The sequence below is a fragment of the Castor canadensis genome, chromosome 7 (genome assembly GCF_047511655.1).
Source record: "Castor canadensis chromosome 7, mCasCan1.hap1v2, whole genome shotgun sequence".
Taxonomy (NCBI): Eukaryota; Metazoa; Chordata; class Mammalia; order Rodentia; family Castoridae; genus Castor; species Castor canadensis.
In genome coordinates, this window is record NC_133392.1 from 131730831 (window position 1) to 131802919 (window position 72089).

Genomic DNA, 72089 nt, shown 5'->3' on the forward strand with positions numbered 1-72089 from the left:
TAAAACAATTTTATTCATGAAAATATGCTGTACAATGCACTCTACACGGCCTCAACACGGCACACACGCACACGCACACGCTGACAGCACGGCCACGGTACACTGCCTACTATACGCGCTGGGGACACCGCGCCCACTGCCCGCCCCGACTGGACACTTATAAATATGGGAGAGGGGCCAGAACTGGCACAGAGAAAGGGGTGTCAGGTTGGGGGGTGGATCCGGAGCTGAAGCCTGCTGAAGAGGCTATCACCAGTACTGGAGGTGTGGGGATTGGTAAAGGTTGACTGACGTGGGAGAGGAGACACCAGGGCTGGCTAGGAAAGGAGGAAGAGGCTAAACCGTGGGGTTGGGAGTCGTGGGAGGACGGCTTAGGGCTGGAAGAGAACTGCTCAGGGTGGATGGCCAATCTTTAGCTGTGTTTTCCAGAGTTGCTGGCTTCGGGTAGTGAGACTAAGACCAGCTGGGGGGAAAGTGTCAATTTGAGAATCAGATTGGAGTTTGGGGTGGGCTATGCGTCACGTCACCGCAAATGAAAGATTCAGAAACGTCCCCGCCCCATCTCTTAGGTGGCTTCCCTGGCCAGCATCCAACCAGGTGGCCCACCTTGCTCTTCCCCAGTGGATTTTAGCCTCCTCTCCCTGGCTTCCTGCCCCTTGGAGGAGGAGGGGGAGGCGGGTCTCAGGAGTTCCACAGGAATGACAGGGTGCCCCATCGCTCTCTCCCTCTTCCCTCTGCGGTCAACTTCTGAGGGCTGTCTCTAACTGATTTGGGGCTGCCTCCTGGGTCCTCCCGTGGAGCTGGATCGGGGATGGGGACCCAGGGATCAGGATGGGAAGACAGAGGCCCCTTGGGGATGGACCGGGGCACCTGGGAGGCGGCCCTCAGCCAGGTACCCAGCTCTGGTTAGGGGGTGGGGCCCCGGCCAAGCCAGGGGGCGGTGGAGGCAGGGCTGAGTCGAAGTTGAAGTCCATTTCGTCGCTGTCCATGAAGTCGTTGAGGATAATGGACTCGACGTCACACTCTAGGCTCCCGCTGAACATGTCGAGGTCCAGGTCCGCCGGGAAGCGGTCAGGAGCGGCACCCAGCGGCCCGGCGGCTGCGGCCGCATATGGCCCTGGCATTGCGTCCAGCAGGAGGCCACCAGGTGGGCCCCCAAAGGCTGCGACGTGGCCCGGCGGTGCCAGGCCCGCGGCTCCCGCCTCGCCGGACAGCGTCATAAGGCTGATGGGGTGGGCTAAGGCACTGCGCGAGGGCGCCGGCGGCGCATACGGGGCCGTCCCCTTGCCGGGGTAGGCGGTGGCCGCGCCCGCCAGCGCCAGCTCCCCGGGCGCGCCCAGCACCGGGCCGGGCCTCGGGGCGGGCGGCGGGGGTGGCAGCAGGGCGGGCAGCGCCCCCGGGCGGAAGGGTGCGGCGGCCGGCGCGAAGCTGGCCTGCTTGTTCTCCTGGATGGTCTGCATGGGCAGGCGGCGCAGCGCGCCGAGCGCTGGCGGCCCGAAGCCCCCTCCCCCGCCGTAGGTGCCGCCCTTGCAGCCGCCAAAGTAGGCGGGCGTCCCGGCTCGGGCCCGCGGCCCATAGGCGTCCTGCGCGCCGTCCAGTAGGGCGTCGGGCAGCCCCGCGCCTCCGCTGCCGTGCAGGCCCAGCGGGCCTCCCAGCTCCGCCAGGCGGGGCAGCTCGCCGGGGCAGCGCGCGCCCAGCGCCGGCGACAGCGCGCTTGCAGGGCTCGGGTACATAAGTGGCGATGATGGCGCCAGGGCCTCCAAGGCTTCGTCGTCCTCCAACTCGGCCGCCTCCCCGAGCAGGGGTCTCCCACTACCGCGGAAGTCGGCCCACGCCTCGTAATCGTCGCTGGCGTGCGAAGCTGGGCTGGCGGCCCACTTGGCCGCGGCAGGCAGGGGCCCTGGGACAGGAGCGCCCGGAGGGCTGTCGTCGGGGCTTCGGTCGGGTGCCTGTAGCTGCTTCTTCTTGCTCGCTTTGCCCTTGATGCGCAGGAACTTGGCCCCGTTGTCCATGGACACAGCCCTGCGCCGCGGAGTCTTGCCTGTCTTTCCGCCCTCAGGGTTCAGCATCCACCACGAACTCTTGCCAGTACCCTCATTCTGCACGCGGATGAAACGGGTGTGCAGCGACAGGTTGTGCCGGATGGAGTTCTGTGGCCAGAGACAAGGGCATGGGTGGGGGAGTGGGAAGTAAGGAAGCCAAAAGGATAGAGGAGAAAGTGATGGGAAGAGAAGTAGAGGAAAAAGAAAAGTGGGAGGGTAAGAGGCAGAGGAGAGCCGGAGGGGGAGGAGAGAAAATAGGGAAGACAAGAGGGTCAGTGGGATAAGAGAGTTGGGAAAAGACGGGGTGCATTTGTAAGTGCCAGGTTGGACAAACCCAGAATACCGCTGTTCTCCCCAAAACCACACCGGTGCACCTCCACCCTCCCCCACCCGACACAGACAATGCCCAAGAGCCAAAAGGATGGGGCTGGAGCTTTGGCTCAACCTTTCCCTGGAGATTTGACAGCCACACCCCCATCCCCCCACCCCCACCCCCACCCCCACCGAGCTCTCTGAGCCTGCAGAGGACCAGAGGCAGAGAAGCAGGACCCCTCTCCCCAACTCTGCCAAGACTCTCGCAGGGCTAGCCCGGCTGCCAGGGCCCCCCAGCAGATTATGTAAGGGCTCATGCCGCTGCGCAGCTCATTTGTCCGCCCCCCTCCTTCCCCAGCCTGGCATGGCGCCAGGAGCCCGAAAACCCAGGGCTCCAGAAATCAATCTCGCGGTGACTGATTAAGCCCTGTTTAGAACTAATTGCTCTTTCGTGTGTGGGGAGAATAAATTACCTGCTTTAATTTCGTGTCTTTAAAATGCAACTGCAGGTAGAGAAGACTGTTAACCCTTTGCTGGGAGGGCCTGGCCAGGGAAAGCAGGTAAGCTGGGGGGTCCCCAAGGTGGATATAGGCCTGAGACTTTCCAAAGACTCACCCCCAACTTCTCTGAGCTCCTGCAAACTCCACAGAGGCCTTAGATCTTACCAAGCACCTGCCAGGGCGACCTCTGGCCATGGAGACCTTAGGGTCCACTCCTGACCTGCCTGCTTTCAGGCCAGCACGGCTTTCCAGACATCCCTGCCCACACTGGCCAGCTCTGCCCTCCAAGCCCTTTCCTGGTGGCGTCTTTCTTTACACCATCCCCACACACTCCTCATCTCCAGACATGAAGATCTAGACTCAGAGAGGCAAAGTGCTTGCTGAAGGCTCCACTACCCTTTCTGGTACCTCCCAGCCTTCACCTTTACCATCCAGCCCATATCATCATCTTAATTTCTGCTGTACCAGTCTGCAGTGCTCCTTAGGTAAGGCCTATCCTGGGGACAAAGGAAGACAGCGGAACCCATAGCTCCAGTGACCTGGCTCCCACAGAACCTAGAGCAGAACTTCCACTGGATCTCTCTCCCACCGGCCTTGACTTCTGTGCTCAAGCACTACTGTGCTGACAGCATGGCTTGGCTATCAGAGGACGGGACAGGATGCCTGGCTCTTTGCCCACCCAGCTTTGTGGCCATGGCAGTGTATCAATCTCTGAGCTACTCTGAAAAAATGGGTTACTGTCACAACAACTCATGAGGCTGTTAGATCATTCCATGAACTAACGCATGTGCTTTAGTGTTGGTAGACACTTCAGGTGCTTATAAATGGTGGTTAAGCACCTCCCTCTGGCCAGACACCTTCACCTCCTAGATCACCTGCTCTGTCACCATTTTCTTATCATCATGCTTTGAGTACAGTGGTGCTGGGCTCCAACCACTTGCAGAAGTTTGCATTACTCCATTTCATCCACCAGCCCCAAAGGTGCGATGTCTCACAGGTAGGCAGTGATACCAGGTGCCACCTAGCCCTGCCCAGGTTATAGACCTGCTCTTAACCCATTCATTCACCCAGGCACATGATAACCTGTGCTTCAGGGGCTCTACCTCCTACCTCGTCCCCACCAGTCTCCAGAGGTCCTTCCTGCTGCCCAGTGTCACCTCCACCTCCCACCCCAAGTCTGCTGACCCCCAGGCTGTCTCTGGCACTTTCTGGGTCTGGGAGGTGACAGCTGGAGCTTGCCAGCTTTGCCCTGCCTAGCTTCTCCTGGGGCCCTGAGAGGAGGGGAGTTTGACCCCCAGGGAGTGGTGTTCCCTCACCTCCTTCCCTGTTCCGCCCCTGCACCTGGCTCCCTGGCCCCTCCCCACATCTGTGCTCAGGTCCTCAGAGACCTCAGCTCTCATCCTCCAGAGGACTGTCTGACTTGCCAGAGGCTCCACCTCTCACCTCCCACTCCTCCAGCTGGAGGTTGGTCAGGCAACACCTCTTTATTAATGTCATTATTATGTGCCAGCCTGGTTCAGAGTGGTGGGGGCAGGAGGAAGGACACCACCAGGTACCCCGCACATAGTACCAGCATTTTTGTCCCAGGCGTGCTAAGTCTTACCTCACATAATCATTATGCCAGACTCCATAGAGTCAAGATTGGGATCCCAAGTTCAAGATGAGGAAAGTGAGGTTCAGAGACCATGAGCAGGTTAAGGAACCACAGTTTGTGTGGCACAGAGCCAGACATTGATTTCAGGTTGGTCTTACTCTGAATCTAAGGAATTACATTGTGCCATAGGACAGGGAAGAGACAGAAGCCCGTGCTCTTCCAACTCTCCATGTAAACTACCCTAAAAGCTAGTGGTGTAGGAAGGCTGAGGCATGTTGCAAGGTCAACATTTCCTAAAGTCTCATGCTTCCTCTTTTGAATTCAAGGGAATTTTGCATGTGTGTCATAATACATTCACATCTTCTTTATAAATATTATAAAAATGTTTTATGTTACCTAAGACATGCTTCAGGCCTATGAAGGTTTGCATCCTTCTTCCCTTGGTCCTCTACACAGCCAGGTACCTGGGAGCTCAAGTCCCAGCCCGACACCTTGGCTGGTCCCAACCCAGGGAAAACTAAAAAAACCCTTCCCAAGGTGGCCCAGGACCTGGTATCAGAGAAAAGATGTGAGCCCAGGCCTCCTGACCACAGCCCAGTGCTCTTCCCACTCCACCAAGCACATCCCTCCTTCTCTCTCGAACTCAGGTGCCCTCCCCGTAAAGTGAGGACATGGGCCAATTGTTCTATGGGGACCTTTGCAGTTTGACTCTGAAATTCTTGAATTCATACAATCCACAGGTTTTCAGGGATTTTTCTTAAAGCAGTGGAACTCTTATAAATGGAATCTAATGCAAAACTGAAGTGATATACCCTCAAGCCTCAGGTGGTGTGGGAATACCTGGGACCCTGTCCACTGACTTCTGTATCCCTCAGAAAACAAGCCCTTGAGGAGGGTTTCTGCAGGCCAGATGGATAGGACAGCTGAGTCCAGGGGGATGACATGCCTTGCCCAGGGTCATGCAGGGAGGTAGCTCTGAGCTGGGCTCTGGATCAGGGGTGAGTCAGAGATGTACCCACTGAGAGAGTCACAGACCTTGCAGCCCAATGTGGCTCCTCAAGGCCCAGCATCTAGTACCAATCAGAGCTCCCCACTAACATCCAGTAGCAAGCACGGATCACAAATCTGGCTTATCCTCAAGGCCTCCTGGGAGGCCAGAGGCCATGGAGGAGGTAAGGGAGGTAGAGAAGGGAGACACCTGTGCCAGGCAGCAGTAACCAGGGCTCCCTCTTGGAGTCACCTAGCAACCCACCACCTCAGCCATGGCCCCAGCATGCCCAAGCTCCCCTGGTGCCCAGAGCTGGGCCCAGCTTCTGGGGCCTTGCACACCTCTCACAACTACATCCAGGATTAGTGCATACTCCCAGGGGAGGTAGGTCCTCCCTATTGAGGCCTCAGGGAGACCATCTCGGGGCAGAGGGAAAAGAAAGTGGGTTACATCCCATGCCCACTCCATTCTCCTTCACAACCTGGGCAGGGGAGAACAGATCTCTAAGGCCTACCCACTACAGAAAGGAGGCTGGCAAGGTGAACACAGGGCAGAGCGCTTGGGCTGTGCATTGGATTGGGATGTCTGTTTCAGCTTCAACACCCACGAATGGTGAGACCCTGGGACAAGGTTCTTTGAAGATCCAGTTCCTCCAACAGCGACCTGCTTCTACCCTTGATTCCCTGCAGCATCCACATGGCAGCCAGAGGGAGCCTTTAAAATGAAGAGATCTTGTGCAGTCCTCCCCAAATCCCTGCCATGGTCCACAGACCCTCCAAAATCTCTCAGGCATCCTACTCTATACTCCTTCCTGTTCCTTCAACTTGCCAGGCAGCATCCCTTGCCCCAGATGCCCACAGAGATCTCTCAAGTCCAAATCTATATTCAATGGTACCTTTTGCAACGAGGCCATCCTGACTATTCTCCAAAAACCGTTCTTCTTTCCTGCTATTTTTTGGCCCCCTTCAGCAATGCTCACTTTCTAAATTAATACAGGTTGTACATTCCTAAACCTAAAATCCTAAATTTGAAGTGCTTTAAAATCTGAAACTTTTTGTGTGTCATGGTTTTCAGATTCTTGGATTAGGGCTACTCAACTGGTAAAGTCTATGCAAATAGTCAAAATCTGAAACGCTCCAAAATCTGAAAACACTCTGGTCCCAAGCATACTAGATATGGAGAGAGCTGAGGAGGGCCTTCCAGGGTGCACAAGCCACGCCCTCCCTATGCCCGCACCTTCTCCCCAGATTGACCCAGGCTTGCTCCCACCAAGGTCTCCCACAACCCACATCACCCAGGCCAGCCAAACAACACTCCAGGAGCCCCAGCGGGGCAGAATAACCTCGACCTTGCTGATGGTGACTCCCTCATGGACAGAGTCTGATCTGTCTAGTGGCAGCAGCTCATCTATCCAGCAGGACACTCTCATCTATTCCCAGGACACCCTTCGCCCACGAGCAGTAATGCATTCATCTGACAGCACAACCCCATTTATCCAGCACACCAGTCCCATTCATCCAGCAAGTACAACCTCGTTTGCTAACAGCACTCCATTCACCTGATGGGCCCCCTCATTTATCCAGCAGGACACCCTCATTTATCCTGTAAGTCGGACACGCTCCTTCCTCCTGTGGTGTGCCTATGTTCTCTGATGGTGCAACCCGACTGATCCAGCAGGACATCATCTCTCGTACAAATACACTTCATCCCCTGACAGTACAACCTCATTTATCTAATAATGCAGCCTCACCTTGCCTCCAAGTACCACCTCATTCCCTGACAGTACAACCTCGTTTATCTTCCAGTACAACCTCATTTCTCCTCCCAGCACAGCTTCATTCCCTGACAGCTCAACCTCATCCAATCTTACTCCTCCAGCCAGGGCCTGCCAGGTCTGGGCAGGGGGTAGAGTGTGGAAAGAGAGGTCCCACCATTTGCTGCCCCCTACCTACAGGGGGCTGTCTGGTGCTACAATTGTGTCCTGTCTTCCCAGGTCCAGAAGGATCCATGGGAACACCTTTGTGTTCTAGGTTGCTTGGCCTGGCCAGAGTCTCACTACTGCCTCACTTCCCATTTTATCCCCACTAGAGCTAAAGAGGGCCCACAGGATGGATTCTGGGACATGGAATCCCATGCTGTCTGTGCCTTCTTCTGATCCTGTGATTGTGGGCAGGGAGTATGGGGAAGGTTACCCCTACTGGGGACACATACACTAGTGTGCTGCTAAATGTTTACCAGCCAGTTCTCCAGGAGGAAACCCCCAGCCAAATGGATGTGTGGCTTTTGCTGTTTCCTGTGGTATGAATACTCCCACTGTGGCCCATGTGAAGCTGCCAGCGTGACGTCACTGAGTAAAGACCTGGGAAACAGTGTGCATGATCAGCTCTCAGGAGCCAGTGTGAGCCAGCTCTGCACACCACCAGCATGTGCTTCCAATATGAGGCAGGAGAAAGGTGCCACCTGCTATGTGCCAGGCATAGGTGAAGCTTTTATCCTGATAACCCTCCTTTTCAGTAGGGACTGATATTTTACAAATGTGAAACTGAGGATCTGAAGGGTTAAATGACTCCTGAGACTCCAAAGCCAGGGCTCTTCCCACTTCACCCCGACTGTGACAGGGGACACTCTGCTATCTACTCTAGTAGCCATCCCTGCCTTGGCTCTCAGGCCTAGGCTGTCTTTGCTTTCATCAGAGATAGGAGATGCAAGCCTTCGTGTCCTCCCACCCTCCCACCAAACCTGCACCTGAGGGTTCCAGGATCCCTTGAGTTCACTCCTGGGTTTTGTGTTCATACATCCAAGCCCAAGCCCAAACCCAAGGTAAGGTGTGGATGCCTCAGGTTTGTCCCTCTCTCAGGGGATCAATGCCAGATGGGATGTCTCCCCAGAGTAGAAACCACCTGTGGGGCTGTGGTGTGAGCTCTGATCCCCTCCAGGACTCTCATTTCCTTTCCCCTCCTTCCTCCCTTCCTGCATGAAGAAAGGGATAGGGCAAGGGTTGGAATCTCAGGTTCATCCATGTGACCTTGAGCCTCCCCTATAAAAGAAGGTATCAACTCTAATATCCACAGGGAGCTCCCACATAGCAAGACTCTCATTCCTTCCTTGTCTCAGAGTCCCAGGAGCAGCCCCCATTTCATCCCTTGTCCCTCATCCCACCCTGGGGCCCCAGCCCATCCAGGATCACATGCTTGTCTCAGACTCCCTGGGGGTCCCTTGCCCTGTTGCCTAAGGTAAAGCTGGGGTGCTTAGTCTAGGCAGGCTTCCTGGCAGAGAGGTAACAAGAATGACCTCAGGGTCCTGAAGCCATGTGTAGTCCTGGGCTCTAGGGTCTGCAGCAGAGGAAGGGTAAACAGACAAGTGGGGACATACAGTCAAGGTTGCCTACAAGTGAGTGCACTCAGGACCAGCAATAGAACAGAAGTGGGCAGACAGGGTCCAGGAGGAACCGAATGTTGAAGCAAGGCATAAGGTCAAAGATCAAGTTGTGATAACTCCCTTCCCACCAGAGATATTAGAAGAGCTCACTCAACCAGCCCAGCAGCAACAAACCAGCAACAAACTCACTCCTGCTCAAAACCCACAAGCCTGCAAATTCCAGACACTCGAGAGCCCTCTGGTGCCCCCAGCCCCATCACCCCTAAGCCCAGGCCCACCTCCATTTGTGGTAGACAATCCATCCCTCATGCCTTTGCACTGTTCCTGCAACCCTTGTGCTTCGCTCTGCCCTCCAGATCCTGCTCCTGCAAGGTCAGCTCTGTGGCCCCTCCCGAGTCCCTCCAAGGGCCTCAAGACACTTGCATGCCTCCCCAAATACACCCTGCAGTACTATGGACATCTAATTGCAGGCTGGACTCCCAACTCTGTTGAGTCTGTCTCCCTACCTGAGTTCATGGGGGCAAGTCATGGTTCACGGGAAGTCAACGAGCAGGACAGAGCCTTCAGCAGCCATTGACCCTGAGGCAAAGCCTCAGGCCAGTGTTCCAGGCACTGCCCACTCCCCTGCTTAGGGAGGACTTAGGGTCCTGCCTAAGCTTCCTGCCTCCCGATTTCCCCTGCCACAGGGCTCAACACTTCTTGCTCCTCTGGAGAATTCAGCAAGGTAAGGGAAAGGATTGCCTTATTGTTTGGTTTTTGAGATAGGGTTTTACTATGTAGCCCATGATCCTCCTGCCTCAGCCTCCTAAGTGTTGGGATTACAGGGTGTCACCACACTCAGCCAGGACTACCATTTATTGACTATTAACATGTTATACCTGTGCTGACGCTCAATAATTACCATCTTACCAAGTCTTTGGTAAAAAGAACCACCTGAGTTGGTTTGTCATCCCCACTTTACAGATAAAAAACTGAAGTCAAAGTGCATGGCAGTGCAAGAATCTGCACCCAGGGCCCTTGCTCTATTCCTCTTGCCCTGAGCAGCCTCTGAAGGCATCTAGGGCGGAACTGAGGTGAAGCAGCTCCAGAGTGAGCCTGGGGCAGAAGAGGGGGCTGGCATGCTGGCTCAGCAACCCCTTCAAACAATCCCTAACAGCAAAGCCATTCATACCTCACCCTGGCACTCCTCTAGTCTGAGCTCTCTCTCACGGGCAGGCAGCACCTCCCCACTCCCCTGACCAGGCCCTGGGAGCAGCTGCAGTGACCTCACTCATCCCTGCCCTGGGCCCAGCTCTGGGGAGGGCCCAGCAGCTGTGCCCCAGCCCTGCAGACTGGCTCCTGGTGGGAGGTGTAGGGGGGGAAGAGGAGGAGTGGGCACAGTGCCAAGAGAACCATCTGCTCTCCCAGGGGCATGGCCACCCGTACAGACACTGGCCTTGCCCCCAAGGGCTGCCCTCGGCCCTCTGTCCCCATGCCAAGGGGCTCCAGGAGCCAGGGCAGCCCACCCAGACCGGGACACCAGCCTCATCTGCCATCTGTCTTCTGGAGATTCAGAGACCCTTCAGAACATGTTGGAGCACCACGAATGTCCACTGAAAAATGAACACGTGCTCAGGCGAGCTCCAGGGCAGAGGCCAGAGGCCAGGACTGGGTGTGCTGAGCTCTGCATGCCCAGTCCTGGCCTTGCTGGCTAGGAGCCCTAACTCCCCTCCGGAGGCCTCCATCCCCACACATCTGCTCAGCTGGCAGGTGCCTCTGGCAAAGGGCAAGCCCCTTCCCCCACTGCCCAGCTCAGGTTACAAGAGGAGGAGGTGGCAAGGCCAGCTGAGGACAGGGGAGGGGACAGGAGGGAGAAGGAGGAGGCCTCAGAGCTTCCCAGAGTGTTGGGGGAGGGGAACTAGAAGCCAGAAAGGAAAGGGCCTGCCCAAGGTCACTCAGCCTGCCAGCAGGACAAAGAAGAGCCAATATCCCAGGGCCAGGCAGCCCTAGGTCCCAGGGTGACTTCAAACAAGTAATTTCCTTTATCTGTAAAAGTGAAGAGCCTCAAACCCACTCTGTTTGCCTCTCAAGGCTATGGGGGAAGACTCTGGAGGCTTAAAAGCAGTGGGTCAGAGTAAGGGCAGGTGACTTTCCTAAGTATCTGATATCTCAGACTCAGATACTTAGAAGGGGGACTCCTTCAACATACACCACACACACACTCACACAGAGACAGACAGACACAAAGGCAGTGTCTCTCAGGGTGAGGTGAAGGCAGCCCTACCCCACATAGCACATTGGGAAGTGGCCCTGGTTCCTTTCCCTTCCTAGAGCAAGGGATGGCAGTACTGACAGCTAAGACTTCCTGGGGAGTTTATATGCATCTTTCCTGGAAAGCTCATTCCATTTTGTACAGCATGAAACTGAGGCTCCTCCTCGAGGTACACAGAGGGCAGGGAGTACTAGGCTCTACCAGCACCACTGGCTGGTAACCCAGCTCTATTCCACCTAAGATTCTCAAGGGCACAGAAGGGAGCTGCAGAGATCGCAGGCCGCCTGTTGGACTCTTCAGGCCTCCATTCTATGTCAGACTCATCTCCCCTGTGCCCCAGTATCAGGCCCGCACTGTTCCCTCTCCATACCACCTTTGGGTGACCTACCTGTGCCATTCCCAGCCCCCACAGCCTGGAGCACCTAGCTCCTGAGCCTGCCTGACATTCAAGGCCACTCAAGCACTTGCTTCTCCAACCTTCACTCCTGCTGGGCTCTCCGAAGAGTCCTTAGGGCTCAACCTCCTTTGTCTGGCTCCCTCCCCCACCTTCAAGCACCTTACAGCTGATTATCTGACCTTCCATCCCTACCCTAACAGTTTTTATCCTGAATCAGAATCAGATAGCCTCCTCTTCTGAGCTTGACAGGCCCCTCAAGGTCAGGGTGCACTTCTCTTGAAGCAACACTTCACAGCAGGTGCCCACCATGTGCAGCCTTGGATTATAGTGGATGGTGGACCTGCCCTCAGCCCTGGGCCTGCAGATCAGAGGAACATCAGGCTGATCTGTCCCTAACCCAGGGAAAGGCAGCCAGGAACCCAGGGCCATTCCCCGCAGGTTAGAAGCCTCAGAGGAGAAGGTCAGTTTGGAATGGCCTGGCCACAGCGGTGGGCTGCCACTCATGGAGGGAAACTGCTAAAGCCTCTTCTCCCATTCTTAGTTTCTTAATCTGCGATTGGGGATGGATGGTAATAATACCAGTGTCTCAGGGTGGCTGCGAAAATGAAAGAAATATATGTGTTAGCACATGGCAGAACAAACAGTTTAGTGTGGCTAAAGCATGGGTCAGAAGATGGGAAGGTGGCTGGAGGTGAGGCTGGCGAGTAGCAGGCCTGGAGTGTCACATTGAGGCTCTAGGACTGGGAAGGCGCTGGGCTGTACGCATGTTCTTATTCTCCATACCCACCCCCTCAGCCAGCAGGGAAGGGGCTGTGAGTGTGGGTTTCTTCCCCACCCCAGTCCAACCGGCTGGCTGAGCATTTCCCTGTCACTCCCTTCCATCCTGCGGCAAAGACTCTAGTAGCAGTACAAGGCAACTCTGGCTGTGGCTTCCTTCTCATGGAAGATGTGGGGATGGATGCACATCTGGGGCAGTCCCTTCAAACTCACTACATGGGGTTCAAATCTCTAGAGGATCTCAAAGAAGTGAGGAGAGGAGTTGGATCCACCTGGGCAGTGGGCTTGAAGAAGCTGGTCAACTCTGGAAGGAGGAAGGGACAAGCAGGAGATCAGGAAGCCACTATGTAAGGCCTCAATTCTGAATGATCCATCTCCAGACATACCTGTCAGAATACAGATCCCAGAGGCCACACCCTGACAGTCCGAAATAGAGGAGATGAGATAGGGAGTGGGAACCTGTTTTGTTGAAAAGCTAGGTGACTCTGATCACCAGTTGCGTTTGTGAACAACTAAGGATTTAAGGCAGAAATTCTCAAGGAGATGTGTTCCAGAATCACCTGGAAGGTAAGTCTTCAATCAAACCACCCAAGTACCCCACTTAATTTCTGAGAGGGGTCCCAAGGGTGCAGCCAAGGAGGGCTGCCTTGGTGAGCATGTGACAAAGGAGCAGTTGTGTGTTGAGCACTCCAATAGGGTGTGAAGGTGGCAGGCAGAGCAAGACACCTGAGATCAGAGGCAGCAGGGAAAGTGGAAGGGAGGGTGGGGCCTGGATAATGTCAGGAGAGGGCCCAGGGGTCCAAACAGAGCAGTTGGTTGGCTCCCAGGGGGAACTGAGGAGCCTAGGAGGGTTCTAAAGCAGGAGAGGGACTGAGGGCAGGTGGGCCGGCTGGTATATGGGGCTGAGCACTGGCGTTCTAAGGTGGAGAAACAAGATAGAAACAGATCTGCATCTAAATCAAGACTCTGCCTTGCCCAACTATGACTCGATTTCCTCAGCTGCAAAATGGGGCTATTAATGCAGATCTGACAGGACGTAGGGATGATGAAATGAAAATGTCTAGCACCCACACCTTAATTCTCTTATTCTAGCACCCCCTTCTCACAAGAGGTACCCCCCCTTAGAGACCAAAAAAGTTTCTCTGCAGAGGGAGGCCCCTCCCCCACACACCACCTGGCCCCCCTCCCACCCCCACATATGGGTTGGGGGGGTGGGGAGAGGCAGCAAACAGCCAAACCCTCCCAAAGAGGAGTTGGTTTCCATGGTAACCTGGGTGCCAGGAGAAGGGGGGCGCTCAAGATCCAGCTGTCCCTTGAGCGCCCTATCCAGGCCCCAGAGCCTCAGCTAATGCCCACCTAACACCCTGAACCCCCCATCTGCCTACTCTGGGGGCCATCTGGGACTGCCATGACCACACCTTGTGCTAGGATAATGTCTGCCACCTGGGTACTGCCTAGTGGCGGGGCAGCCATTTCTAAGTAGGATCCCAAGTTTAAGACCATTCACACCTATACTTCTTACGTGCATCTACCAGCAAGAACTCCTCAGTACTATGTGCCCTCTGTCCAACGAACCCCCAGTTCTCCTAGAACCTGAGGACTTGTAAGTCAAAGCACTGAAAGGCTCAGAGACTGAGTTAAGTAAGGAACCCTGAACACACAGGAGGACGATGAGGATCAGAATGAGACAGAACACGTCACTCTACCTCACACACACTGGATCAGGTTCCCCACAGGGGCTCTGTCCACCCTTGCCTAGCTCTGACTCCAAGTTACCCCAAAATGATGCTGGGGAGAAGAAACACATCCCTTTATAGCTTAAAGACTGTCCAGCAACAGAACAGGCAGTGCCAGAGGTGAACTCCCAGTCACTGGGATTGTGTTAGAGGAACTGAGGGCAGTCAAGTTGGGTTCCATACTCCTCCACCACTTCAGAGACCCAAAGTTGGATCTGGAGCTGGAGAGTGAGAAAGAGATCAGGAGGGGGCCTAGCCCCTTCCCTGTCTCCCAGGTATCCAGCCCAAGGTGGCAGGCAGATCCATAGCTGGAGTAGGGAGGGGTGGATGAGTCAACTGGGAGATTAAGGAAGCAGAGAGGTGAGGAGAAGCTCCCCCCTACAGTTGAGGCACTCCATCCCCCTTAGCCCTCAAAAGGCAAAGACAGACCCACCAACTGCCACCCAAAGACAGGAGAAGGTGGACTCCAAGGAACAAGCCCCCAAGCCTTTCAAAGTCCAAACCCAAGTCCTTTCCCTTCAGTCCCCTACCACACCCAGTCTGCCCAAGGGCATGGAAAAAGCTTGAGTTTGAGAGTAAGAAGGGGGTTCATTCTCTAGGTTTGCCACTTCCTAGGTACGTGACCTCGGGCAAGTCACTTCCCCACCTGGAAACAGGGACTCTAACCCAGTTGGAAATACGGTCTTGAGGATTTGATGGGGCACGCTCATAGCAAGTCGTGCCTGGTCCTGAGCCCTCCTGCCCCCAGAGCCTCTCTGCTCCTCAACCTCCCTTCCCCGCACCCCTAAGTCCCGAAGCTGAAGCCCTCAGAGCGTTCAGAGAGGGGGGGCCCACCCGCAGAAAGTGGGGGTTGGGGGGTGCTGAACTTTCGAACCCGCAAACCCCCCGCGCTGTTCATTACCTTAACGCGAGTTAAAAATAACCGTCTCATCTCTTTAAATTAGTCTGTCTGCAATTACTGCCTGGCACGGCGCTGCCCGCCATCGTCCCGCTGGAGCGGCGCCAGGTGGCAGGCGGGGGCCCTCACCCTGTCTGTCGGTCTGTCTGCCTCCCAATCCCCCTTCTCCCGTGGCGCGGCTACCCTCGAGGCCCCGGCGGCCCCGCCTCGAGAGCTCCCCAACTTGCGTGGGGCCCGGGGGTCTGTGGGGCCCACGGGGAGCGAGTGGTCCTCTGGGAGCTGAGGACTGGGGAGGGGGCTCCGGTACCGCGGCGGAGGAGGGGAGCCGGGAGGCCCGGGAAGCCGGAAGGGCCCGCAGCGCGCCAGCGCTCGTGGGTGGGTGTGAGCAGGTGGCCGTGGGAGTCTGCCGGGCGTGCCAGCAACTGTGCCAGGAGCGGCTGGCACGGGCTCGTGCCCAGGAGGCGGGCAGCTGCCAGCCCCTCGCTCGTGCAGTGAGGAGGGTGAGGACACCCCCCAATCGGGCTCACACCGCCTCCTCCTGCACCCCCACCAGCCCTTGGGGCTGGGGATCCCCGAGGACAAAGGAGGAGGAGGGAGTCCTGACAAGCAGGCTGGGGGTGGGGGAGGGCAGAGGGGAGCCCTACACTCACAACCACTATGTGTCTAAAGCAGGGCCCTGCTCCTGGCCTCTGAGATCTGTCTCTTCTTCCAGTCCTGGGGCCCCACCTGGAACTTACAGGTCCAGGGACAGGGCCTGGGCCAGATGGAGGGAACACCAGTCTCTGATCCCACCTCTCAACAGCCAGGCTGCTCCTTGAGGGAGAAAGGAAGTCCCCATCCACTGTATTCTCCCCTCCCCCCAAGGGCCTGGGGACAGGAATGGGAGGCGCCCAGGCCTGGCCTGGGAGCTCCCAAAGGAGCCTGCAGCCAGGAAACACAAAAGGAGGCAGAACAACTCCAGGAGTGCTGAGTGGAAGGAGTGGCAGGACTAGGAACAGCCTGGAAGGCTTCCTGGAGGAGTCCAGAGCCAAGGGAAAGTGGGGCTGTTAGCATCTGAGAGGGAGTGGGAGGCTCCACATTCCTTCCATACTCTTGGGACATGGTAAAAGAGAGAGAGACCTGACCAAGCACTGATCCCAAGCTTGAGACCCTCTGCCCCAGGAAGAACATGATGAGTCCCGTCGGTGGGGTTCTTAGCACTGAACCCTGCCTTTTTTCTCCAGGTCTTGGCCTGGTGTGTCCAGAACCTGCTGCTGGTCCTGCCTTCTCCAAACACTGTCCAGAGTGACTCGACTACCTGCCCACATCATAGATGAGACCACAGGGCAAAAGCCTAGCACATCATCCCCTTCCCATCTTGCCCACTCCACCTTTCCCATGCCACCTCCCTGCCAGCCTGGGAGCCTTAGGTTCCAGCCTGGCATACTCAAACCATCCCCCAAATCCAACATGCACAATTCTACCACCTGCCGTTGGGTGTGCAATCAACACCTTCTGAATGACTATCTCCCAAATTCTTCCCCATCAAGAGACAGCCCAGATCAAGTGCCACTTCCATTGTGAGGACCTGCCTGGGTCTTCAGGATATCTACCCACCTTCACTGAACCTCTGCCCTACCCCCAACCTTTCCTGTCTCAAAACACAGGGACTAAGTGTGGAAGTGCCTGCATCCTGAAAGCAGGGCCAAGGCCTTCTCTGTTGGTCCCACCCCACCACCACCCTATGGAATGCAGGCTTTCATACATCCCAGGGATTCAAGAGCAACACTTTTGTGGGGGAGGGAGGGAGGCAAGCATAATGGGCCTTCTTCCCAGGCCTGGCACCTGAGGTGGACCTCAGCCACAGTCAACCCGAGATCAGCTGAGAGTTGTGGATGGCTCCTCCACCAGGGAACGGGGGAAGAGGTAAAGGGGAAGGAAGGTGCAGGAATGCAAGGGAAAGGAGGCCCCCCAGGGAGCTAGGGGGATGGAAGGGGACAATATTCCCAGCGCCTGGGTGGTCTCTGCAAGGGCCTAGAAGGGAGCCCAAGTCAAAGGCACCTTCTCTAGTGCCCCAGCCCAGGAGTGGGAGCCAGGCACAGGGAGAACCAGTGTGTCCCCAGCAGTGTGGCGCAGTGGCAACTGCATTCAGTGGACAGGCGAGACTTGGGCCCTGATCCAGGGCCTGCTGCTTACTGAAGCCTCAGGAGAGACCCATCACCCTCCAAAGCTTCAGTCTCACAGTCCGAGAAATGAACTCATAAGACTAAATTATCTCCAAGTTCAGTTCCACCACATCCTAGGATTTGTATCTGCCCCTGCACAAAAGCCTTTTGCATCCCCTTCTCATACTTGCTGCCAGCAAGACCCTAGTCCAGTGGCTGAGTGGGATGTTGGAAGGTGACACACCTGGATTGGAGTCCAGCTTTCCCATCTTTTAAGTGTTGACCTTAGGCAGTTCATTCCCCCAGTCTGGGCTTCAGAGCCCTCCTCTGTAAGTGGTCATAGTAAAACCCACCTCCCAGACTGCTGAGAGCATTAAGGATGCATGTGAAGTGCCTGACAGACTTCAGCCCTGAAATGCTCAATGAACCGCAGTTGTCTCCTGGCTTCCAGCCTCAAGTCCCCTCTTCCCATCTTTCACCACTCTTCCTCATCCACCAAGTCCAGCTGGAGCTCCACCTCCTGCACAGAAGCCCTCCTGACCTGCTCTGGCCCACTGTTCTCTCCTGACCTCCACAACCTCTCTACTATCTACTCATCTTTTCACTCTCCTCTGCACACACTGATGACTGCTTGGTGCCAAGATCTATGCTGTGTGCTGGGGGCACAGAATGGCCCTGACACTGCTGCTGTTTTCAAAAGGGAGAGAGGAGAAGTGAGACAGGACACAAATGGCTAATATCCACTGCAGGCATGGAGAGGCCCAGAGAAGGGGGAGTTCTAAGCCAGCTAACAAGGGTTAAGAAGGGCTTCCTGAAGGAGGCATCATTGGAACTTTGTGCCCTTGAGGACAGTTATCACATTTACAAAAAGGAGTGGCAGGTGGGCCAGGGCAAGGGGAGCAGGGAGGGAGGTGGTTGCAAAGCCCAATAACAGGACCTATTTGGGAGGAAGTTGTGTTCTGTGGGGGTTGAGCCCAAGGGGACTGAAGAGGGGATAGGGAAGGAAACTCATGTCTACTCTTCCAGACTGTCCCTGCCCCATAGTGGTCAGTGAGAGACAGAGAAGCTGCCAACAAAAAACCTTGGGTTCCCAGGTCAGATCCTTACAAGGCTGCTATGGGCATCTGGAGCTGTCCATGTCCACAGCCTCACCTCCTGCACTGGCACACCCCCTCCCTTGGACCTGCAAGCACCACAGGGCACAGCCCCATCCCTGGATTCAGGTGTGCCTCTCCCATAGGGATTATGACAGCTCACCTCCTAGGCACAAGCCCCAGTCCAATCTCCTCACCCCCAAAGGCAAAACTACCCCCATTTTCCAACAAGATGGCCAGAGAAGGCCACAATCAAATCACCCCTGTCTTCTCCCAAGATGGCTCCCCCCTTTCCACTGCCTGGCACTGGGGCTTCCTTGGGGTACCCCAGCTCTTCCCCACAACCCCTAAATGCATCTGGGCTCAAAAGCCAGGGAGGTGAAAGGCAGCCTGGGGTGAGCAGTAACAGATCTCAAGCCCTCAACATCCTACTCTCCCACCAACATGCCATCACCCCCCCAGCCCCCACCCGAGACACACACACACACACACACACACACACACACACACACACACACACGCTGTTTCGGGTAAGGCTTGGACAGCATTTGCCCCAAGGAGAACTCACATCTCAGGTCCCCTGCCACACTCTCCACCCCAGGCTGACTGGTGCCCCAGGATGAACTCCAGGCACCCAGAAAACTGTGGGCCCATGGTCCATTGCACTCCTCACTCTGGGGCCACCTCCGGAAAGGGCAGTAGAGAGATTTGGGAGGGAAAGCAACCAGTGGCCCCAAGTCATGACTCCAGCTCTTTAAAAAGGGTGCCCTGGTGGAGAGGGTAAAACAAGAGTGACACAAAGCAAACTCGGGGAACAAGGGGCACTCTCCAATGTCCATAGCCTGGGAATGGGTTCCTCTGCTATGCCCCCAAGGATGGGGTGGAGATGTTCCTCGGGGACGCTTCATAGCGACAGTCCCTTGTTACCCTACCAGACCTCCCACCCCGCATCCTTCCTAGCGAGGGAGCACGCACACAGCTGCTCCCAGCACGCCCCCGCCTGTCCACCGACCGGCCCCACGCCCTGGGCGCACACTCCATGACCCCTGAGGGTGCTCCAGAGCCCTCCTACCGACGGCCCGCCTAGAACCCAGACGCACCTAGCAGCCCTTGGAAGCCCCAGTCAGCATCCCCAGTCCCCCTCCCCAGCCGGACGCCCCCACCTTCCAGCCGGCCGAGCTGTTGCTATCGCCTTTATCCTTGAAGTAGGGCACGTAACGGACCATCCAGTCGTAGATCTGTGAGAGCGTGAGCCGCTTGTCCGGCGCGCTCTCGATGGCTTTGGTGATGAGGTCGGCGTAGGACAGGTTCCCCCACGCGTTCCGCCGGGAGCTCTTGGCTTTCCGCAGCGGTCCGACCTCCGCGCCCAGCGGCGGCGCTGGGGCCATCGTCGGGGCCGTCGCCCGGCGTTCCGGCCCGCAGTCCTCGGCACCCTCAGCCACCCCTGCGCCCAGTGCTCCGTCCTCGTCGCCCGCCAAGTCGGGCTGCGGCAGGGGCCAGGTACACGAGCGCGGCCGGCTCTGCGGTGCGAAGTCCGGGTCCACGTCCACCTGATGCGCTCGAAGCTTAGCAGCCATGGTCCCGCCCGGCTCGGGCGAGGAGGGGAGGGAGGCTCCGCGGAGGGTGGGCGGGCGGCTCCGAGATCTGCGTGCCCCGGGGAGGCCCGCGGGAGGGGTCCCTGGCGGCGCCGGCTCAACCGCGGGGCGCCATGGGCCGAGGCGCGGAGGCAGCAGGCTGGACGCGCTGGGGAGCACGAAAAGAGGGAAAGACCCTGGCAGTGAGGGGGCGGCGGCCCGGGAACCCAGCGGGTACACACCTCGCCCAGCCCGGCTTCTAGCACCTGCCGCCTGCCTGCGCCTGCAGCCACCACCGCCACCGCCGCTGCCGCCGCTCCCTGGGCGCCGGTCCCGCGCGCGGGCCCCGCTCTCCCGGGACGACGCCGGATTGCACCATGCCGGAGCCCGAGCCCGTGCCGGAGCCCGCGCCGCCGCCGCCCGGTGAATGCCGCCGCCGCCGCTCCGGCTCCAGCACCAGCTCCCGCGCCTGCCGCGCTCAGCGCCGGCTGCACCTCGGAATGGGCGGGGGACAGGGAGGGGGCGGGCCCGGCGCGGGAGGGGGCGGGGCGTGCTCGCCCGCGGCCGCGGAATCCTCGGCCTGCCGGGTGCCCCGCCTGCAGGCTGGGGCGGGGGCGTGGAGCTCCCAGCCCGGGGCGACCCCACCGCAGCCCTTGCACGCCACAGCGCCGCCTACGGAGCGGGGGAGAAGAGGAGGACGCGACCCCGCCTCCTGCTCGGTGCTTGAGGAGGGGACGTGGGGGCGGAGCCCGAGTGCTTCCATTGGTCCGCGGCAGGACCGGTCGTCCCACAGACTCGAAAAGATCCCTCCCCGAAGCGCGTCAGCGGGTTATTGTTACAACCCGGGGTTTCCCGGGGCAACGGGAGAGGGGCGGGACTCAGCGCACTGGCCCCGCCTTCCGCACCCTCCCGGAGGAAGGCCCCGCCCTCTTTTTCTAGACCCTTGATGTTTCCAAGTCCTTTCCAAATCCCTTCCAAAAAGCTGAGCGGGTGGATGACCTAACTCTCTCTTTGTGCCCTGAACTGGTCTGGGAAAAACGAATGGTTTGAGAATATCTGGGTTCTAGGCCAGTCTCTGCCACAATCCTGGCTTCTCTATCTGCAAATGGGGTCTGCATGGGCTCTTATGGTGCCTGTAGGCACAGTTTTAGAGCTTTGGTTCTCAAAGCTCAATTTGTAGCAGAATTATCCTCGTTAAAACAGATCTCTGGGCCCCAGGCCCCTAGCTTCTGATCTGGCAAATCTGGGTTGGGGCCGAGACTTTGCATTTCTAACAAGCTCCTAGGTGATGCACCAGGGACCATACTTTGCAAATCATTGTCTTAAGAGTCTGTGGGAGCTTCTCAAAGCGGCTGTTGGAGCAAGTGCTTATCCTGAAGTTCAGAGTATTTTGAGAAAAGCTTCTCCTTCATTTAATGGGTATTTATTGAGCACCTTTGATGCACCCAGTACTGTCCAAGGCACTATGGCAAGAGCAGCAACTGAGACAAATGAGGTCCCTACTGTATAGACTAGTGGAGGACTCAGATGCTAATCAGATCATCACGTGACCTAGAAGAGAGCCACTAGCTGAGTGATTGGGCAGTCCATTACCTCATCCCACAGGGTGCAAGGTTATGTTTCCAGCCACCACTGCATCTGCCAGCCTTCTCTCAGGGTATGCTGTATGCTTATAACACCCATTCCCATCCTCAAAGCCCTCACCAGAGGGTCTCCCACTCTTCACTTAGCTCAAATGTCAACTTAACCCTGACACCTTCTCTAACCCCAACTCCCACACATGCCTCTGTTCCCTGCTTGCCTGCACTACTTGCTGCCCTGCCAACAACACTTTATACCTTTAGCACGATGTTCCTGTTTGCCAGTTAGGAAACTGAGGCCCAAATAGCATGTCTCAGACTAGAATTCCAAGCTCTTAAGCTCCTCCCAGCCAGTACCTGGCTCCTGGAGGAGTTGGAGATGCAGACTTCTCTGGGCAGTGGGAGGACTGCGTCCCAGGCAAGGGAAACAGCAATCCTCTCTCAAAACTTCCTTCTTTCTAGCTTAGGATCTGGTGAGTAGGGCCAAGGGTGAGGGTGGGAGTGGGGGCAGGGCTGGAGGCGCCTGCCTCTCCTCCCCCCCCAACCCTGGGTGGGAGCAGGCCCAGCTTGCAGATGCCTGGCATGGCATCTGCCTGAGTCACATCCCAAAGGCAAGGGTGGGCATGGGAACTGTTGTTGGCTGCCCCCTACACACGCACACCCTCCAGGTGGTTCTGTTTAGAACCACAAGGGGCTGAAATCACTGCCTGACCCCCTCTCACAGTTCTCAGATGCCTCCTTGCCTGGGGGACCCACACTGGAGGCTGTCCCTTGGGCAAGCCTCCTGTCAGTCTCAAGCCTGGGCCCGGCTCTGAGAAAGAGATGGGACCTTGCTGGGGGCCATACCAGGGCTGGAGGATACTTAGCTGGGGGCACTGGCACAGGCTGCTGCCATAGGGCTGGGAAGCCAGTTTGGCAGTGATGCCCAGAGGCTGACTCAGGCTCTGCTCAGCCCCTGCCCAGTGTCCACAACCTGCCTGGCCTCTCCTCTGGGGCCCATGCGTGGCACACTCTGCCTGCACTACACATACTCAACACACCCACTGGTACACACTGACAGTCTTTTTCACTCTAATTTGGCCCCTGCTCACACATTCATCAGGAGGCAGTCTAACTGTGATTAAGAGTATGGGTAAGTTACTTAGCTGCTCAAAGTCACTGTTTGCTACTCTTTCAGTGAGTGGGTGTCACGATAGCACTGCCTTCACAGGACATTTGAAGAATGAAACAATTCTGAATGGCAGCAGCTCAAAGGAAGTGCTCTGTAAATGCTAGCTGTTTTTGTTACTGTTGTTCATTTGTATCTTCCCTTCCTACTCTTCCCAAAGCACACAGCTCCAACCTGCTTCTGCCATGCACACACTTGCACTCACTCACACACACTAGCTCTCTCACATGTACACTTGCCATGTGCCCTACATTCAAGTGTCAGTTACACAACTGCAACCTTCTCACAGTTGTCTTGATTCCGGGCTCCCACACTCCCCTCCTCCATTCATGCTCTCCAGCTCCTGTGTCTGCTCCCTGCCACTCACCCCCACATTCATTCTTGCTCCCCAACAAGCTCCCACTTGCTTACTCTTCCATTCTTCCTCCTTCCACACACAGGTGTGCTTTCTTCCACACCTTCCTGAGCACACTTAAGCATACACACTCACTGGCTCACACACTTACTTTGTGTGTTTTCTCAGTTGACCCTTACTTGGATCACAAAACTTGTACACGTGTACCCAAACAACACACTCCTGGATACCTCCACTGGTCTACCCCTCCCATGATGAGCGCACACCACACAGATCTCCCAGTGTATGTGCCTTGGCAGACACCCCCATCCCTGCTATGGGACTTCCTCCTGCCCCTCAAGGACGGTCTCCTCCCAGCTGCTTCCCCTCCTCCCTTCCCAGCTCCCTGCCCCTCCTAGCTCTCAGAATAGCCCCTGCCACCACTGCTGCTGCCACTGCTGAGCTGTCAGGGCCCGCCAGAGCCCAGTCCCAGTGCTCTCTGCCAGCTCTCCCGGCTCACTCAGGGCAAGTGAGGACAGGAGGACAGGCTGCTCTGAAGTCTGCACATAGCTGCTCTGTACCCCACCACTCCACAACCAGAGCCCACCTAGAAGAGAGTCAGCTCTCAGGGTTAGTAGCTACCACTCACACAGAGTTTGTCAGTCTCCCCTGATCCTCATCCTCCTGCCCTGTAAAAGCAGTGAGTCGCCTCCCCTCCACAGGCTCAGAGAAGCAGAGGTCTGGGAGGAACCTCCAATGATCCAAGCATTCCTGGCCACTTCTGGGGGCTTGAGAGGACCCACTCCTAAACCATACAGTTATCAAGAACCCCACCCTTCTTTGTGGAGCAGAGTCTGGTTGACATTTGGTGCCACAGTTGTCAGGGAAAAAGAAGAGCATGGGTGTGTTGTCTGGGGATGTCTCTGGAAGTGGGGGAGGGGCTAGTGCCAGGAGGAGGCCTCCAGGGGCAGACGGAGGGAGTGTCTGCAGAAGCCAGAGGGGATATCAGGACAGCTGGGAGCAACTCCAGGGCAGGCTCAGGCCTGGCCCAGGCAGGGATAGTGTCTGGAAGTAGGTGGGGCTGAGCTGGGGAGGCATGGCAGAGGGGACAGTACAGCATGGAGAACCAAAGCCCCTTTGGTTGCTTCCACAGACTATGCCTGGGGCACAGAGTTGTGCTGACTTTGGGGAGGCAGCTGGGAACAGTCACTGTTGGGTGGCCAAGAACATGAGGTTAGGGTCCAAAGGACCTTGTGCCTTCCTTGGCCAGGGGGCTGTGCCACCACCAACAGCAACAAAGAACCAGAGCCAGAGGGAGTTCATCTCACAGGCCAAGTCAGTCCACACACCATTCCATTTAATCCTATGTTCTTACCCCCACAAGTTCCATCACGCACTTAGTAAGTGCTGGGTCCTGCTGAGCACCTGACCAAGAATCTGGCTCCTTGGGAGCAAGAACTTGGGCCACCCTCTTCACTGCTGTGTGTCCAGGGCCCAGAGGAGGGGCTGGAATAAAGGAGCCCTTCAGTAAATGCATGGCAAATGAAGGTATGAAGTCATTTCATCCTTACAACAACCTGAGAGATAGTTATTCCCACTTTCTGGATGAGGAAAGAGAGGCTCAGAGTAGGGAAGTGAGTAACCTACCCCCCTGGGATCTGGTTTATTCCTTGTACGGTATCTAGGGGCAGGGGGAAAATAAGCTTTGGGGCAAATCTCTGAGCCTCAGTTTCATCATTTGTGAAATGGAAATGGCTACATTTAACTGGGGAATGATAGAGATCCTGTATGTGAGATGGCTGGCACAGAGCCCAAAATGAAGTAAATGTCAAACAATGCATGTTCTCTTCATCCTTCTCCTCTGCCTTGAGTATGCCCTGAAAGTCTACATTTTAGCAGTAGCACCCCTGGGATCCCCAATGTTTTTAAGTCACTCCTCTTCTGTATCACAGGAAGGAGGTGTACTCATTTGTCAAGGTTGTTGTAACAAAGTACCACAAGCTGAGTGACTTAAAACAACAAGAATTTATTATCTCACAGCTGTGCAGGCTGGAAGTCTGAAATCAAGGTGTTGCCAGGGCCATACTCCCTCTGAAGACTACTGAAAAATCCTTTGCCTCTTCCAGCTGCTGGTGGCTGCTGGCAATGTTCCAAGTCTCTTGCCTTGTAGACACATCACCTTAATTGACATGGTGTCTGGGACTGGTGGAGTGGCTCAAGTTGTAGGGCACCTGCCTAGCCAACGTGAGACCCTGAGTTCAAACTCCAGTACCATCCCCCAAAAAAGTGATTAACTAACATGGTGTCTGTGTCTTTGTGTCTTCACACGACCATTTCCTGTGACTGTTTCTGACTCTCCTCTTCCTATAATGATGCCAGCCATATTGGATTTGGGGTCCACCTTATTCCAGTATGTCCTCATCTTAACTTAGCTAATTACATCTACAAAGATCATATTTTCAAATAAGGGTCACATGGTGAGGTTCTGGGAAAGGTCTAAATTTGGAGGGGATGTTCTTGAACCCAGTAGCAGAGCTGTGAGAACTGGTGTAGGATTTGGAGACAGGCAGGACTGGATTTGAATTCTGCCTCCTTCACTAAACTACTTGATTTGGATGTCTCTGAGTTTTGTGTCTCATCAACTTCCCAGGGTGGTTGAAGGGAAAAGACGGTGTGGAGGACTTGACAACAATGTTGGCAAAATAAGAACTGGCCTGTCCCTGCAGCCTGAGTGTCCTGCCCTCTCCTGCCCTTTCCTTCTCCTCTCCTCTGGATGGTCCTAACTCCAGACCATCTTGACAACAATGATGCTTCCCAGCATTGGGCTGCAATGTTCTTGTCTAGAGTGACTTACACCTATACCCTGTAGGGCTCAGTCCAGTGGGTGAAGGGATTGCAGCAGATCATCTCCAAGGTGTACAGAACTCCAAGGCATCCTTGCAAAATATTGAAGTTGTTTAGGACTCTCAAGAGCCACTCATGATTGTAAGAGGAGGCATTAGAGAGGTGTGAACTTTCTAGGAAAAGGTTGGCTCTTCCTGCTGCAGCTCTTGGCCCCCCATGGATGCCATAGATGTAGCAGACTTTCCCAAGTCAGTGACCCTCTGTCTGCAAGAAGCCATCAGAAGCCCACCATAGTATTCAAGTTGGCTGCTGCCCGTGGCAGCCACTGCCTCAACACTGGATGTTAAGCAGCTATGGAAGGAGTCAGCAAGTACCAGCCCCATCAAGGATCCACAATATGACCTGGAACTGGTCACTTACCACAGTTTCCCCATCTGCAAAGTAGAGGTAAAACATCTTAACCTTTCCCCCTCAGAGTGGGTATAACAATGAAAGGAGATAATGTGATGGAAGAGGAATAAGCTCTGTGGAACTGTATTTCTCCCAGACTTACAGCTTGGTCTTGCCCTCATCCTCTGCTCAGCTCTGGGGCCCAGAACCTTAGAGGCTGAGGAATCCTGGCAGAGGAGCTGTGGCTCCAATGAATTCAGTAATGGAGGCAAGCAGCCCAACAGAGGTAGCCAACAAGAGCAGAGAGGAAAAGGCCTTCTCTGCACCAGGCACATGCTAGGCATGCTCTCACTTAATCCTGACTGCATGCTCTGCAGTCGGCAGCACTATTCTCATTTTGCAGATGGGGAAACTGAGCAAGAACTTCACAGTGCTGTTGTGAGAATGATAATAATAATGGCAGCAATGAATGTCTAATTCCCCCAAATTCCTGTGTTGAAATCCTCAGCCCTATGGTGATGGGGAGGATTAGGAAGTAGGACCTGTGGGAGGTGGGTTGTCAGAGGATGAAGCCCTCACTAGATACTGAGTCTGCAAACACCTTGATCTTGGACTTCTCAGTCTCTAGAACAAGCTATCAGGTCTATGACATTTTGTTACGTTAACCCAGATGGACTAAGACAATGGCAAAGATACTAGTATTTATATAGCACTCACTAAGTGCAGCTTCTGTGTTGAGTGATTCCATCTTTCTCACTCAACCCTTAATTGACCTTGAGAGTCTGACAATATTTTAGAAGGGGCAGCAGAAACTCAGAGACCAAGTATCACTTTTCCCAAGTCACAGAGCCAGGATCTAAGCCAGGGTTTCCCTTTCCAAAATCAATGTTTACACCACTTTTTCCTCACCTGGTTGCTGCCTGAACACATGGATGATGTCAAAAAAAGGGTGGCACAGACTGCCTGGGCCAGTGTGGCTAAGATGGTAGCAGGACTGGGGCATGCCATCTTCTCCCCTGAGTGTTTAACACGCTTTGTTCATACCTTTAACTCCTACTTTTTAATCACTGCAATTTAATACTTGAGTTAGACTGAACGAAGCCAAGCCATAAACATGGTCCATGTCAGTGCTGTCATCTTACCCTTCCCGGGCTCTTATCATCCAAATGCAGAGCAATGACTTCTTCATGGACCTGACTCTGCCTGAAGCTCTGAGACCTGGGTCCAGCCCCACCTGCTTTGCAGCCCCTTCTCTACTGTTCTGGTGCTAAGTGCATCCTGATCCTGCCCAGCACAAGGACCACAATCTCAGCTCCAAGACCCAGGCTCCACATGTGTCCAAGTTTCTCTCTGCTGCTGTCATTCAAAGGCCCCTCACCCAGCCAAAGAACCTAACATTATAAACACTTACCCTAGGCCTGGCTACCTTCTGTATGCTTGTCCTCAGCCATCATTTTGTCTCCTGGCCTCTTTCCCTTAATGTGGAGAGAGCACAGGAATAGAGTCAAATAGGCCTGGGCTAGAATCCTGGCTCTAAAACAGTAGCCTTGGGTGTGTCACATCCCTGAGCCATCTTCCTTAGCAGTGAGGCAGCTTTGGCAATACCTACTTCACAATAACAAAAAAGATAACAACAGTAATATTTCTCAAGGGCTGATGAAGCACAACCTCCCTGTGCAGTGACCTCATGGCTCTCACTTGATTTCAGAGCAACCCTGAGGACTTGGTGTGATTTTATTATTATTCCCATTTCACAGATGAAGATGTGGTTCCTGGTGCAGAGAAGGCCAAGACAAGGGCTGGTTCTTTCTAAACTATTTTTTTTGGTAGTACTGGGTTTTGAACTCAGGGCTTCATGCTTGCTAGGCAGGCACTCTACCACTTGAGTCATGCCCCAGCCTGGGCGGGTTCTTTCTATAAACTTTGGCTTTTCCACAGTCTAAAGTAAAAACTTAAGTCAGCTATGCTCAGTCCATGCCAAGGTAGTCAGCAGCTGTTCCCACCCGGAACATCTGCAGGTATCCGACTAGCTCTGAGACTCCAGCTTGGCAAACTGATCACCCAGCCTGCCTCCTTGTTCTGAGACATCTCACCCTCAGATCTCTCCCCACCAAACTGGCGAGGAGGCTATGCTAGGGTCAGAATATGTGGGACCCTGGGCTGACTGGCTGATGTTTCACCTTACCCCTTTGACGCTCAGTTTCTCCTCTGCTCATGTCATGGACTGGGGTGGTTGCGAAGGAGTGGCACATAGCAGGTGCTCCAGAACTGTTGGATCCACTTGAAATAATCAATTTACAAGGATGAAATATTTATCTTGGTTCTTGGTTTCATCCATGGTCACTTGGACCCATTGCCTTTGGGCCTGTGGTGAAGCTGCACAATATGGCAGGAAGTAAATGTCAGTGGTGGCCAGGAAATGAAAGGAAGAGGAGGGGCCAGAGTCCTAATATCCCCTTCAAGGGTGCTCCCATAAATGACCTAACTTCCTTCCAGTAGACCCCATCTTCTAAAGTTTCCACTATCTCCCAATAGTGCACACAGGCTGGGGACCAAGCCTCCAACATATGAACCTTAGGAAGGCATTCAAATCCAAACTATAGCACCAACCAAACACACAAGGGAGCCATAGGTATGTGAACAAACCAAGGGTTACTAGAGAGAGGGTGAGTGGCCATGGACTGTACTGGTGATACTGGATGGGACCTTTGTCACCAGGTTACAGTAGGTACAACAATGCTATCTTTTTACCCACTGGAAAACATAGAGCCAAATCTTGTATTCAACTGCAGTAACTATTCTAACTTTAGGTTTATGGCCCATTCTCTCTTTCCATTTTATCATAAAACCCTTACTCTTTTTTCCTCACTGAATGGTCCTATTGTTATCATATGTGTCATTTTATAAAAATTTAGACTCTACCCCAAATCCTTTTTAGAAAGTAAATGTGGCAGGAATGATGAATGAGGGGAAAAAGCCCAGATGCAGGAAGTAAGTCATGTGTGTTGCAAAGAAAGCACCAAGGCATCTTCATCCACATGCCTGACAGACTCTTCACATCCTTTGGAACTCAGCTTAGCTGTCACCTCCTTTAGGAAGCCTCCCAGGACGCTTTTAGTTACTGTATTAGGGTTCTCAAGAGAAGTAGAGCCAATAGGAGATAGATTATAGGTAGATGATAGAAAGATAGATAGATGGATAGATAGATAGATAGATAGATAGATAGATAGATAGATAGATAGATAGATGAGGAATTGGTTCAAGCAATTATGGGGGCTGCTGTCCCACAATCTGTTCCCTGCAAGCTGGAGTCCCAACAGAGCCTGTGGTGTAGTTCTAGTTTAAGTCCAGTGACCTAAGAACCAGAGGAACTTGCGACGTAAGTCCCAGTCTAAAAGACTAAGTTCCATCTCAAGCAAGCATACGGGAAGAGGACAAATTCTCCCTCCCTCCACCTTTTGTTTAATTCAGGCCTTCAACAAATTAGATGATGCCCACCTGCATTGGGGAGGGCACCTTCCTTTCCCAAGTCCACTGATGCAAATGCTAATCTTATCTGGAAGCACCTTCACAGACACACTCAGAAATGACATTTAATCTGGGCACCCATTGTCCCAGTCAGGTTGACACATAAAGTTAACAATCACAACATATCAGTCAATCCTCCTGTTCCTTGTGTATATTTTTTTGTTTTCCATGCCCTCTGTTGCAATTACTGGGTCCATTCCTGTACTAGTCTGGGAGTTCCTTCAGCAGAGTCTTTGTCTAATTCATTTCTCTCTCAAGCTCTCCCAGGACCTGAATAGAAGACAGGAAGGATGCAGAGGAAGGGAAGGAGACTTGAGCCTCCCGGTGGACCTCAGGTTATGGCTTGGAGAAGAGACTGTTGGAAGTGGGTGTGTGGCTTTAGCAACACAGTGTGGAGTGGTGCAGAGAGCACCACAGACAGACTCAGGCTGAATCATTTTCTGGCTGTGTAACTTCAAAAATATTACTATATTTTGCTAAGCCTCAGTGTTCTTAATAATAATTTTAAAAGGATTATTGTACCTGTTCCTGCTCTTCCAGAACATTCGAGTAAAACTCCAGATATCCCCTCACTTAATATTCTGCTTCTTCATCTAGGACCTCCCTAGAACTTCCATTCAGGTCCTGGGCTTACAAGACCTACTGTACCCCTCAGGTACCTGTATAGGTAGCACAATTTCCCATTTCTCTCTCGGTTCACATACTAGTTGTGTGATCTTGGGCAAGGTATTTAACCTTTTTCTATTTCCTGCCAGTAAAATGATACTACAATAGTAACTATTTCATAATAGCTGTGAGAATTAAAGGTGTTGCTATATGTAAAATGCTTAGAGCATGCAGTAAGTTCTCTGCTTCAAGACCTGGCCCTGATTTGCCACGGGTGCTGTGGTAAAGGCTCCAGGTCTCTGCAAAACAGAGACTGCAGCTTGTCCCTGGTTCCTGCCTCTTTCTCACCCTTTCTAACTATAGTCTCAAGGGAGGACTGAACACTGAGTCTGGAATCTCAAAGTCTTGGCTTCCATTCCTAAGGCATCATCACCTGTCACCTGTGAGACTTTTAGAAAAAAATCACTGCATTTGAAAGAATCGCCATTTCATGTCTGGGAGAGAGGTGAATTCTCCCTTCCTCACAAGGTTGATGGGAGCAACAACTGAGACCGTGTGTGAATGTGCCTCACCCAGTGTCTGCAGAATACAAGGCTTTGGATAGTGTTTGCAAGACTTTCATTTTTTGCTGTCTACATTTTACAAGTCATTCCAAGAACAACTTTCCTCTCCTAAACCAATTGTTCACCCTGACATCTATCATGGAAAGAACATATGAACTGAGCCCAGCAGCCCTAGTGTAAAATCTGGCTTGAACTTTGTGATCTTAGACAGGTTTTGACTCTCAGAGCTTCAGTCTTTTTAGCTATAAGTTGGAATGGATAATATCTACTTCATGGAAGTGTTGTTAGTGCAATAATGACAATAGTAATAATAACAGGAGTGGGAACTAGACCTGGCCTCACAACCAATCACTGTGGCAATCACTCTGGAGTGATAGGCTACATACCTGGGCAGATGGAGGCTTTCCATACAGCACACTGTCACCTGCTCATACACCTCAAACACTGCCATTGCCTGTCCTTAGACTATTACTCAGGAGGAGTCACCATGAGGAAGGAGTGAAGCCTGGAGCTGCCTGGCTCACGTTGGTCTCCTGTAGAACACTCTGCATGGTCTCTTTGCAGACAGGCTGCTTGAGATAGGGTCTGGCATTGGGTAGGGAGAGAGCTGAGGGTGAGAAGTCTTAGAATGAAAAACCAGCCTGGGTGATCAGTTTGCTGGGCTGGAGTTTCAGAGTGAGTTGGACACTTGCAGATGTCCCAGATGAGAACAGCTACTCTCCACTGGCTCCATTTGAACACAACTGATTTAATCTATGAATTTAGGCTGTTGAAAAATGAAAGGCCATAGAAAGAACCAACCCTTGTCGAGTACCTACTTCTGTCACCACATCTTCATCTGTGAAATGGGAATGATAAAATCACACCAAGCTCTCCAGGTTGCTTAGGGACCATATTGGAGCCATGGGATTACTGGATATGAAGGCTGCCCTGCATCAGCCACTGGGGTGGCAGAGAGGGATGTTCCACTGGACAGAGATCTCAAGAATATCAGAAGAAGATGGTGGATTTGAGGGGAGTGGTGGAGCCAAAGGAGAGGGTGATTAAAGAAGGAACCTAGTACAAGTACAAAGGTCACAGGACCACAAAGCAAGATTGAAAAGCAGATGGGTGTTATAGTAGATACTTCCTCAGACCAGTGCAGGCCAGAGAGGGAGGCATGCAGCTATCCTCAGTGTGTCTTGCCACCCCTAGTGAGGTTGACCCATAGAGCTCATGTAAGAGTCCTGTCAGCCAGAGGCCTGCAAATTAGAACTAAAAGTCCTTCTGGAGACAACATAGAGGAGAGGAAGAGATGAACCTTTCTGCTTGAGACCACGTCAAGCATCTACACAGCTCTGGGCCTCATCTCTGTGAAGGAGATACTATTCAAACTGTCTCAGAGCTATGTGGAACTTGGTGAACAAGAGCTCCAGCACCGACTATGCACTCAACAAAGGTTTGCATTCTCTACTCTTCATTACAATGTGGACGTTCTGTCCCAAACAATGTTCCTGAATCTTCCAGCAGAAGTTAAAACCAGGTCAATTACTCTTTTATTTATTTTTTTTTTGGAAGCACAAGTAAGGGTGCAATGCACTTTAGATTCTCAACGGAAGTCTTATCTGTCTTACTGTCTGAGATGGTTGACTTTGGTGCTGGGGTCCCCCAGGCTTCACCACCTTCTGTGGCTCTTCCTAGGGAGAAGAGGTCACCTGTGGATTAGCTCTCCATCCAGGAGTAGGTAGGGAGACCACCTGGTCAGACTAAGAGGATCCAGATGGTGGAAGACTGTGAAGTAAGCCACACAAAGCATGAAGAAGGGCTCAGTGCAGGGGAGCAAGGTGAAGTTCTTAAAATGAATTGTGAAGATCCAGTCACAGCGATCATTTACTCAAAGTACAAGTGAGGCACACTCACATATCACACAATCTCTGCCAGCCTTGGGAAGAAGTGGAATTCTTCCCTATCTCAGACATGGAAACAAAGATTCTGTGTAGTGACATGTGTTGCTCAGTCACACAGGTGGCATTTGATTAGAAGGAAACCCATGGTCAGAATGAGAAGTCAGCTGGATTTGAGGAGCTGGGGAGGATGCAGGTGAAGGGAGGAAGCTATAGACAGGCAGTGTGAAGTCTGGGCTTTAAGCCACCGTGTCCTAGAAGAACAGGAACAGGCACAAGAAGTAGTTTGAGACCTGGTCTCATAACCACCTCCTTTGCAGGGCAGCTCGGCAGACACAGACCAGATGTTTGGACAGAGGGAAGCATTTCCATCAAGCTGATTGGCACCTGCAGACATACCTCAAGACTGCCATCACCAGTGCTTTGCTTGCTACTTAGAGAAGAAGTCACAGCAAGGAAGAGGGCAAGATTGGGGTTCCATGCTTGAAACTGAACCCCACTGTTATCTGTGTTGGCCAGGAGGACAGAAGCCACCAACCCACCAGCTACGTGAATCCACAGACCCTGGATGAGTCTTGGGGTTAAGTTTGAAACATGATAAGAAAACATACAACACAAACTTTCCCTAGGATACACAAGAGCACAAGACAATGTATCCTAGCATGGAGACAATAAGACAATGGAGAATCCCTGGCATGGAGCAGGTGCTTTTTCTCTTCCTGTCACCTCAGGTTTGTCAGATGAGGAAACAGGCCCAGAAAGGAGCAATGACTTGCCACATATATGGTGTTATGATTTGGATATGAAATGTTCCCCCAAAAGGCTCATGTGTTGGGAGCTTGGACTCCACCTGGTGGTGCTACTTTGGGGGTTCTGGAGACTTTAAGTGGTGGACTTAGCTAGAGGAAGTAGTTCACTGGGGGCTGGTTCTTGGAACCCTTTTTCTGTCTGTCTGTCTGTCTGTCTGTCTCTCTCTCTCTCTCTCTTCTTCTTGGCCACCATGATGTGAATTTCTCTACTCCACCACACCCTCCCTGCCTTGATGGACCAACACCTCTGAAACCATGATCCAAAATAAATCCTTAAGATGTTTCTGTCAGGTATTTGGTCACAGCAACAAGAAACCTAGCTAATACATGTGGTGAACTCGTAATGGAATCCAGACTGGGACCAGATCTCCTGACCAGAGGCCCTAATCCTCCTGAGTCAGCTTTGTGCCAGCCTAGTGTCAGGCCAGTTCAGCCCATCCACAGAGGTAGAGTCTAGAACTGCACCTCTGACATTACAGCCACTATCACGAGTGGTCATGTGTACATGGCTGGTCCACAATGGGATGTGTTAAAAGCATAAAAACACATAATTTGAAAATTTTGTATTAAAAAAACTTACAAGATCTCACTAGGGATTTTTAATATTAATTATTTGCTAAAATGATAATATTTTGGATAAATCAAGTTAAATAAATATTTTAAGTTAATGTTACCTATTTGCTTTTGCTTTTATGAAAGAAGCTACTAAAAAATTTACCATCACACATGTGGTTTGCATGGCATTGCCCTTGGACAGAGCAGGGCTGTCCTGCTCTGTGCATTCTGGACCGCACATTTCAGGAGGCTCCTCGGCACAGAAGAGCACAACGAGAGAGTGAGGAGGATGGGCAGGCAGCCAGAAAGAGGCCACAGCACCGACATCACTGTCTTATATTCAGTGACCCCATGAACCATGTTTTATAAGAGATAGTTAAAGAAGCTGGTCATGACCCACTTGGAGAGAAGACAAGAAGAAAGGATGTGATCACTACCTTCAAATAGCAAAGAACAGTCATGGGTAACAGGAGCAGACATGTTCTGTTGTGGTCTGAGGGAGATAAATTGGGATTCAAGGGATACTCCAGGGAGTAGGGCATCCACCCTAGGGAAGGCTAAGGCTGTCAAAAGGTGGACTGGGCTGCCTCCCCTGGGGGCACAAAAAGTGAAGGGAGACAGCAACCTCTGGATGGATTTGCCTTAGAAGAGGTTAAGCACAGAAAGAAGAAATGGGAGATTACCTGCATTGGGAACCTGTTCTCATTCCTTGACCCTTTGCAAACCTGAGGACTGGTTGGCTGGCCCAGGTAGATCAGAACACAGAGATTCTCTGAGGCTTCTGCTTAATAATAACACTACAAAACCACTTATTGAGCATCTCCTACATGCCTGGGGACTTTACACATTATTATTCTGTCTCTCACCCACCCTGACGAGGTACATACTATTTTCCCCATTAGATGAATAAGGAAACCAAGGCTCAGAGGGGTGCTTTCAAGGATAAGCAGCCAGGATGAGCTGGGGTTTGAACTGAGACTGACACTAGTGCCCACAGGCATGGGGTGGCCTCCCCAGGGAGTCAGGAGGGGCAAGGGCCAGTTGGAGCCCTAGAGGAGCTGGCTTCCCAGGAAGCCAGGGCCCCACTGGGCTCTCCAATTAGCAAGAGCAGAGAAATCAGAGGCAGCAACAAGCTCTGCTAATGAGCTGCTACATTAAACAATGAGTCACACTTCCATACGGTGCCGCTCCAGCCCTAACCCGGAACAAACAAGCTGTGAGAAACAGTTGACAAAACACTGAGGTGTGACTGTCTCCCTGCTGCTGCTGCCACTGCCACCACCCACCATCGCCACCACTACCACCACTACCACCACCACCACCACTGCCAAGGCACTGCAGCCACCAGCAAGCACCTGCACAGGCACAGGGGTAGACCTGGGAGGGGCTCCAGAGCCAACCCTTGCTTCTGAGCTCAGAGGAGTTCCCATCTTCAGAAGTGACCTCAGGACAACATCCACTGTCATAGCTATATCCTGGACTTTTGGGGGCTCTGTCATCTGGTTACCCTGTAGCCCAGGGCAAGTGATGTAATCTCTCTGGGTCTCAGTTCTCTTATCTTGATTTCAGGGATAATAATAACATCTAGCTCATTCTTAATTGGGAGGACTAACTGTGACCCCCACATAAACTGACTGGCACAGAGCATGTGTGCAGCAAACCAAGGATCGCTTCTTCTCCCTTCCCCTTATAGTGTAGGGAACCCAGTTCAGAGTCCATCTCTAGAAGTCTCCCAGTAATAGTGGCCACCTGACCTATGTTGTATTTATTCCATGTATGGAACCTGACCCTGTGCCAGTCAATATACCAATGTTTCATGTGCTCATCCCAGTTAACCCAATGAAGGGCATCGTGATCCCATCTTAGGGATGAGGACATGGACTCTCAGAGCAGTTGACTGGCATGGAATAGTGGTTTGTCATGTGTTAACTAGGGTTGGCTGAACTACATTTCCCAGAATCCCCTTTCTGGTATGTTTTAGGCTAAAATCTCCTAGTGGCTCTGCTTCTTCAACTGCACATTGACTTATACACATGGAAAAGTTTGCACATGGAATTCAAAATGGGGGTGCCTATCACTCAACTCTAGATTTTTAGCTACTCTACTCTGATAACAATAGCTAACAGTTATGTAGTAACTGTATGTCAACTATATGCTAACTCATTCAATTCCTCCAATAATTCTATAATTCACTTCCATTATTACCATTCAAATTCTTATAGGTAAGGAAACTGAGGATCAGAGAGGTTAAGTAATTTGCCCAAGGTCACACAAGTAATAAGTGGGGAATCTGAGAGTCAAATACAAATTGTTTGGCTACACAGTCATCTTCTTGCCTGTTAACATTATTTTGCCTCTCAAAGTTACCACACTATAACTTAATCTCTAAATCACAATTTTCCTTATCTGTAAAATGGAGATGACTATTACCTAATATTCTGGATAACTGTGATAATTAAATGTAGATGTGTAGTTACAGGGCTTCTGGGAAAATGAAATAGGGAGTCAATTCATCCTCTGTCCTAAAGCTATTGAAAACCTGGATAAAATATATGAAGCAACAGTTTTCAGACATTGAACATCAGGCAGCACAAAACAGCAATCCCTGAGAGAGGAGAAACTAATGAGGTGAGCCCTACAATTGCCAGCTTTCACCTGGGGAGATTTTCCAGGCTGCAGCTCAAGGAGCAGGAGCCTAGCTATCTCCCCAAGTTGAGGAGACAGAGCAGGGAGTCTGAAAGGCCAAAGCAGCAAGAGTTCACAGGGCACAAAACCACAGAGAAGAGAGCTTCTAGAGAGATTGGGAGCTTCAAAGACCTGCAGGGTGCCCTGCAGGCCTTCAGCTAAATATCAAACAGCACTAGTATGTGAGGCAACAACTCAAGTTCAAGGAAAGGCTCTCCCAAAGGGAGAGGAAGCTATTCCCGAAGTTCACACAGATGGGGATGAGTTTAGGTCTCTACCAACCAGAGTGCAAAAACATCATAAGTCATGGTGCCTCAAGTAGATTTCACAGAAGAGTATTGCTTTGGTATGGGGGAGAGTAATGGTTCTGCCTAATAAAGCCAAAAAACAAGCTTCAAAAGAAGAAACTTCTTTTCAAGTAATTTATCTGCATCCCAGAACACAGCTCAAGAATATTTATAAGAATACTAAAATGATCAGTACACACCAAGACAAAATTCACATTTCACATCCAACCAAAACTACTAGGCATGCAAAAAAATAGGAAACTATAATCTAAAATGAAGAGGAAAATTAATTATTAGAAATAGACCCCAATATAGCACAGAAAGTAGTATTAGTATATAAGACATTAAAACAAATATAATAACTATATTCCATATGTTCAGGAAGCTAGGATAATGATTGATCATGTAAGTATAGACAAAGGAGGAAAAGACTCAAATTAAACTTTTAGATATGAAAAAATACAATGCCTGAGATGGAAAATGGCATGCTGGATGGGATTAATAGCAAGTTTGACAACACAGAAGAAAGTAAATTTGAAGATACAGCAATAGAAACTAACCAAATTGAAATAGAGGGAGAAAAATATTTTGTAAAAAATAAACACATCAAGGGTTGGGCATGGTGGTTCATATCTATAATCCCAGCTACTCAGGAAGTGGAGACAGGAGGATCACAATTGAAAGCCAGGCTGGGCAAAAATTAGCAAGACTCTATCTCAGAAATAAGCCATGTGTGGTACAAACAATTGTAGTCCCAGATACTCAGGAGTGGAGGTAGGAGGATCACAGTTCAAGGCCAGCCCAGGCAAAGTTAATGTGAAACCCTATCTGAAAAATAAACTAAAATCAATAGACTTGGCAGCAGGCGGGGCGGGGGGGGCATGGCTCAAGTGGTAGAGCACTTGCCTAACAAGCACACCCCACCCAAAAAAACCCCACCAGATTATATTGGAAAACTTCAAGCAGTCAAACTTATATGCAATTATGGTCCTTGAAGGAGGAATGGAGCATAAAAGTTTTGAAAAAATAACCCAAAACTTCCCAAACTTGGAAAAACTATGAGCTATATATTCAAAAATTTCAGTGAACATCAAGCACAAGAAACTCAAATAAAGCTCCACCAAGGCACATGATAATAAAATTGGTTAAAACCAGTGATAAAGAAAAAATATTCTGAAAAATAGCAAAGGGACACATAAAGAGTGACAGCAGACTTCTTGCTGGGAATATTTCAAGGCAAAAGACAGTGGAACCAAATCTTCAAAGTACAAAATGAAAACAAAAACAAAACCCCCAGACCTGTCAACCTAGAATTTTACACCCAGCGAAAATACATTTCAAAGAAGAGGCAAAATAAGGACTTTTTACAAAATCAGAAATCTGGAAGAATTGATCACTAGCATGTCTCCTCTACAGACAGTCCTCCTTCCTTGACACAGAAGGAAAAATGATACCAAATGGAAATCTGGATCTACATAAAGCACGAAGACTTCTGAAAACCTACTTGTGTGAGAAAATAACAAATACATTTTTCCTATTTAAAAAGGTCTTTAAAAGATGATTTATTGGTTAAAGGAAGAAATAAGTATTCTGGGTTCATAGCATGCATATAAGTAGAGTATAACAATAGTAGAATAAAGGTTAGGAGGGAAGCCCACCATTGTAAATTCATATTCTATATGAGAAGTGGTAGAATATTACTTGAAGGTAATCTGAGATAAATTTAAAATGTATACTATTAACACAAAAGTAACCACCAAAAATGTTATACCTTCTGAAGTCAGTAAAAGAAAAAAAAATGAGGCCATCCCAGTGTGTCATGCCTATAACCCTAGCTACTTGGAAGGCAGAGATCAGAAGGATTGTGATCTGAGGTCAGCCTGGGCAAAACGTTCACATGACTCCATCTCAATCAATAAACACTGGGCATGGTAGTATGTACCTGTCTTCTCAGCTACACAGAAATCTTAAACGGGAAGATGGCAATCCAGACCAACCAGGGCATAAATGGCAGGAGACCCCGTTCAAAAAAATACCACCTGGTGCCAGTGGCTGACACCTGCAATCTTAGTTACTCGGGATGCAGATATCAGGAGCATTGCAGTTTGAGGCCAGCCCAGGCAAAAAGCCAGACTCTATCTCAAAAATACCTAACACATACAAAGTGCTGGTAGAATGGCTCAAATGTTAGAGCACCTGCTTAACAAGCTTGAGACCCTGAGTTCAAAACCCCAGAACCACCCCCCACCCTCCCCAAAAAAACCTAAAGCAAAAAGGACTGGAGGCACAACTCAAGAGATAGAGCACCAGCTTAGCAATGAAAAGCCCTGAGTTCAAGCCCCAGCACCACAAAAAAGAGATAAAATGAAATCATAAAAATAATCAATGCAAAAGAGGCAAAAGGGGGTGACAAACAATACATGGAACAAATAAAGACAAATAGCATGCATGCAGTTTTAAAACCAATCATATCAATAATCACATTAAATATAAATGGTCTAAATATGACAATTACAAGATCGATATTGTCACGTTGTGTATACAGAGCAAGAGCCAGCTCTTTGTTGCCTGAAAATATAGCAACATAAATAGGTTAACAACAATGAACAGACTGCAAAAGAATTTAGGAAAATGATCATATTTATAATGGCCTCAAAAATACCTAGAAATAAATTTAACAAAGGAAATGAAAGACCTCCACAATGAATACTACACACCATTGAAGAAAGAAATTGAAGAATAACTCAGAAGATGGAAAGATCTCCCTCACTCATGGATCAGAAGAACTAATATTGTGAAAAATAGCTGTACTACTAAAAGCAATTTACATGTTTAATGCAATCCCCATCAAAATTCCAATGACATTCCTTACAGAGTTACAAAAAAAAATTAACTTTAAGAAGTTCATATGGCAGCATGAGAGACCTCAAAAAGTCAAGGCAATACTGAGCAAAAAGAGCAACGCTGGAGCTATCACAATTCCTGATTTTAAGCTACACTACAGAGCCTCAGCAATAAAAGCAGCATGGCACCAACACAAAAACAGACATGAAGGCCAATGGGACAGAATAAAAGACCCAGACACCCATCCACACAGTGATAGTTGATTTTTGACAAAGGAGCCCAAAGCATACAATGGAGAAAAGACAGTCTCTTCAACAAATGTTGCTGGGAAAACTGGCTATCTGCATGTAGAAGACTAGAAGACTGAAACTAGCTCCCTGTCTTTCATCCTGTATAAATATCAATTCAAAGTGGACTAAAAACCTTAATATAAGGCCTGAAACTTTGAAACCACTGCAAGAAAGAATAGGGAATACACTGGAATATATAGGAATAGGAAATAACTTCCAAAATAGAATTCCAACAGCCCAGCAATTAAGAAAGAGGATTGAAAAATGAGACTATGAAACTAAAAAGATTCTGCACATCAAAGGAAATGGTCACCAGACTGAAGAAATAAATCACAGAATGGGGAAAAAATCTTTGCCAGCTATACATCTGACAAGGCACTAATAACCAGAATTTATAGGGAACTCAAAAAAACTAAACTTTTAAAGAATCAATGACTCAGTGAAGAAATGGGCAAATGGACTGAACAGAAAAATTTCAAAGGAAGTACAAATGGCCAAGTAACACATGAAGACATGTCCACCATCCCTGGCTGTAAAGGAAATGCAAATCAAAACTACATTAAGATCCCACTTCACTCCTGTTAGGAGGATTATCATCAAAAACACAAACAACAACAAATACTGGCAAAGATGTGGGGGAAGTGCTTATAAGGAAGTGCTTTATAACACTGTTGATAGGAATATAAATTAGTACAACCACTATGAAAAGCAGTATGAAGTTTCCTCAAAAAACTAAAATTAGAGCTACCATGTGATCCAGCAACACCACTTCTAGGGTTATCCCCAAAGGAATGTAAGTCAGATTACAATAAAGACACTTACACACCCACGTTTATTACAACATTATTCACAATAGCCAAGCTATGGAAATAGCCCAGATATCCTAAAATTGATGCATGGATTAAGAAAATGGGAAACATACAATACACCGGAATATTATTCAGTCATAAAGAAGAATGAAATTTTGTTGTTCACAGGTAAATGGATGGAACTGGGAAACATCACATTAAATGAAGTAATCCAGCTTCAGAAAGATAAATGTCATATGTGGAAAATGGGCCCAAATACAAATGGAAGCATTATCATATATATATCATATATATGATATATATACACATACATACAGGACATGTCTCCAGTAGTGGGACTGTTACAGGCAACTAGGGGAGGAGGGAAAGAAGGAGAGAATGATAGAGTGAACAATATTGAAATACATCACATCTGTTAAACAATCAAGGGTGGGGAAACAGGGTAAGGAAGAGTAATGAAGGGTGTTAGAGTCACTAAAGTATAATATACTGATAAAATACATTGTCACAATACCAAGGGAAAACCCCACTGAACAGCAGACACTTAAACAATGAAGGACTGGAAGGTAGAACAGGTCATGCTGGGGGGGCACTAGTGGGGAGGAGGGTAGTAAAGAGGATAAAGGAGGGTAAAAATGGTCATGTATTTCTATATCTGTACAAATATGGAACAATGAAACCTGTTGAAGTCATTTTAAGAAGGGGAAGGGGGAAGAGGGAGAATAATGGAGAGAATGAACCAAGCCCGGGTATGCTGTACGTACATATGGAAATGTAATGACACACCCTGTATAACTATTATATACTAATAAAAATATAGCTGCACAAAAATAAATAACTGAGCAGGTTCCAGGTAAAATGAATAAAAATATACCATACTAACCATAATCTACAGAAAACTGAAATGACTACATTAATAAAACAAAATTAATCTCAAGTAAAGAATATTTCCAGAGATAGTCATTTCATAATGATGAAAGGGTCAATTCATCAAGACATAACAATTCCAAATATTTATATCTTAATAGTTGAACTTTAAATGAAAATTGATAAATTCGTAAGGATAAATGGATACATTCCCAGTTATAGCTAGAGATAGTCAATGTCCCTTTCTCAATAATTGACAGAATGAAAAGGCAGAAAATTGGTGAGTTACATAATAAATGTGAAGAACACTATCAACCCCTTTCACATAATTGCCATTTAGAAATACTCACTCAGCAGCAGTAGAGCACATGATTTTTATGTATACACAAAAATTTACCAAGATAGATCATATTCTGACCATAAAATGAGTTACAATAGTTTAAAATGACTCAACATTCTCTCACCACAATGGAATTAAATTATAAGTCAATAACAAAAAGATATCTGGAAACCCCCCAAATATTTGGAAACTAAACAAGATACTTCTAAATAACCCATGAGTCAGAAAAGGAAATAAAAAGGGACATTAAAAAGTATTTTATGTCTGCTCGAAGAGGGGGGTACAAGACAGGAGGATAAGGGAATATAACAGAGGGTGTGAACTTGTTCAAAGTACACTATATACATCTATGGAACAATTAGACCCCCTTGTACTATTAATGTATGCTAGTAAAAAAAAGTATTTAAAAAAAGAAAGTATTTTGCATCTCGTGTGGTGGCACACATCTGTAATCCCAGTCTACAGGCTGAGTTCAAGGCCAGCCTGGCTACATAGTAAGCATATTATCAAAATAATAATTACAAAAAATGAAAAAGGAGGGGGTAGAAATAAAGGATTTGGAGCTGAATGAATATGTAAATGCAACACATCAGAATTTGTAGGAGCCACAAAAGCGGGAAATTTGATAGAAACCACCTACATTAGAAGCTTCCAATCATGTCATCAGATTCTACCCAAAGAAGCAGAAGAGTAAATCAAACCCTAAATCAGCAAAAAAGGGGATATAAATGAAATAGGAAACAGAAAAATGACAGAGAAGTTTGGTACAATAAAAAACTGTGAGCTTTTTTAAAAAAGATGGAAGTGTTAGAAAAGTCCCAAATGAGTGGGATGCAGCAAGTTTATCCTGCCCACAAGACACCCATTTTTTCCCCAAACAGCTGTTTTGAGATATAATTTCCTTATCACACAATTCACCCACTTAAAATGTACAATTCAAGAACTTTGAGCTTATTCTCAGAGTTGTGCAATCTATACCATGACCTATTTTTAAATATTTTTATCTCCCTCCCCCAAATTCCATACCCATTACAGTCACTTCCATTTACTTTCAATTTCCCTAGCTCTAGACAATCACTTATCTTCTTTCTTTTTATACAGACTTGTTTACTCTGACCGTTTCATATTCACAGACTCATATAATATGTGGTCCTTCACAACGGGCTCCTTTGACATAGCAAAATGGTTTTAAGGTTCATCCATGTTGCAGCATATTTCAGTACATCATGGGTTTTCATTATTGAATAACAGTCCATTGTGTGGCTGTACTACATGTTTACCCATTCGTCAGCTGAAGACGTTTGGATTATTTCTGTTTCTTGGCTATTGTGAATAGTGCTACTATGAACATCTATGTACAGGTTATTGTGTGTATCATTTCTCTTGGGTATACACCTAGGAACAAAATTTCTGGGCCAAATGATAAGTCATGTTTAACATTTTGAAGAGACTTCAAGTTCTTTGTCCAAATTGGCTGCACCATTTTACTTAACATTATACTAGCAATGCATTAGGGTTCTCATCTCTCCACATTCTCACCAATTGTTACGGACAGAATGTCTTCAAAACTCACATGTTGAAACTCTATGCAACTGTATTTAGTGGTAGGGCCTGCGAGGAGGTGATAAAGACTCCATGAGGTCATAAGGGTGGGGCTTTAATGTGACAGGACTGGTGCTCTTATAAGAACAGGAAGATATTTGGACACTCACGTTCATAGTCATGTTATGCATAATACTAAAACATGGAGGCCACCCAACCCATTCATGGATAAATGGATAGGCAAAATATGGTACATATAGTAAGTATTAAGACCTGGAGTCCAACCCCAGTACCAACAAAAAATAGATAAATAAACTAATTAATTTAATTTAATTTAAAAGAAAAACTAATTAATTGAAAAGAAACCTAGTATAATATGTTTTTATGGTCACATTCATATATGTAATGAAAGTATAAAAAACATTCAATTATAGGTTAGTGGTTAGCCCAAGGAGAGGGAACGGGAAGGGATGAGGTATTGGGCTTTAACTATGTCCTTAATATTTTATTTCCTACAAAAGGACAGAGTTGTGAGGTAAATATAGCAAACTATTGCAGCTTGGTTAAATCAAGAGAATGAGATACATGGAGGTCAATTATATTTTTCTTTTTTGTATCCTTGAAATATTTCATAAAATTAAATTAAGTTGATTTTAAAAATGAAGAGGAAGAAACACATGTTCTCTTTCTTCACCACCATACAAAGAAGAGGTCACATGAGTGTACAGTGAGACACTAACGTCTATGAGCCAGGAATGGCGCCCTCAGCAGAAACCAAGCCAGTCAGCACCTTGATCTTGGACTTTCCAACCTCCAGAACTGAGCAATAAATATCTATTGCTAATGCCACCCAGACTGTGGTATTTTGTTACAGCAGCCTCAGCAGACTGAGCCATCAACACTTAATATTGTCTGCCTTTTTGATTACATTCATTCTAGAGGGTGTGAAGTGGTAGCTCATTGTAATTTTGATTTGCATTTCCCTAATGAATAGTGATAGCATGAATCTTTGCGTGTACTTACATACACTTTATCTTATTTGGAGAAATGTCTGCTCAAAGACTTTGTCCATTTTTTAATTGGTGCATCTTTTCATTATTGAGCCTAAAGATATTCTTGTACTCATATGAAATGATGCATGCAAAGCCTGCTCACTGCAACAGTGTTTATAACATCAGATTAGAAGTAATCCTGATGTTCATCCTTAGGAACTGTGTGTGGTTATCCACACAATGGCATATTATGCTACTGTAAGAAAGAAAGAAGGAAAGAAAAGAAAAGAAAGAAAGAGGTCACAAAGTATTTTATGGAAAATACCCTAGGATATATTATTAAATGAAAATAAACAAGGTATACAATAGTAGTAGTCTTCCCCTTTTTTTTTTATAAGCGAAAGAGCGGGAAAAGAGTCTATATTATCATTTGTTCATATTTCACAAGAACCATTGGAAGGGTCCACAGTTTTTTTTAAGTGATCACCCAGATGGCAAAAGGTGGACTGACAGGAACAGTGATACAACTGAGACTTTTTATTGTATCCCTTTGTGGGGCTGGAGATGTATGTAGTTCAGCTGTAGAGAGCTTGCCTTGTGTGTTCAAGGCCCTGGGTTCAATCCCAGCACTGCAAGCAACAACAAAAAGTTATTATATACCATTGTGCATTATTTTGAATTTTGAACCATTTAAATGTGTTCCTTACCCAAGACAGAAATAATTAAATATAAAAATCTTAAGATTTAGGTAAGGTGACTGCCCCTTACTGGGTGCTTTCCCCTCAGTACACCTTTACATGCGTGAGGCTGATTCTCACAATAACCCTGTCAGTGCTGTTCAGTAGAGATAACTGGAGCACAGAGAGATGATGTGATCTGCCCACGATCATTCTGTCTGCTGCAGAAGGATGACATGGCTACACTAAGTTCTAAGCTTACATCATTCTGGATCCCAGAGGAAAGACACATCTTCTCACCCAGCATTCACAGAGGAAAATCTCATGGGAGGACTCTGATTGGCTCTGCTTGAGTCACATGCTCATCTCTGTGATAAGAGGCAGCAGCTGTGATTGAACTCCACATCAGAGCCACAGGAGTGGAGGTAAAGAGAGAGAGAGAGAGAGAGAGAGAGAGAGAGAGGTGTGTGTGTGTGTGTGTGTGTGTGTGTGTGTGTGTGTGTGTGTGTGGTGTATGTCACTTCAAAAGGAGAAAATATGATTATTAGAGGGGAGAAGGGACGCCGTACAGATCAGAACCAGTGGGGAAGACAGGCCACAAAAAAATGACATTTCTTAGAGTGTGGCACATGCTATGATATGGGTTTCCATGGTATGATGGCAATCCAGCCAGGAAGGCTTCTTGGAGGTGGTGAAGCTCTAGTTGAGTCTTAGGTATTGAGCAGGAGGTCTTCAGGGTAGGGAGGAAAGAGAAGGGCAGTACCGCTGATGGCGGGAACACACCACAAGCAAAGACCCAGAGAAGGAAGGGAGTACCATGAGTTGAATTGTGCCCCTCAAAATTAATGGGTTGGAGCCCTAATCACCAGCATCTCAAATGTGGCTGTATTTAGAGAGATGATTAAGTTGAAATGAGGCCCTGAGAGTGAGCCCTCATCCAACCCAACTGGTATCCTCAGAGGAAGAGGAAATTTGAACTCAAAAACAGACACTGGTGTTTTGCACAGGATGGGCCCTGTGAGGACAAGGTGAGAAGGCAGCCACCTGCAAGCCAAGGAGAGAAAACCTCTTCACCCATGGCCTCCTTTATTTCTGGAGCTGGCCTTGGAGCCTAGGGATTCTTATTCCTACGATGTAAGATTTGTAGAGTAAGGACCAGGCAGAACCAACACACAGACATTCCTCAGGGTCTACCTTGCCTCTGTTAAGGAACGGGTCCAACTAAGCACCTCCTGACTGCTGGGCCCTGTACTAAGCATATCCAGGAGAAAAGAAGAAATGGGCAGCCCTTTGTCGCAAGAGCAAGCAGCCCATCCCTGGGGCTGAGGGCAGGGAAAGGAGGTGGGCCTGGAAACAGGGCATAGCCTGGCTCCTTCCTCCTGTGAAAGTCCACATGGCGGTGGGGACTTCGAGGCAGCTCCCCAATCTGAGACCTACTTCAGACCCATTCGGGCAGCACTGTTAGGGTGGAAGTGAGGAAATACTCTGCCATGGGCTTTCAGCTACAGCATCCCCAACCACCTGTCCTTCTCTACCATCCTACTCACACACTGTCACACTCATTAAATGAGCTAATCCTTTTTTGTGTATGTTACTGGGGTTTGAACTCAGTGCTAGGCAGGTGCTCCACCACTTGTACCATTTTGTATTGGGTGATTTTGAGATAGGGTCTTGCTTTTTGCTGGGATTGATCTTGAACCATGATCCTCTTGATCTCTGCCTCCCAAGTAGCTAGGCTGGCAGGCATGAGCCACCAGTGCCCAGCTAAATGAGATAATCTTGAGTAAAGCACTTAGCATCTTGCCTGGCTACTAGCGAGCACTTGATAAATGTGAGTGAGCTTGCACAGGCCCGCCCCCACCCCTATTCAATCTGTACCTGATGTACACATCAGCCCTGGCAGCAGCTCTGACACCGCGCGTACTTCCTGACATACCTCTCATGCTGTACCTTGCAGGAGCTCACAAACACACACTCTCATTCACACCATGCTCACCTTCTCACCCCACTCCCCATTTTCCCCTCTCTCACTGGCAGGCTTTTCGGTGTGGGACAAAAGGCCAGGTGGTAAGGGCAGGGTGATAAGAAAAGCTTGCTCTCCATAAGCCAGTTCTGCCACAGAGGCCTGACCTGGAGAAACCAGAGGAAGAGAAGTGAGGCTGGCAGGCAGGAAGGGTGGTACAGGAGGTGGGGGATGAGGAAGGTGGGACCGCATGACCTGAAAAAGAGGTTGCAGCCAGGGCTGGAGAGGGAAGAGTTGCCAAGACATCCTCAGACTATAGAATCAAACCAAGCTGGAAACAAGGGTTGCAGGAGTTGTTCCTGACCTGCAAAGCTTCCCGTCTCAGTTTAGAACAAGGACCTTGAGTCTGAGAGGCCTGGGAGAGCAAGAGCGGGGTGCAGTTAGGCCTTTGCCTCCCCCAAGGCTCATCCATAAGACCCCTGTTCCTTAGTCAGAAACAGATGGGTGTGGGTTGAAAAGAATCATATGAAAATCAACAGGAATTCTAGCCTCTAGAGGAGAGAGGCGGAGCTTGGACTCCAACATGTGCTGGGTACACACCTAAGATAGACTCCCTGCCCAGATCCACAGACACACACAGCCCTCACCCAGTACTATCAGCACACACTCAACATGAGCTCCCTGCACAGGTAGGTAGATGGACACATACATCACAGAGACATGACCCAGGCTTGACAACCACAGCCGAACGGCATGCAGACACAGGCCTGTGCTACACAATATGGACGCCTCTCATCTAGCTCACATATCCGCATATGCACAATGCACACAACAATGGTGCCACACTTGCAATATCAGCGCATGAAACACTCAGGCCTATGCTGAACACACACCCAAGCCAAAGCCAATGCAACCAGCAGAGATGCTCCCCACCCACACGTGGAAACCCACAAACAGGTATACAGTAGGATGCAAATGTATGCACAGGCACACCCAGACATGCAGACACTGCACCTTCTACTCAGATAGTTCTGTGCTTTTCTTTCTTTTTTCCCCACTGCCTTTCTGCTTCTCTATGCCCCTCTTGTGTGTTTCTTCAAGACTTACTAAGCTGGAACCTGTCAGTCCTTGCTACATCCCTTCTCTGACCTTCTTCCTTTACCAGAAATTCATGTGGACACACATGCATACATACGCACTGCATACAGTCAATCGTGGGGAAGCACTGGGAGGCAGTCAGATCCCAGGGAGTTGCCCTGCCACACTAGGCAGCTGGAAGGCAGAGGGTAGGTATTTCAGGAGGGTGACCACCCCACCACAGGATGTGGCCTCTTAGTTCCTTGTTCAGACCCACTAGACACCCCATCCCCATATACTGTAGCTAATTAGTTGCAGTTCCAGAAGATCCTGTGCTGTTCCCTGCATCTGTCTTTGCAAGAGCATCTCTCTCTGCCTAGAAGCCCATCTGCTCCAGCTGCCAGTGGCTCTCTTTGAATTTCATGGAACAGTTAAAAACTTCAGGAGAAAGTTTGGGAATTGACGGAAAGCTGACAAGTTTTCATTTTGTTAGTAAAGCTATTTAAAATACAGCAACCATCCTCTATCCTTGACTATTGCATAAAAAGGATGCTTTAATACCAATGAGGTAAGAAAGACAGGTAATCTCAGGGTAAAGGGTAATCCTTTACGTTAGACACATTTACCTTTGTGTAAAACACACTGCACTGTCCTTTTTCCTTTCACCCCATGGAGTCCACAGCTCATATTACACCTCCTCCAGGAAGTCCACTCCACACACTCAGGTCTCATTCCTCTTCCCAGCACTGGTCTCACCATCCATGAAACTGTGATGTGCTCTGCACACACAGCCACAGCCATTATTGTTTCTCAAAGACCCACCCTGTTAATCACTGGCAGTGCTTAACTCAGATTGTCCCATTTTATTCTCATAGCCCTGGAAAGTGAATGTTACTGATGAGAAACTGTTAAGTGACTCCCCTCAATCCTGTACCTCTTGCTGGAGGCACTGACAGAAGGATGTTGGAAAGGATTGCCAAGACAGGTCTGGCTGCTGATCTAGGTTTCCCCTTGATGGCTGTATGATTTGGGCAAGTCACCAAACCAGCCTGAGTCTCTGTTTTGTCATCCATGGAGTAGGAATAAGCATATCTACTTCACAATGCTATTCTGAGAGAGTACACATAAATCTCCAGTGACAATGTCTAGCACGAAGAAGACACTGGACCGTGTGTTCGCTTCCCTACTACAATCCCCAATCTCCCCTCCCCAGGGGATCCCCATGGCCTTCCCTATACGTCATCCTCCTGATTATCTTCCCACCTGATTATCTTTCCCAGACTCTGTGCTAAATCCTATTGCTCTCCTCCCCTCCCAAAGTGGGAATGATTCGAGTACCAAGGATTGGTCCCTCTTCTCTTTTCTCTAGTCTACCTCACTAGGTGAGCTCATCCAGTCCATGGCTTTCAATATTATCTATGCACTGACTCCAGAATGTAAGTCTTCAATCCTGATCTCTTCCCAGAATCCAGACCTATATATTCACCTGCCTGTTGGACACCTCCTCAAATGGGCTCATGGGTCTTCCAAACTTAATGTATATAAAACAGATTTGATTCCTCTCACTCCAACCCACTCCTCTACCAATTTTTCCCTCTCAGTGTGTCATGCCATCATTGCCCAGTTGCTCAAGCCAAAATCACATTTAACTCTTCTTTCTCTCACTCTTCACCTACAAGCATCAGTAATTATCACTGCCTCTATCTCTAAAATATAACTAAACTCTCCATTTCTATCTCCAATATTGTCATTGATGCTTGAGTTTCCACCATCTCTCATTTGGTTCATGTCAATAACATCCCAATTAGTCTCTGCATTTACCTTTCTTACTTTAAAAATTACTTCTAAAGCCGTCTTCAGATCAGGTGGTATGAGGACTTCAGCTCTGTTCTTTTTCAAAATTATCTTGACTATTCTTATTCCTTTGCACATTTGTATAAATTTTAGATTGAACTTGTCATTTTAACAACAAAAAGACTTGCTGGGCCATTAATTGAGATTGCTTTGAATCTATAGGTCAATGTAGGTATAATGGATATCTTAACAATATGGAGTCTTGCAAACCATGAATGTAGTTTATTGGTCCATCTGTTTAGGTCTTCTTTATTTCAACAGTAGCTTATAGTTTTCCATGTGGAGGTCTTACACATATCTTGCTAAATCTATTTCTAAGTACCTAATGTTTCTATGCTATTTTAATAAGTTTTAAAATCTCACTTTTCCAATTTCTTACATCTGATATACAGAAATAAATAGGTTTTTATACATTGACTTTGTATCCTGCAAATATGTTAAATTCCTTTACTAGCTCTGTAGATTTTTGAGGATGTTGTCTACTTACTTCCTCCTTTCCAGTCTTTATACCTTTTCTTTTCTTTTCTTGCCTTATTGCACTGCTTGGGACTTCCAGTGCAATGCTGAATAGAAGTAATGAGAGCAAGCATCTTTGCCTTGTCCCTGAAGAGGAGAAAAGCATTCAATCTCTCAGCAGAAAATATGGTATTAACTATAGGATTTTCAGAGATGCCCTCTATCAGGCCAGGGATGATTTCTTCTATTCTAAATTTGCCGAGAAGTTTTTTGCTTTTTCAAATCATGAGTGGGTATTGAATTGTATCAAATGATTTTTTCTGTATCTATTGAGATGACCTTGTGATTATTTTTCCTTTGTTCTGTTAATATAATGAATTAAATTGGCTATTTTTTAAAGGTTAAACCTTGTATTCCTAGAGTAAACCCCACTTAGTAATTGTTATGATTTAGATCTAAAATGTCCCCTAAGGACCATGTCCTAAAAAGGATTGGTTGCCAGTGTATAGGTTTGGGGAAATAATTGGATTATGATGGCTCTCAACTCATCAATGGATTAATCCATTGATGGATTCACATTTTGTTATCCTATTGAGAGGTGATGGAATCTTGGGAGATGGAACCTAGTTGAAGGGTATGTCCTCTTGGTGGCATGCCCCTGGGTACTATATCTTGTCTCTGGTCCATTTCTCTCTTTTTTCTTTCCTGGCTGCCAGGAAGTAGGCAGCCTGCTCCTGCCACCATAATGTTCCCCCTCACCACAGGTCCATAGCAATGGAGTCAGCCAACCATAGACAGAAAGAAACCTCTGAAAACACAAACCAAGTAAACCTTTTGTCTTTTAAGTTGTATATCTCAGGTATTTTGTCACAGCAGTGGAAAGCTGACTAGCACAATAATAATTTAACATAATTTTTACATATTGATAGACTTGATTTGACAATATTTTGTTAAATATTTTTGCATCTTTGTTTATGAGTGATATTGACCTATAGCTTTCTTTTCTTGTAAAGTCTTTGTTAGGTTTTGCATCAGAGGCATGTTAAAGATTGCTGCAATTTCTTTGCTACTCTCCTGAGAAGTAGCATCAAATTCCCTTCTCTTTGAATCTGGGTCACCTTCATGACTCGCTTGGCCAATAGAAGTGCACTTCCAAGGCTGGGTCATAAGAAGCTTTGCAGCTTCCTCCCAGGACCTTAGATGCAACTACTCTAAGATCATCATGCTATTAGGGAACTTAAGTTAACCAAGAGGCCATGAGAAGAGAAGAGAAAAATGTCATGCCAACTTCCAGTTGCTACATGGCCTAGACATTTGAGCCATACCAGCCAAGGCACCAGACAGACATGTGAAGCTTAGATGAGCCATCTCCACTGTGGTCTGTCCAGATTCCTGATCTCTGAATCATGAGCTATAGTAATAATAAAATCCATTTTAAGTCACTACATTTAGGGATAATTAGTTATACAGAAATGACCAGCAGAAGGATTATGCTGGCCTCATAAGCTGAGTTGGTATATATTTCTTCTCTATTTTCTGAGAGCTCATGTAAGATGGGTATTATTAATTCCTTAAATATTTGGTAGGGTTTACCAGCAAAACTATCTGTGTGAGAAATTTTTATATTATAAATTTAGTTTCTTTGATAACTATAAAGTTATCGAGACTATTTTTCTTATAGAATTATATTTTTAATGTCAATAAATCATATCACTTCCCTTATAAAACCCCCTTGCACTTAGAGTAAAATAAAAGTCCCTTCACAGCTATAAAGCCATTTGTGATCTAGCTCCTGCCTGCCTTTCTGATACCTGCAGTTACATTCCTGATGTTTACAGGGCTGCCTCCTTCCTATCACTTTATCTCAGGTGTCACCTCCTTAGAGAAGTCTTCTTGACCAAAAAGTCAAAATACTCTCTTGTCAATTGCTGTACATATCACCCACTTAAAAATTTATGCATCTACTACTCTCTAAAATTATCTTTACTCCTAGTTAACTCACTTATCTCTATGTGTTTACCACACCTTTCTAGAATTCCAGGTCTATGTAGACAGGGACCTTGTTGGTTGTAACAGGTCTCTGGTCCCACTCCCTCTACTTCCTGGTTGTCACAAGGTGAAGAACCTCCTCCACCATGCACTCCCACTACCATAGGCCCAGAATTAACTGAGCCAAGGGCTCTGGACTGAAATCGCTGGCAACCTCCCACAGGGAGGCTCTAGGGAATTTTGGTCACAGCTGCAGAAAGCTAACTAACATAGCCAGCATCAGGTGAAAGAATGGGCAGTTCCCAATAGCCACAATAGCCACAGGTTCTTTTTTTTTTTTACTATTAGAGTTAGACTCCAGTCTGGCTCTCCCTCCCATCACTAACAGCTGAGAGGCAACTCCAAAGCCTTTTAGGAAAAGGGACCAGGTTCAGCACCTGAGAGCAAAGCTGTGGTTACTAGTTCTGGTTCAGAAGCCTCTCAGGGATTACTCTAACTAGAGTACAGTATATTCAAGTGTGAAATACTGTGGTCAAACCTCTTTGAACAATGAATATACACTTAAAAGTGAAGGACAGAAATGTAAAAGAGATCATGTTCGGGGGTAGATACTAGCGGAATGAGGGAAGGTGAAAGGAGATGGTGAAGGAGGGTGAATATGGTTGATGTACTTTATACTTGTATGAAAATAGAACAATGAAACCTGTTGAAATTGTTTCAAGAAGGAGGAGGGGATAAGGGAAAATGATGGAGGGGGTGAATCTAACCAAGGTACATTATAAGTATATATGGAAATATCACAATGAACCTTTCCTGTACAACTAATATATGCTAATAAATTTTTTTATATCTTTTATTCATATGTGCATACAATGTTTGGGTCATTTCTCCCCCCTTCCCCCACTCCCTCCTTTCCCCCTCCCCTTTCTCCCTCTCCCCCCCACCCCCTCGCTTCCAGGCAGAAACTGTTTTGCCCTTATCTCTAATTTTGTTGAGAGAGAGTATAAACAATAATAAGAAGGACCAAGGTTTTTGCTAGTTGAGATAAGGATAGCTATACGAAGAAATTCCTCGCATTGCTTTCATATACATTTGTGTTACATTCTAAGTTGATTCTTCTTGAGCTGACCTTTTCTCTGGTTCCTGGTCCCCTTCTCCTATTGGCCTCTGTCACTTTAAAGTTTCTGCATTAGTTCCTTTGCATTGAGGACATCAAATGCTATCCTTTTTTGGGGGTGGTTCTTACCTATCCTCATACCTCCCTTGTGTGCTCTCGCCTTATCATGTGACCAAAGTCCAATCCCCTTGTTGTGTTTGCCCTTGATCTAAAGTCCGCATATGAGGGAGAACATACGATTTTTGGTCTTCTGAGCCTGGCTAACCTCACTCAGGATGATGTTCTCCAATTCCATCCATTTACTTGCAAATGATAAGGTTTCATTCTTCTTCATGGCTGAGTAGAATTCCACTGTGTATAAATACCACATTTTCTTAATCCATTCATCAGTAGTGGGGCATCTTGGCTGTTTCCATAACTTGGCTATTTGTGAATAGTGCCGCAATAAACATGGGTGTGCAGGTTCCCCTGGAGTAACCTGTGTCACATTCCTTTGGGTATATCCCCAGGAGTGGGATTGCTGGATCATATGGCAGATCTGTGTTTAGATTTTTAAGAAGCCTCCAAATTTTTTTCTAGAATGGTTATACTCCAATAATTTTTTAAAGAAGCCCCTCAATTCATATGTGTCTTTGAATAACTACTTCCCCCCTTTGGCTCTTATCTGGTGTATTGTGTCCATCAATCATTCTTGAATAAAGATCAATCTTATCTCTACTTTTTCCCCCCTTTTTTTGTGATGTTGGAAATAGCAAGGCAAGTGTTCTACCACTGAGGTATATCCCCATTTCTTGTTTTTTTTGAGATAAGTTTCTCACTGTGAAGTTCAAATTGATCTTGAACTTGATATGTAACCCAGGCTGGTCTTGAACTCACAATCCTCCTGCTTTGGCTTCCTGAATGCTGTATTACAGGCACAAGCTACCATGCTTGGCTTTATCCCCACATTTCTATGATTCTAACTTACCCTACTATCCTTGTTACAGATGAGGAAACTGAGGCAGAGAGATGCTAAGTTTCTTTGCCTGTGCCACAGAGAAAAATAACTAGAAGTTCTAGAGCTCATATCATAGATTTCCCCCTCAATTTATGATCCTACCAACAAGGGCATCAATTTCAGAGATTAACAGCTGCAAATGATGGCATCAAACTGGCTGCCCCAGCAGCCCTCCGAAATGCATCTCCAATTCAGGTTTATCTTCATTAAGCAAGTAATTCATTACGGGTGGTAAGCATTCACATCAGAGTGAGAATATTAAAAAAGTAATTATATTTTTCACAGTGCATCTTTCTGGGTAAATTGTATGCAAATTACTGTCTAAATCAGGCTAGCAATCCCAAGCAGGTCTCAACACTCTTTTGGGTGATATTTTAGAGACTGAACTCGTCACCCTCGGCTGGATAGGATCTCTTACTCAGTCATGGAAGGTTCAAAAGTAGGAACCATTGTTACGTCTTAACTCTATTGAGCCTCAGTTTCTCACCTATAAAGCAGAGCTCCCTCTAGGACTGAATAAGGGAATGGAGGAGACAGGCATGGACATGGGCAGGGAACAGATTACTATAAAATGGCAAGACAGCTCCAAGGAGGACCACAAGTTGTATCAATGAAGCACTGGCACCTACATGCCCAGAGAAGGTGGGGGGAAGCTACTGGGGAGGAACAGGGGCACTGGTGAAGGGCCAAGAGGCCTGATTTCCTTCTTATCTAAGCTCTGCCACCAATTCACTGTGTGACCCCCACATTCACTGCTTCTCCCCTCAGGACGCTGTTTAATATCCAGCAACACTAAGTCTTGGGTAATGACCACATAGCCTCCAGATGGCACTGACCTCTAACTTCTGGGAGTTAGAAGGCCCATACTGGAAGAGGGACTTGAAAATCAAATACAGCCATTCTCTTAGTTTACAAATAGAAAAAAAGGAGCCTAGAGAAGGGTGGGAGTGACTCAGAGTCGCACATCAGGCCTGTGAAGGAGCCAGGACCATGATTTCAGGTCCAGCGGGGCAGCTCCAACACACACTGTCAATACCGTTCATCAAATGCAGGCTCTTTAAGACCTGCTTTCAAACCTGGAAATTGTGGTGTGTACATCTTGTACGATAAGCTTTATCTCATAGCTGGACTGTGATCCTGGGCTTGGATCTAGGGCAGATTACTTCCCATTTGAACCTCAGTTTCTCTATTTGTCAAATGAGGCAGTAGAAAAGACCTCTCTGGACCCCTCCCATGAGATTTATCTAGTAAGTAGGATTTTAATGATATTCTTTCCTTTCCCCCAGGGCAAAAATTCTGAGAGGGGATCTGGAACTGCCCAGGGACCTTTAGGCAAAAGCAGCTATACTTGACTGAGGGGATCTTGGTACCAGTTCCCAGCCCACCCTGTCTTCCCTGTTGGAAACAGATGATGGCAATGGTTTGGGAAGATGCACAGTGCCCCCTTGTGATGGGGGCCGCCTGCTACAGAGCCCTGCCAGCAGCTCAGAGCCCTGAGCCCCAGAGCCAAGTCTACCGCAGATGCAGTCTCAAACAGAGATACACAATGCCACGCTGAGACACAGATTTATGTTGGGGGCCATGGTTATGCCTGCAGTTACAGTCACTAAAAACTCAACCACATCCAGACCCCATGGCATACACACCTACACTCATGGGACATGCAGCCAGGAGCAGGTGTCCAGATATGGCTATACCTGCTAAAGCCCTGACACAAGGACACTCAATGCCACCTGGCCAAAATGAAGCCCTAGGCGATGACTACCCAGCAGGGGCACTCCAATTACACTGGAATACCCAATTACACCTAGACATTGACCCCGCTTGGAGAATAGTTTCTCTTCCTTGACTAAGCTCTTGTTCACAAACTCTCAGCTAGACAGGCCTCAAGTCCACACTTGTGGTGCTGCTGAAAAGTCTGACCACCGCCCTGGGACAGTAAGCTACACACAAGATCACCTGCTTCTGTGTATGGCTAGATGCATGTTGCCGCTACATCTGTCCTGTGAGATCCTTCTCACTCTCTTGTCTTATGAAAGCTTCATTTGGAGCATCCAGCCATGTAGGAGATTTTAGAGAACATTCAAGGCCTAGCACCTGTCTTATCCTTCACTCTGAAATTTCTGAGACACAGTCTAGGCTTCAAGCAACCTCAGACCTAGCCAGTCAGTCTTTTACATCCTTCACTGAGGCTGGGATTCGGTGGGCTTGTGGTTGGGAATAGACTTGCAGAGGAGAGCTGTGAAAATCTCCCAGGCTTTGGGAGCTTCCTCTCTGACTGGCCTCTCCTTAACTCTTCTTTCCAGAACCTCGGGGAGCCTCAGAAGCCTTTCGTCATTGTACCTTGCAACTTTAGCACTGTGTGCAGCCAAGTAAAGTCAAGCCTTGACCCAGGTGTTCCCCAGAGATATAATCCAGGCTCCTGTTCTCACTGGGTGAGCCTGTCCTATCTATTCTCTCTGGGCCTCAGTTTCTCCTTCTGCACCATGGGGAGTGGATGGAAGGGAATTAGGATGGTATTGAAGAGAGCTTGAGAAACCCTCCAGCCCCATATTTCTCAGGCTACACTTTCACCAAAAAGGGAAGCAGCAGACCAGCTCCCTGTCTCAGGAAACCTGTTCTAAGGCTTTCCCCTACTCTGGGCTGCCAACCCAGCACCACTGGCAAAAGCAGAACACAGCAGTAGAAAGAGTAGTGACATCATATCAGATACAGCTATGGGCACACACTGTGCATCATAGAGTAAGGGATCATACTGTCTGGATCTGCAGCTTCTTCTGCACCTGGCATGGAGGAGTCACTTCACAAACATTTGCTGAGATGAATTCAATTCCCTCCTTCCTAGCTACGTAGTCATGGGCAGGCAACTTCCTATCACCGAACTTCACTATCCCCCACTGCAAGATGGAGATAACAGATTGCCCCTAGTTACAGGTGGTCACAAGGAGAATTGGAGACAACAGTGCATGAGAAGGGACCAGCCTAGCACCTGGTGTGTGTATGGGGGGAGCTGCCAACAGGCATCTCTGCCTCCTTCCCCATCAAAACTGCACTGTCACTGGACTGGCCCAGGAGTGGGGCTCCATGGAGCCTGGGGACGTGGGGAGGAGGAGCATACTCCAGGAACAGGAACAGGAACAGGACCGGGAGAGCAGACAGAGGAGAGGCTGCATGTGCTAGCATCCCAGAAAAGAGCTTGGGCTGATGGGATCTGTTTATTTCTCTCTCTTGCCACACGGAGGGCACCACAAGTCTCTGAGCAGGCAGCTGGGCTGAGGGGAAAAGAAAGAGAGGATATCAACCTTCTTACCTACTTACCCATGGGTACAGGGATCCAGGTTCCAGAGGTTATTAGTCAGAAGCATCCCCTAAGGGAAGGGAGCCCCTTGGTAACCACTCTGAAGTCCTCTCCAGGGATTTGCTCCCTGCCTCCCAGAGCTGCCCTTTCTGTGCCAGGCAGTCTTCTCTCTGAAGGCAGCTAACCTGCTTCCACAGATATTCTGTGCTGGTCCTAGCTTCACCCTCTCAGTGCCTGAATGCATCTTCTCTGAGAGCCCAGGATATACTAACCAGCCAAGTGCCCTGACCCTACCCTAACCTTCCAGTCCTCATTGAAGGCCAGAAAGCAGTACAGCTGCTGTTTCTATCAATGGGTCTGTAGCCTCCAACCACTTAGACATGTTCCTGTCCATCAAGGTGTGTACATGTTGCACGCACACACACGCACGCACACACACGCACATTCATCCAGGAAGGGCATATCCACCCTTCTTCTGGGTCCGTCAGCTGCTTGAGATGTCTCGGAAGACAGGGAGCAGAGGGATGTGGAGAGGCTCTGGGAGGACACACGTCCCACACAGAGTCTTTCTTCTCCCCCTTTCAACCCCCACCCCCCCACCGCTGCCTTCTGCCACTTTCCTATGTCAGGGCCATGCTGATGACACCAGAAAAATCCATCAAATGCCACCCCCATGTCAGGTCATGTCACAACATAATTAAAGCATTAGATCTTCGTGAGGAAGCCGTTGCCATCAATTCTGAGTGACTGATCCAATCTACAGAAAGGGGAAATTTCTCTCTGCCTGCCACAACTACCACAGCTGCCTTTCCCTCCCCAGGAAGGGAGATGACATTGCTTGTTTTATTTGGGGCCCCAGGACTCAGTCTGGGCACCAGGAGCTGAACTATATGGGGTGAGCATCAGCCTTGGGGTATGTGCTCCTGGATCCACTGGGGGCCAGCAGAGCCCAGAGACCTGGAGACTCCTCTGGGCTCAGGCTCTGTGTTATTCTGTGACTTTCAAAAACACCCTCCTTGCCTCTAAGGTTCAGTGCCATCTTTATAAGTGAGTAATAGAGAAATGTGATGACCTTTAAAGGACCATGGAGGTGGAAGGTACAGGATCATGGGGTCAGATGACCTGGGTTCCTTCCATCCTAACTAGCTGTGCAGTGGTGGTCACATGAGTTCTCTCTTTTCCTTCCCCTCTCCTAAAGGAAGGAGCAACGTTTCGTTGCTCACTGGATTCCTGTGAAAATTAAAGCAGACAGAAATATAAGGGCCTAACACAAGCAAATGTCCTAACCTCTTGAAATCCAAGCCCTATGCCCTTGGACTCCTGGCAGGCTGTTCACCCTAAGGTTTTGGCCAAGGGTATGGGTTTAGACTTAATTTTTCTTTGCCCATGGCTACTAAGTGCGACCACAAAATTGTTGGGTCTGTAGTGACAGAGGGTAGACAGAAGACATGGAAAAAGCAGGGACAAAAGTGTTGTCCATATTATTTCTCAGATGATGTCACTACCAGGAGGTCCAATACAGTGGAAACAGGATCCATGTTCATAGGAACAAGGAACCAGCAATGACACAGGAAAGACAGAAGAGACCATCAATATATGACTGACATATCAGGAGAAGGGTAAGACCTGGGAAGATGGCCAAAGCAGGTGGGAGGTGAAGGCAAAGGCAGAAGCAGGGAGAAAAGTTTGACGTCATTGTAGTGACCCAGGCAAGAGATGAAAGTGGTTTGGTTGGAATGGGGGAGCAGTTGAGGGATAACTGCAAGGTCTTTGGTCTGAGGAACTGAAGTGTTACTATTTATGGGGCTACCGCTGATTAAGCTTGAGATGACTAGGGGAAGAAGGTTGGTTGTGGTAATCAAGAGTTAACGTAAAAAAAAAATAAAAATAAAAAAAAAAAGAGTTAACGTTTGAGATGCCTAGTAGACATCAGGTTGAAAGGTTGAGCAATCAGGGGGAATCTACCAATCTGGAGTTCAAGGCAGAGGTCTGTGTTGAGGAAGCACACTTGAGAGTCATCAGAAGACAGACAGTCCTAAAGCTACGAGCTTGGAGCAGATCCCCAGGAAAGTGAGTTGGGCAAGAGAAGAGGGGCAAGAACTGAGCTCAAGGCACTGACAGCATTATTAAGAGGTGAGAAGAAAAAGAGGAACCAACAACAAGCTGAGAAGGGAAGGTCAATAAGGAAGAGAGAACCAGGTCAGTGTGGTACCCAGTTGAAAGAAGAGTGTTTCAAGGAGGAGGAAGTGACTAGCTGTATGAAGAGTAATGACAGCTCAGGTAAGATGAAGACTGAGAACTGACTGATGACAATGTGGAGTAAATATTTGTTGAATGAATAAATAGAGAATACATTGAAATTCCATCAATAGAACTAGAGTGTCAGATGGGATCTGGGGTGGGAGCTGGCCTCATGGATAGAGAACAAAATGTCTCAATTTAACAACAGCCAAAGAGCCTTGGAGCCAAGTACTCAAAGGGCAATATGGAGCCTTGAGTTAGTCAGGAAGGGTCCTGGAAACTGGGGAGAAGACCCACAGCAGGTGAATAAGGTGATGGCAGCTGTAGATTCAGGCAAGCTGGAAGAGTGAGTCCCCACTACAGATGCAGGGTCAAAGGCAGAATTTAAATGCCACAGAACTGACCTGTGTTATATGCCAAGCATAAAACAAAGTCCTTCCTGGAGAGATTTCTGCCTAATGGGAGAGAGACACAAGTGAACAGAGAGCAGTAAGTACTGACCTCATGCTGCTCCCAAAGTGCCCTGATCAGCTCCTGGAACTCAGATCCTACAGGCCTGGTAGAAAGATTATCATCTAACTTCTGAAGGGCTCTTCAGCCATCTAGGTTTTGAATGTCTGGTTTATGGCCTCACTTCTTAATTCTTCTGTTTTGGATGTGACCCTTTGAACATGACCCTTGGGGATCCACTTAAGCTTTGACCTTTTAAGGTAGTCATCTATACAGATCCCTAAAGGTGGGCTACAAATTAACACAATCTCAATTTATCTGAATATGCTCCCACTACTGCCCTATCCTAGTCCTGCTTCTTTTGTCTTGGCATCCTGATTTTGCAGCCACAGGATACGCTCCTTCACTCCAGGCAACCTCAGCAACAGACCCCATTCCAGCCAGCCCCTTCAGGCTCAATCCCCAGCCCCTAAACTTGCACCGTAGTCGAATCTGAGGCTCATTTCCCCAACTTGGGGTCTGCTCTTCAAAGGGCCGGTTCTCCTTCCTGGCCACAGGAATTCTGCACTCAGCAGCCTCTCCCAGCCCATCCCCTTTAGCAGCTTACTCAGCCTGCCTGACCCAGGTTCTGGGGTGGCAGGCAAATGGTCTTCACTCTAGCAGGGGAAAAGGGAAGAATGCCTGCTGACTGCAGAAGGGGAAAGGATTGATTCTAGCCCAGGGGCTCTGAGGTTGCTTCCTATATAGGGTGCATTCATGTTGGGAGAAGGGAGTTGAACAAAAACAGATATTGTAGTAGGGCCCCGGGAAAGTGTGAAGAGCAGTGAGCATGGGCAAAAGTGTGAGGTGTGAAGGAGGGGTCTGCTTGGGAAAAGGAATAGTTTCTCAGGGTGGAGATGAGGCCCAGGAAAAGGAGACTGGAAGAGAAATGGGCGGCAGCCACCAGCTATTGCCTAGAGGCTGTCAAGTAAGGTTGTGAGCACAAAGTCTCCATCTCTTCCCACTCCCACAGCCAGCCCTGGGATCAACCAGCTGCTTAGTAAGGATCCTTCCAGATACATAGACCTGATGTTCCAGGCTTGGTGACTACATGATTTCCATCTAGGACACCTGCCAGGTCCCTTAAATTAATATGGAGGTTGAGCCAGGTACTGTTGGCTCACACCTATAGTCCTAGCTACTTGGGTGGCTGAGATTGGGAGGATCAAGGTTTGAGGCTAGCCTGGGCAAATAGCTTGCAGGACCCCATCTTTAAAAATAACCAGGACAAAATGGGCTGGAGTTGTGGCTCAAATGGTAGAATGCCTGCTTTGCAAACATGAAGCCATGAGTTCAAACCCCAGTGCCACTCCCTCCCCCTCCCCCAAAAAGATAGAGGTTGAGTGAATAATTCATTAGCGTACTGCAGCCTGCATCTCCCCCTGAGCCTAGAGTCAGGGTCTTAGAGATTTAAAAAAAGAGACTGGAATCAGCAGCTTAAAGATGATCATGAAATAGACATCACACAAAGGTAGAGAAGCAGTAAGTCAGGACTCCTGGCTTCTCCTTCTTGGAGACCTGAACTGGAGGAAGTGAGTCACTCATGGTTCAGAGGCTGGGGTAGAGGACACACAGAATCAGGACCAGAATGGGTCTTTAGGGCATTTGGTTACCCCTATACAAAGCAAGAGTGCTTCCTCATCATCATCCTTGCCAAATGACTGTCTAGACTTTGTGCACACCTCCATTGATAGGTGGCTCACTACTTCCGGAAAGAGGCCATTTTATCCTTGCACAGCTCTGAGTTCTCCTAAGTCTACATCTGTGTCCATTCAAGATCAGGGTGCTATGATTTTAGGCCCCACAGAAACAATTGCATTCCATCCACATGGAGGACTTCAGTGCCTGCACTGAGAATTTTGAATCTGTTGAACCAACTCAGGGACCATCCCTCAGGCTTGTTTGTAGTTTAGTCTTGTATCTCAGGTCACCACTGGAAGGGCATGCAGAATAGTGTCTATGACTGTTTGTGTGTCCAGATGTATTTATGACTTGTACTGTGTGCACACTTCTGGCTGGGGTTTGCTGGTGTGCAGACTAGCTCTGTGTCCTAGGTATGGTGAAGCAAGTCTTCATATGTGACTGACCTGTGTCTGGATGTAGGCAGGAGAACTTTTGACAGTCTGTGAATACAGGGCTGTGTGTATATGCCAAATTATGATCCCAATTGTGAGTGTGCAAGTGTGATTTTACACAAAGAACTTGCTGGGGCTGTATATGACCAGCCACATAGGCATGGATTCGTGACTGGTTAGATTGTCTCTGAATTTCTGGTTGTAACTGTGTGTAAAGAGCGCATGTGTGACAGATTGCAATTTAATGCATATGTGAGACTGTGTTCATGACAGATTGTAATTTAATGTGTGTGTGAGACTGGCTGAGGCTGTGAGGGTATGAGAGCTTGGTTTCATGTGTGACTGTGTGCCTGTGCGTGAGGATGTGGTTGTGTGTATGTGCTTGGGTGTGCCAGTGTAGCTGTGTGTCAGTGGGTGCTGATGGCTGTGTATGAAATAATGGCTCTGTGCGTGAAGATGCAATGTGTGTCAGTGACTCCACTGTGCATATGTGTGTGTGAGCATACACATATACGAATGTCTGTGGTAAGTGCAAATGAAGGTGCCTGTGTGTGGTGGTGGAGGTGGAAAGGGTGAGGATGGTGCAGGATAAAAAAGAAGACTCACTCAGAAAGGTCTCCCCAACCCCATTTTAATCAGAAACGGAGCAGCTGTTAGTCTGAATAGACACTGCACAACAGCAGACGTCTTAATCTCTTCTGCATTGTGATTCACTTGGCGAAGCCCTATTACTCAGCTTTTGATAGGAGCTTACTTGTCTCAAGTGTTTTCATTATTGCCCTAATACTATCTATTAACATACTGGAGGGAGCTTGCTGCTGTCTGGAGCTGGCATCACTGGGCTTTTAAAGATTATGGGCCTTGCAAATATATAACATTTTACTGCCTTGCAGACGTAATTCATTGTGGGGGTGGGAGGAGGAAGTTCATGTAAATAGATAGGTAAATAGATAACAGAGTAGGGATGAGAGGGTGCTGAAGAGAAAGAATCTGTCATCCAAACATGGCTGTCATCTCCAGCTCAAATAATCACCTTTGGGGAGGAGGGGCCAGACAGATATCTGTCTCATTGGGGCAACTTTCGCCTCAAATCTTTCGTCCCTGCGTGTCCTGGGGTACAGGTATTGCCTGGGCTTACTGGAAAGTAGACTCTGGGCTTCTCTGAGGGGTGCCAGGGGTGCACACTGGGGCAAAACACAGGAAGTGTGAACTGGAAAGATCACAGTATTCAGAGGCAGGGGGCCCATGTTCCAATCCCAGTTTCAAAGCTGGTTTGTTGGGTGACTTTGTTCCCTTCCCTGAGCCTCATCTCTTAACTGCAAGATGAGGAGTCTAGGTGATCTAAAGAGCCAGCTCCAAAGGTCCTTGTTCTATCTCAGTGAGTGTTTGAATCACAGGATCAGCATTTAACTCTGTCAGCTTGGACTCTAGAGCAAGGAGGGCCTGCAGCCACAGAATCTCCAACCTCTCAGAACTGGCAAAAAGGTCATCTAGTCTAACCACCACCACTGTTCAGCATTCCTGTCACGTGAATACAGGCCTACAGTGACAGGATCTCATTGTTTTCACAAAATAAATTTCATTGGAATAATAGAAAAGGACTCAAAAAGAATACATTCCTATTAGCCCAAGAAAACCAGTAGATCAGATGAATTTCAAGACCTTCTAGAAGACACAGAGTAGACAGAATTAGATTTATGGAGAAAACCAGAGTGGTGACATCAGCTCAGAAGAAATTGGCTAACGAGATATAAGCTGCCCTTTCCAGCAGAACCTTGGAGAAACTCCAAGTGCCAGGAGCAGGGAGCAGACCGTGGCATAGCCAGCAGGTGAATTGCTGAATAAGCAAGTGAGCCTCCAGCTCCTTCCTCTCCCAACATACATAGGATGTCTACCTGTGACCCTTGTCCTTGATATTGAAACCTGGTAACTGCTTTCTAAACAAAATGAAAGATCATCTCAGGAGATGTGGAAAACTGTTACACTAAAGCAATGAGTAGTCACATCCTTGTAGAGTCCCCTGCATATTGACTTGGTACTTGGCAATATAACTTACTTTGACCAATGGAACATAAGCAAACTTGATGCAAACAGAAGTCAGATAAACACTTACACATTGGAGCTTGTTTTGCTGCAAGCAGACCACCATTCTGCAAGGAAGTCCGCTCTAGCCTCCTGGAGAAAGAGGCTCTGGAGGTAAAACCATATGGAGAAAGAGGCCACCTGGTAGAAAAGTGAGGTGCTTCAGCAGACTGCCAGCACCAAGGCCCCAGATGTACAAGAGAAGCTTTGTTGGGTCTTCCAACCCAGTCCAGCTGTCAGCTGAATGCAGCAATGTGAGTGAGTCTAAACCTATGCCATGTGGAATGAAAGGATTAAGCCCAGGAAGGCCACAGAATCAAGAGAGATGACAAATCACTATTGTTGAAGGGTACTAAGTTATGGAGAGTTTTGTTATGTGGCACTAGATAAGTGATATGGGGGAATATTATGTAGGTTTTGAAGCTAGAGAAGTAGAACAGAGCTAAATTTCTGCAATGGATGTGGGAACAGGGCAAAAAAGTAAGTTTGATGAGAGAGTTATGTTCATAACTTCACATACAATGAAGTCTTTCTCACTTTTGCAGTCATGAGGGTCCCCACTTGCCTATGTGGTGTCTCCTTATGCTTCCTAGTGGTAAACCTCCAGTGACAAGCTCCTCCTACCAGGCCTGCCACGTGCACGAAGCTTCATGAAGCTTCCTTTAAAAGACAAGGTCCATCCTGGAAGTAGACCCACATGCAGATACACACACATCAGTCTCCTAAACAGGCTAATTAGCCTAGGGTTTAATTTGCAAACCTGAAACGACCATCACTGGTCATCAACTGCATGAGGCAAATCAAGTGTAGGAGAAAGGATAAGAAAAAGACAAATGATTCATCCCAGATCAAATGGAAGTAATATAGAAAACAGAGGGTAGCTTTAAAAGAATTTTAGGTTGTATACTCAGAGAGATCCAAAAGATATTTGCTTTTGTAAAATAAGAATAGATTGCTATGGAAGATAAGAAGAAATAATCTTTGAAAATTAAAAGGAAGAAGATTAAGTTAAGGAAGTCTTCTAGAAGGTACAGTGAAAATACAAAGAGATAGAAAGCATGAGAAAAATATAAGACCTAGCATTTTACCTTGTAAGAGCTCTAAACAGATAATAGAGACTAGAGGTGGTGAAATAATTTAAAATATAACTTAAAATATTTTCCAAAGCTAGAGAAAGATTTGAGTTCTCAAACTATAAAAAGACCCACCAAATGCTAAGCAGAAAGTACTAAAAAGACACACATCCTGTGACATTTCTAAATTACAAAATAAAAACAAAAGTTTCAATGCTGCTGGACTTTTTTGAACCTGAAATTCCATATCAGCTAAACCATGAAGCATGAAAACAAATCTAAGATATTTTCAGATAATAGAGGACAAAGAAAATTTACCATCCATTCACTTTCTGAAAAAATAATTATGTACTTCAAAATGGCAAAAAAAGAATACATGAAAGAGAATGTCATAGAATCATAGAAATGCTTTAAGAAACCAGTATATATCAAAGTGTCTAAATAAAAATAAAAATTAATCTATAAGACTTCATACAGTTTTTAAGAAATAATGTCTTTTGAAAGTATAGAAATAAAGTAAAATAATAACATTTGGAACTAAAGTTTCAACAAAATATGAGAAGTAGGAGGAAGTTTAAGACACTATTAAAGAAAAAGTACTTAAATAACTTTATCTAAAATGTAAGTCACCAGAAAAAATAAAACTAATACAAGTAACTTGCCAATAAATAGAGAAAAACAAAATAAAACTTGATCCATCAAATAAACAGTAGGAAGGAAACCCAAAAATATCAGAAATCATAATAAATATGAATAGATTAAACCATTCTATTAAACTACCGAGACTCTCAGAATAGAAGAAAGAACTCTCAACAACCTACACAAGCAGATATTCATATACTCATGTCCACACACAATGCAATTATTTTAAAAAGTCACATTAAAAATAATATAGGACAAAAAGATTAAAAATAAAATGGAAAATGAATAACAAAAAAGAAAGTGTAGAAGTATTAGTATCAGATTAAGTAGAATTCAGAATAAAAGAACTGCATGGAATGGACAGAAATACTTTATAAAAGGTACAACCTACCAAGAAGATATGACAGGAAGTGAATTTTGTATCAAACAATGAATATTAAAACATAGAAAGAAATAACTTTAGAATTAAAAGAGAAAGTGTCAAACTTGCAATGATACTTGATTTTTGCAAACCTTTCAAAAAATAATAGCTCAAGCAGACAACAATAAAGCTGCAGGAGAATTTGAATGATGGAGTTTGAAAGCTTGATTTGAGTTTACATATTTATTGAAATGAGGATCCATGTTGCTACAATTTCAATGAGTCCTCCAAAGTTCATCTGTTGGAAACTGAATTCCCTAGTGCAAAAGTATTAAGTAGTGGGAAGTTTAAAAAGTGATAAGGTTGTGATAATGGGTTAGATAAGAAAATCCAGTGATAGATAAAAAATAATTATGGATTAATGCCATTAATTTGGGATTGGATTAGTTACCTCAATAGTGGGTTCCTGATAAAAGGATGAGTTCAGCCTAGCCCTTCCTTCATGTGACGCCCTCTGCCATGTTTTGATGGACAATAAGGCCTCATCAGCTGCAACTCCTGAATCTTAGAATTCCCATGAACCACGAGCCAAATAAACTTCTGTTTATTATAAATCACCCAGTCTGTGTTATTCTGTGTTACTGCAGCACAAGATGGACAAAGACACATATTTACAGTTTTGAAATATTTACAAAACTGGGCTATTCATTAGAATGGGTTATAAGTAAAAAAAGAAAAGTATGGTTTCCAAAAAGAAGGAAATATATAAACCACATTTTCTAACTACAATGTGAAAAAAACAAACAAACTAGAATCACGAGAGAAGAGTAGCAAAACAATATGGCACAACTCAACAACTAGAAAATCTAAAAACACTGTTCTATGTAACACTCAGGTTAAAGAGAAACTCCAATTAAAATGACCTATTATTCTGAAAACGAATGACATTGAAAGCATCATATAGTGAAACCAATTGCCAAGGCCAATGCAGCACTTATAGAAAAATACATATCCTTGGATACATGTGTTAGAAAAGAGGAGAGCGAAATGAATACAAGCAGCTGGGAAAAAGAAAACTAGAAAGGGAAAAAAACTTTATAGAGAAGGGATTAATAGAGATAAAAGCAAAATTAATAAAATAGGAAGCAAATGTAGACTTGGTAAATAAAACCAAATGCTGGTTCTTTCACTTACTCGTTCCTTTAATGACTCAAGAAGAGGTAAAAATGTTAATAGCCATAGAAGAAATCACATCATCAAAAATCTACATCTAAAAATGGCATCCAGCCCACAATGAGCCTCACCCTTGTGAATTATGTCAAACTTTCAAGGAACAGATACCTTCTGATTTGCATTGATATAGAGCATAAAACAAAGATGGAAAGCTTCCCATGCATTCTGTGGGGCTAGCTCAGCTATAGTAGGCATCTGTTGTTTTTGCTCTTCAGTGCCCATTCATCCTTCTAGCAACCACACCCTGACTTTCTCTTCATCCCACTCTGGCTGTGTACTTCCAGGGAAGTTGTCACCATCCCTAGTTCCAGGGCTGGACCTATAAGCCTCACCAGCTTTGCTTTTCTGCAACCACTGCAAATGAGTCAGGGATAGGCATAGGATCCAGTAAAGGACAATGAAATACAACAGATTTTTCAGTGACTTCTGGTAAGAAGCTGCTCTTGAATCCAAGGCTACAGATCCTGGATGGTTCATTTGCCTGCTGAGACCAAGGCTGACATAGTGGGGAAAGCTGAACCATAAGACAAAGAGAAGATGACCATTGGTTATAGCATTGGAGCCCCAAACGCAGCCATGACTGAAGTGTAACTCCCCCATACCCTTAAGTTCACAGACCAGTGTTTAAATCAACTGAGGCTGAAGCCACTAACCCTGAAGTACCAAAGCTGAACAAAGATAACACATACACAAGGACATATAGTCCAATCACAATTATTTAGCTAGATGACTCAAAAATAAAATGGTGACAAATTTACTGTAGCTATACATTATAAAACTGATCAATCATGACCAGTTTGTTTTTTCTTTTGTAGTGTGGAGTTTGAACTCAGGGCTTCACAATTGCTAAGCAGTCACTCTACCACTTAAGACACAACCCAAGCCCTTTCTTGCTTCAGGTAGGGCCTTGTGTTTTTTTGTCTAGCATAGGCCTCAGACTGCAATTCTCCTATTCATGCATACCTGTTCTGTTTTTCTTGAGACAGGATTTCACTATGTAGCCTAGGCTGACCTGGAACTTGCAATGTAGCCCAAGCTGGACTTGAACTCACAATCCTCCTGCCTTAGCCTCTCAAGTGCAAGAATTACAGGAATGTGCTAACATGCCCAGCACCAAGTAGGTTTATCCCAAGAATCAAGCACACATTTTAACATCACAAACTAAACTTTGTTTTTTAAAACCACTTGAGTGGTTCACTAAAGACCCAAATTGTCATCTCTGTAGATGACCAAAGAAAATATAAAAAGCTTTCATAGTCAGATAAAGGGACCTGAGATGGTCATTTTGTGTGTCTACTTGACTAGGCAATCATCTCAGTTATTCAGTCAAACACTAGCATGGGTGTTTTGTGGGATATTTGTTAGCTGTGATTAAGGAAGATTATCCTTAATAATCATCTCAGTTATTCAGTCAAACACTAGCATGGGTGTTTTGTGGGATATTTGTTAGCTGTGATTAAGGAAGATTATCCTTAATAATCTGGGTGTTCCTGGTTCCGTTAGTTGAAAGGCCTCACGAATAGAATTGAAACTGTCCAATTTCTTCTCAGACAATTCTTGGCAGCTTGACCGATTGTGGTAGCCAGCCCCCACAATCACATAAGCAAATTCCTTGAACTAAATTTCTTAATCTCCATCTCCTAGTACTTGTTTCTCTTGTAAGACCCTAACTGATATAGATCTCTAATCACAGTAAACCTTGAACTCTAGAAAGCATTCCTTGTCATCCAGGGACAAGACATCTGCCATGGACAACATTTTAAAAGAATGGTTAAGGAGGGTCTTACAGGGAAGATGCAATAGGCTGAATAATGCTGCTCTCTTCCGCCAGCAGTGTCTATATCTTAATCCCCAGAATTTATGAATATTTCCCTTACATGGTGAAGGAGACCGCTGGTATGATTAAGTTAAGGATCTTGATAGAAGAGACAATTTTGCATTATTAAGGTGGATAAGAGAAGAAAAGGAGGGATGCAGGGGAGTCAAAAGAAGATGAGTGATGAGGCCATGAGCCAAGGAATGTGGGAGGCTTCTGCAAACTGAAAAAGGCAAGAAAATAGATGCTCCCTGAGAGCTTCCAGAAGGAACACAACACTGCCACCCATTTCAGACTTCTGATCTCTGGGATGGCAAGATGATAAATCTATGCTATTTTAAGTCAATAAGTTTGAGATAATCGGTTACAGTCACAATAGGAAACTAATACAGAAGTAATATTTGAAGAGAGGCCTAAGGGAGAAAGGCAAAAACAAGCAGGTATCTGGGGGAACGGAGTGTCAGGCAGAGGAAGAGCCCTGTAGTGGGAACACTAGAGGCACAACAAAACAAGCAGGAAATGCTAAGCAGTAGAACCCAAAAGGATGGGCCTAGGAGGTGGGTCATGGGGAGTGATGGGGATGAAGCCAACCTATGTGGGCCCTTATAAGCGATTGTAAGGGCTTTGGCTTTTACTCTGAAAGAGAAATAAATCCTATTAATAGCCCGGAACAGAGAGATATACAACTGGACTTTAATTTTAAAAGGCTCATTCTGTCTGTTCTGGGTGATCAAGGTGAATTTACCAAAAAGCTAAAGAAACTCAAACCTCAGAACCACACCCTTGCTGGGCTCTTTTGGGGACCCAGCCATGCATTCACATTGTCATATGTCTTGTAAAATTTAACCAAAATTAGTAAAGACCCTTTGATCTCTTTCTTGACTTCTTTATAGCTTTTCTCAGTGCTAGAGTTGCCCTAGGTATTTTAGGGATGCAGCTAGGGGAAACTAATGTTTGGGAACACCTTCATTTTGGATTTAGTGGGATATATTTGTGTGGTTCATAGTTATTACCATATTACTGGAAGTTATTAAGCTGTCCTAGAGCAAGGATGGCCTCCAGAAACTCTCCTCCTTCCCACTCCACTGCCATACCCACGATCTTGTTGTAAATGATTTAATTGAATGTTGTCAGTTCATAAAGGTTTTTAAATTAGTCACTGTACAAGAAAACTTGAGATGCTGAGACAACTTACAACTCGTATACATATATAAGAAACTTGATAGAGCTTTTCCAAATTTGACAATTCTAAAAGTTTACTCACCTCTATCAACGAGTTGTGAAGGTGGAGGAAACTTTTCTAAACAATTAATAAACAATAAACTTTAACCAACCATAGTAGAGAAGACTTCATATTCTTTCCATTAAAATGTGTAGAAAAAAAAATGTGTAGGACTGAGGGCTGGAGGTGTGGCTCAAGTGGTAGAGAATGCCTGCCTCACAAGTCCAGACCCTGAGTTCAAACCCCAGTGCTGAAAAAAAAAAAGCTCAGGGCTGAGAAGAATGTAGTTTAGCGGTAGAGGCCCAACAGGTGCAAGGCCTGGATTCCATCCCCAGCACTACACACACACACACACACACACACACACACACACACACAAATCAGTTCATATGAACTAGTAGTCAAAGAATATGAAATCAAAAATCATTATGTCAGGTAACTAATTTTTTTTAAAAAAGATTACTTATTTTTCTGGATATGTCAGATGTTTGTCTTAACTTTAAAAAATTTTGTAATTTAGGGTGCACTCCAGCTACTCACAAGGTGGAGGTAAAAGGACTACAGCAGAGGCGTGACTGGTCAAAGTATCACTAGACTCTGTCTGAAAAGCAAACCAAATGCAAAAGGACTGGGGAGTGTAGAATGTAAACCCCTGAGTTCAATCCCCAGTACAGAAAAAAGAAAGTAATTTGTTATGATTCCTTTTTATTTTATCCTAAGTAAATATTTATTTGCATGTAATTCAGTGTTTTACATCAAAATTGTCTGTATGTTAGGCCCCATAAGACCTCAACTTATGCTGGGAAAGAAGAGAGCAGGGGCTGGG

The 72089-nt window shown here is 47.5% G+C and overlaps 1 protein-coding gene across 1 annotated transcript; it reads right to left on the reverse strand.

The window, feature by feature from the left end:
* Positions 1-605: 605 nt before the first annotated feature.
* Foxo6 (forkhead box O6) lies at positions 606-20149 on the reverse strand. The gene is made up of 2 exons (XM_020167990.2): positions 19275-20149; positions 606-2150 (listed from the first exon to the last, which is right to left on the reverse strand). The coding sequence occupies exons 1-2, from the start codon at positions 19686-19688 to the stop codon at positions 885-887; spliced, it is 1680 nt and encodes a 559-aa protein (XP_020023579.1). The 5' UTR covers positions 19689-20149; the 3' UTR covers positions 606-884.
* Between the last annotated feature and the right edge of the window lie 51940 nt (positions 20150-72089).

Excerpts from the sequence above, each read along its gene's own strand:
- Foxo6 (XM_020167990.2), bottom strand. The coding sequence starts at position 19,688 with ATGGCTGCTAAGCTTCGAGCGCATCAGGTGGACGTGGACCCGGACTTC. Across the intron at positions 2,151-19,274 it reads ACAGCTCGGCCGGCTGGAAG|AACTCCATCCGGCACAACCT; the intron begins GTGGGGGCGTCC and ends CTCTGGCCACAG.